This window comes from Notamacropus eugenii, chromosome 2 (genome assembly GCF_028372415.1).
Source record: "Notamacropus eugenii isolate mMacEug1 chromosome 2, mMacEug1.pri_v2, whole genome shotgun sequence".
Lineage (NCBI taxonomy): Eukaryota > Metazoa > Chordata > Mammalia > Diprotodontia > Macropodidae > Notamacropus > Notamacropus eugenii.
This window is the reverse complement of record NC_092873.1, coordinates 302,126,280-302,198,368: the sequence shown is the minus strand read 5'-3', so window position 1 is coordinate 302,198,368 and position 72,089 is coordinate 302,126,280. Positions and strand designations below refer to the sequence as shown.

General features: G+C 39.0%; 3 protein-coding genes and 1 pseudogene across 3 annotated transcripts; 1 reads left to right on the top strand and 3 right to left on the bottom strand.

Annotated features, from left to right (window-relative positions):
• Positions 1-11,045: 11,045 nt before the first annotated feature.
• On the bottom strand, positions 11,046-12,338 carry LOC140523932 (olfactory receptor 5V1-like). Its single transcript, XM_072638495.1, has one exon. It carries the CDS (start codon positions 12,336-12,338, stop codon positions 11,343-11,345), a length of 996 nt encoding a protein of 331 aa, XP_072494596.1. The 3' UTR covers positions 11,046-11,342.
• Positions 12,339-34,597: 22,259 nt separating this feature from the next.
• Positions 34,598-35,560, bottom strand: LOC140523931 (olfactory receptor 5V1-like). The gene has a single exon (XM_072638494.1). The coding sequence runs from the start codon at positions 35,558-35,560 to the stop codon at positions 34,598-34,600; it is 963 nt and encodes a 320-aa protein (XP_072494595.1).
• Positions 35,561-48,309: 12,749 nt separating this feature from the next.
• On the top strand, positions 48,310-53,224 carry LOC140522992 (large ribosomal subunit protein eL6 pseudogene; annotated as a pseudogene).
• A 6,753-nt stretch (positions 53,225-59,977) lies between these two features.
• LOC140523930 (olfactory receptor 5V1-like) lies at positions 59,978-60,952 on the bottom strand. The gene has a single exon (XM_072638493.1). The coding sequence runs from the start codon at positions 60,950-60,952 to the stop codon at positions 59,978-59,980; it is 975 nt and encodes a 324-aa protein (XP_072494594.1).
• Positions 60,953-72,089: the final 11,137 nt, after the last annotated feature.

Sequence of the window (72,089 nt, the reverse complement as noted above, 5' to 3'; positions counted from 1 at the left end):
AAGAGTTCCAGGTTATAAACCAGGTTATTTCCTCTTAACCTGGTCAATCCCTAGAGGCCAGAGCAGGCTTTAGTCCCTGAGGTTATTTTCTTGAGTCTCTGGACTAGCTCCCCTTTAGTGCCCAGAGAAATGAAGCTTTCCTTTTCCCCTAGTGTCAGAGGCTAGCAGGATGTTTAAGAGCAAAGGGACCCTGAGAATCATCTTTGGAGCCTTTCCAGCATTGTTTCTTTGTCAACATTTCTGATCTGTCATCACTATATTTGTCTGGCATTTTAAACAATTCAATGAAGATTTATTTAGCCTCTGTGGTCCATACCACAGTACACTAGGCACTAACAGAAGTCCCTGCCCTCATGGACCTTACAATCTGTACAGATACCTACAGAATCTGGGGTTCTCCTTCACCTGTGAACTCCCATGACTGCTACCTCCAGTTTGGAAGCATATCAAGAATGTGGGTCAACATTCACTCAGAATCAGAGTTCATGATCCTTTCTTGATATGTTTCTTTCATGAGCCAATCAGAAGAAAAACTATTTTAAAGCACAGGACATGCAATTCAACAGCACAGCAAAGTAAGTCTTCCCACACAAATCAGGGGACCCTCTCCCATAGGGAACCAGACTACCTGTGGGAAAGAGGGTAAATACAGGATTATGAATGGATGGGCCTATAGGTAAGGCACATGAATGGGCAGAGAAGACACAAGAGGTGCATTTGTGGATGGAGCAGACATGGCAAGGACAGGTGGTGCATTTGACATTGTTCATTTTTCCTGTGAAATGCCCCTGATATCCTCTGGTGATGTCTCTGGGAAGGTTGCTTTATTCACTGAGCTGGGGGACTCTACTGCTTGCTTTTATTCTTAGGTCCTATTGGAGGGACTTCAGGGGTGGCAAATCTGCTGTCTGGAGGCCACTTGTGGCCCTCTAGGTCCTCAAGTGCAGCCCTTTGACTGAATCAAAACTTCACAGAACAAATCCCCTTAACAAAAGGATTTGTTCTGTAAAACTTGCACTCAGTCAACAATCCACACCTGGAAGGCCTCATGTGGCCTTGAGGCCAGAGGTTCCCCACCCTTGGGATAATCCTGTCCTGTCTTCATGCCTGTACAAAGGCTGCTCCCACATGCCTTCATTTCCACCCGCTGTTTTCCCCGGCTTCTTTCAAGTCTCACCTCAATTCCCACCTTTTGCAAGAGGGAGGTGGAGGTTAGATGCTTGGGCAGAAATGGATATTTAGACACTGAGATATCTGAGGGAAACTTTTAAACAAAGTTACAGGTTCAATCACCTCGAACACAAGAAGAGAAGATGGAAGGAGGGAAGGAGGAAGGAAGGGAAGAAGAGAGGGAGGAAGGAAAGGAGAGAGGAAAGAAGGAAAGAATGTAGGAAGGAAGGAAAGAGGGAGGGAGGGAAGGAGAGAGGGAGGAAGGATGGAAGCAATGAAGGAAGGAAGGGAGGAAGGAAGGAGAGAGGAAGGTATGCCATGGCTGATTGGGAGAAGAGACTTTCTCTCCCTTACTGTCCTATTTGATTACTGCAATGCAGTATCCTCTTAGGGAGATGGACAGAGTTGCGATGTCATCAAGGACATTTGTGAAAATGCAGTAGTTGCTGAAGACAATGTATGGGGAACATAAACGTAGTCAGTGACCACGTTCCCAAACAGGTCATGTTTGAATGACATATTAATTAAGAAAAAAATCCCTCCCTCCCTCTCTCCTTCCTTCCTTCCTTCCTTCCTTCCTTCCTTCCTTCCTTCCTTCCTTCCTTCTTTCCTTCCTTCCTTCCTTCCTTCCTTCCTTCCTTCCTTCCTTCCTTCCTTCCTTCCTTCCTTCCTTCCTTCCTTCCTTCCTTCCTTCCTTCCTTCCTTCCCTTTTTCTCAATTTGTTTTTCTTGGTACCAAACTCATCATTTCCTTTCATTTCTTGGCCTTGACTTACCTCACCTCCACTTGCTCCTCTCATGGCTCCTCCCTCACTTCTGGCCCCTCCTTCCCTCCACTCTCCTTTATCCCCCCCTCCCTCTGGCACCAGGGGAAGGACCCTAGCCAAGGGGAAGCCTATCCCGAGATCCAGGAGCCCGAGTCGCATCAAGGAGGCAGAGCAGGTGGCCTGGGTTTCCCTGGGAGCCTCCTGTACTGACCAAGGGGTACTTCACACACGAACTTTCACAGGTTGGGGAGCCGATTCTCATGCACATGGTGCAGGAGGAACCTAGGCCAAGACTGAGGCTTCTGCTCTGCAGGCCAAGGATCAGGGGGCAGCCTTCCAGAGCTAAGGTCTGACTGTTTGAGTGGATCATGTGCCTTATTGCAAGCCCCCTCCCCAAAGGCCTTGGAGGTTCAGGCCTGTGCTGTTCGATGGCTGGGGACCAGAAGGCCAGGCCCAACCTTCTCAGACACATGGGCAGGTGACAGGCACCTGGAGCTGGGAGGTGAGAAGAGGAAGCAGCAGGAGGTGCCCTCAGACCACCCTTCTTCTCCTCCCCAGGGCCTCAACCTCAGATCTGAAAGGAGAAGCGAGGCCCCAACTAGGAGAACTACACATGCACAGGCGAGAGGCAGGCCACATAGTCCAAGGTTGGAGAAGGAGGGGATGCCTATCCTGCCCAGGTCACATGAGTCCCTGCCAGGACAGAGGAGGGCAGAGAGGGCCAGGGAGTCTGGCTCTGCTCGGAGGACCTCCACCAGCTGCAGTGGGGAGAGGGCACGGGAAGAGAAGAATCTGAAATCAGGAGAAGCTGAAGTGCAGAAAAGCATTTGCAGGGAGAGCAGGTTGGTGGCCGAGGCAGAGGTGCCTCCAAGAGAAGCCACAGGGCTTTGTGGCAGCTGGAACCATCCAGCTGGGGTGCACCCAGGTCCACTGGGCCCTGGGGCTTAGCAAGACCTCTTGGATGACCTGTAAATGAAGATTGGAAACAAATGACAAAATCCTTTAACTGAGCAATAACATGTTATTGCTTCTATAAGTAATGTTTCTCAGTCATTTAAAAAAAAATGTTAACATAAATAGGAGAGAGAACAAGTGTATGGTTCTAATAATTTCTGTCGCCTATTGCAGATTCACTACCTTTCATTTTGAGAATTTGATCTTTTTAAAAAGTTAGCTTGGCTAAAGGTTTATTGATTTTATTGGTCTTCTCAAAGAATCAGCCCTCTGCTTTGTTTTGCCATTTCTATAGTATTTTATTTTCCATTACATCTCTTTATTTCTGTGTTCTTATGTCCTTAGTTTGGGTTTGTTGATGCTGCAGGTTTTTTTTTAAATTTATTTATTTATTTTTAGATTTTGACATTGATTTCCACAAAATTTTGAGTTCCAATTTTATCCCCATCTCTCCCCTCCCCCACCCCATAATACTTTGCATTCTAATTATCCCTTCCCTCAGTGTATCCTCCCTTCTATCAAACCCCACTCTTCCCTTATCTCCATCGTCTTTCTTTCCTTGTAGGGCAAGATAAATTTCTATATCCCATTACCTGTATTTCTTGTTTCCAAGTTATGCGCAATAATAATTCTCCACATTTGTTTCTAATACTTTGAATTCCAGCTTCTCACCCTCCCTCCCTCTCTACCCATCCTCACTGAGATACAGGCTATATATGTGTTGTTTTGCATAAGACTTCCATAATAATCATGTTGTGTAAGACTAACTATATTGCCCTCCATCCTACCCTGTCCCCCCCTTTATTTTTCTATTCTCTCATTTGACCTTATGCCTTCCCAAAAGTGTTTACTTCTAGTTACTCCCTTCTCCCATTTGCCATCCCTTCTGTCATTCCCCTCACCCCACTTGTCCCCTTCTCCCCTACTTTCCTGTAGTGTAAGATAGATTTTCATACCAAATTTAGTGAGCATATTATTCCCTCCTCAAGCCATATGTGAAGAGAATAAGCTTCACTTTTCCCTTCAGACCTCCTCCTTTTTCTCTTCCATTGAACAAGATTTTTCGTATCTCTTTTAGGAGTGATAGCCTGCTCCATTCCATTTCTCCCTTCCTCTTGCTAGTATTTTCCTCTCTCACCCCTTAATTTAATTTAATTTTTTTATGGATATCATATCTTCTGATTCAACTCAACCTGTACTCTCTGTCTATATATGTGTGTGGCTTTCAGGTAGTCCCATGATTTTTAAATTGTCTCTCCTGGATCTATTTTCCAGGTCAGTTGTTTTTCTAATGAGATGTTTCACCTTATCTTCTATTTTTTCAATCTTTTGGTATTGTTTTCTAACTTCTTGGTTTATCTCATAGTCATTAGCTTCCCTGAACTCCACTCTCTCTTTTAAAGAACTGTTTTGTTCAGTGAGCTTTTGAACTTTCTTTTCCATTTGGCTAATTCTGCTTTTTAAAGTCTCCTTCTCCTCATTGGCTTTTTGGACCTCTTTTTCTAATTGAGTTAGCCTATTTTTAAAGGTGTTATTTTCCTCAGCATTTTTTGGTTCTCCTTTAGAAAGCTGCTGACTTGCTTTTCAAGCTTCTCTATGGCTTGGGCCCATTTCATATTCATTTTGGAGGTACTGTAGGCAGAAGCCTTGACTTCCTCTGACAATATGCCTTGTTCTTCCTCATCTGAAAGGATGGAAGGAGACACCTGTTCACCAAGAAAGTAACATTTTATTGTCTTATTTTTTTTCTCCATTTTTCAGGCATTTTCCCAGCCAATTACTTGACTTCTGAATCCTTTGTCAAGAGGAGGGTCCTAGTCCTCCTCCTCCTCCCAGTACCATGTTCAAGGCTGAAATTCAGATCAGCTGCTCAATTCCCCCAGGGGCTTCGGGTGGGGGCAGGGCTACCACTGAAGGCTGATTCAGATCAGCTGCTCAATTCTCCCAGAGGCTTTAAGCTGAGCTGCCTGGATAATGGACCTAGGCTGCTTCAGCAGCCACCATAGTTGCCAGCCATCCACTGCTGTTGCCGCTGCTACCTCTGCTGCCACCTGGGGCCAGTGTTGGTGGTCCCTGTTCCTCTCTCACCCAGCTGGGAAAGCCCTCCCACACTGACCTTTGGAACTTTCTTTGTCACTTGTAGGTTGAGGGATCTGGGACCCTCCCTACTGGAAATTCTGCCCCCAAAGCCTCTCAGATATTGGCCTTTCTTCCCTGTATTAATTATTATTTTTATTGAATTATGGTCCAAAATAGTGTGCTTCCTATTTCTGTTTTTTTTTATATTTATTGATAATATTTCTGTGACCTTCACTTACTTTTGTAAATGTACCAAGAAATGCTGAGAATATCTATTTTCTTTAGTCATCTATTCAGAAGATACATTTCTTTTCCAATTTTATTTATTTGGTTTTGTTACATTTTGAGTTCTGAGTTTTCCTTCCTGTCTTTGAACCCTTCTCTACATAAGGTCAACATTGGACACAGACATATATATGAAACCATACAATACATACTTCAACATATCAGTTCTTTCTCTCGAGGTAGGTAGCATCTTCCTTCACAGGTCCATTGTAGTTGATTTTAGTATTCATGTTATTCAGAATGGTTTAGTCATTTACAGTTACTCTTTGAACAATATTGCTGTTACTGTATACAACATTCCCTTGGTTCTGCTCATTTCACTCCCGATTGTTTCACTCAAATCTTTCCACTTTTTTCTAAAATTAACCTGCTTGTCATTTCTCACAGTACAGTAATAGTCCATCACAATCTTATATCACAACTTATTCAACCATTCCCCAATTGATAGGCATCCCCTCAATTTTCAGTTTTTTGCCACCACACTGAGAGCTATAAATATATATTTATATATAAATTATATAAATATGTATGAGTGTTATGAATATATATTTTTTAAAAAATACAGGTTCTCATAGCTCTTTGAGTATAAATTCCAGATTGCTTTCTAAAATGTTTGGATCAGTTCACAGTTCTATCAACAGTGTCCCAGTTTTTCCACATCCCCTCCAATATTTGTTATTTTCCACTTCTCTCTTTGTAGTCACTCTGATAGGTGTGAGCTGGTATCTCAAAGTAGTTTGAATTTTATTTCTCAAATCAATTAGGATTTAGAACATTTTTTCATATGAGTAAATATAGCTTTGATTTTTTTGATTCTTATAAACTTCACAGTTCTCCATATATTTGAGATATGAGACCTTTATCTAAAAACTTTTCATAAAACATTTCCCCCAATAACTTCCCTTAAAATCTAGGGTAAATTGGTTTTGTTTGTACACAACCTTTTTAAATTTAGTGTAATCAAAGTTATCCCATTTTATATCTAAGAAGGCTCTCTCTTGTTTATTCATAAATTCTTCTCATAAATCTGAAAGGCAATATCTTCCATGCCTCATTTACTTATGATATATTCCTTTATATCTCATTTATATTTCCATTTTGACCTTATCTTGATAAGTGGTGTAAGATATTGGTCTATACCTAGATTCTGCCAGACTGCTTCCAATTTTCCCAACAAATTACACCAAAAAGTGAATTCTTATCCTCAAAGATTAATTTTTACATATATCAAACTCAAGGTGTTTATCATCAAGGTGAGTCTTTCAAATCTTATTTGCCCTATCATCATATTGGTTTTATATTTTCCTCATTTCTATTTCTGTTAGATGTATTGTGCTGCATGAGAGATATAAAAGTCTCCTACAATTGTGAGGTTGCTTTTTTGGGTCTGTTTTCTATCCTGTTCACCTTCATGAATTTAGATATTATATGCCATTTTGTGGAAATACATTCACTGGAGGCAATAATTTTATTTGGTGCATAGTAAATTTTGTACCTGTCTCATTTTTATTCTGTGAGTAGTTTGATATTTTAGATGTGTTATTTATATGCAACAAATCTCTGGGCCTAGTTTTCCTATCCATTCTCCCTTTCTCTTTCCTCGTATTGGATTTCAAAATCCAGGTACATTTATGGTTATAATTGCTGAATCTACATCTTCTATGTCCTTTGTCTTCATTTTTGTCTTATGTTCAGTTAATATTTTGTCCTTGAGATTAATTTTGCTTATAGTCATCTGAGGCTTGCCCATTTCTACAAGCTGTCAATCCCTCTTACTCCTGATTACCACCTCTCCAGAGTTCCTTCAATTGACTTATATTGTTGATGTCTATTTCTTCATCTACACCTCCCCAGATCTTTGACCTTGCTTCTTCCTCAGTCAGATAAAAGTGCTATTTGAAATCTTGTTTTCCAACGCCAGCACCACAACCAACATTTTCATTTAAATAATATTCTTTTGTGATGCTTTGTTTTAAGAAGTTTTCATTTATTATTTCCTCAACATATTTATACTTTTCTGAATTGCCTTGTGTCATAGATGGGGCATAAATATATATATATGTACATACATATAAAATATAGTTTATTTATATACATGTGTATACATATATACATATGTATATACATATATGCATAAAAATCACATTTACATAAATACATTGTGGGGAAGGAGAAAAAGAGAGAGAATACAAGGGCAAGGCTTAAGTGAGATAATGGATATAAAATACCTTACCAACCTTAAAGCGTACATATGCTCAGGTACATAAATATACATGTATACGTGCCACTTATCATCATCATCATCATTACTATTATTAGCTGACAGTTGCCACTTCAAGTCTGGTATTGATTTCATTCCAATTTCTTGCACTCTTCCTGAGCTCAAGCAATGTTTAAAAGAATTTGCTAGAGAATATAAACAACCAGATTCTCCGGGGGAAAAAATATATTTACACACTTTAAAGTTTAATTTTACTTGTTTCAACTTTTTAAAGAAACAGAAGAATATAAAGCAACTTCACATTACTTGTGATTCAAAGAATGTTAGTTGTCACCAAATTGACTTGACAATGGTATAAATTTTACAAACAAGTGCTGTTTTTCCTGGTAGTTTTATGATAAATTCATTGTTGTTATTCAGTTGTTTTAGTTGTGGTTGATTCTTCATGACTTCATATAGGATTTTCTTGGCAAAGAAATGAGTGGTTTGCCTTTTCCTTCTCCAGCTCGTTTGACAGATGATGAAAATGAGACAAAGAGGGTTATGTGACTTTCCCAGAGTCACACAGCTAGTAAATGTTTGAGGCTGGATTACAACTCAGGTGTTCCTGATGGCAGGCCCAATGATCTGTCTACTGGGCCACCTAACAGCCCATGAATTCATTAAGAAACACCAAATCTGCAGCAAAAACTCATTTTCATAGCCATTCAGTGTTTGATAATAAGGGTTGAGGATGGTTCTTATTCATAAAAATTTCATTCTTGGCTCTTAGTACAAAAAAATCATAATAAAACTTTATTCTCTCTTCTAGTGTTGACATGATGGGGGTATGCACTGGTTATCTAGCCATCCAACTTTCTAATTCAGGCCACCTTATCATCTCCCTGCCACTTTTATAACTAGTCATTTCCCACCCCAAGCTCTTTCCACCTCTCTTTCCCTAGCTACCACTTGCCTATACATGCTGTTTTCCCTTGTAAAAATGTAAGTTCCTTGAAAGCAAGAACTATTTTTCTTTTTATATTTGTCTCCAGAAACAAGCAAAATGTGTTACACATAGCAAGTCTGTGCTAAATGTCTTTTCATTCATTCATTCCTTTCTTCCTTCCATCTTTCCTTCCATCCTTCTTTTGTAGCTCTTCTATCTTACTTAGTTTATCCAATTATGTTCACCTGGGTCCTGTTCCTGGCATCTCCTGTTTTGACCTAGTTCCTTGTTGTCCATCTTGACCCATCTTTGGTGCCATAAAATAGTGTATGTCTCATGGAGAATCCTTAGTTCTGTAGATAACATAGTGCCAGCCCAGTGGTAGGAAGGCAATTGTATGGCATATTTTAAAAGATATTTTATTGTAATTCTACTAAGGTAAAAATCATCTGAAAGTGTCATGTAATAAGTCTGAAGCTTTCAAGCATATTAACAACCTGTGTTAATTTCCCAGATGAAAGAGAAATACAGAAATGGTGCTCACCAGAAAACTTGGTAGTGTAGAAGTATAACAGTATGAAATGTGTAATATTTTAGACATATAGATTTTTCAAATTGCAAATATCATAGGATGGCTTTTTGGGGATCCTCCAGCTGGTAGGGATCTTTCACCCTCAACCTCAGTACTTTTAAAAAATTAATTTAACATTTGTTATTAGGTAATTATAATTATTTAACCCATTCCACTTTTCCAAAATTTGGATTATTAAGACCCCCCCTTTTCTCCAATATATCAAGATTAAAGTTGCTTCTTCATTAATGACTGAGCAGGTACCAACAATATGCTAAGGGCTGGAAATATCAAAAGAAATGCATAACCAAAATAAATCCCAGCCCTTGCTCTCAAGAACCTTCCACTTGAAGTTTACAGTCATGTATTATTGTATAACCCTCTAGGTTCATACCCCTTCAACTCTTCTCTGTTATTCCCACCATAGGAATCATTTATATGGGAAGAGTCATATTAATCTAGACTAGGGGTTCTTAACCAGTTTACATGGCATGGACCTCTCTGGCAGTCTGACGAAGCCTATGGACTCCCTTCTTAGTCAATCAGTAAACATTTTATTAAGCACTTAGAATATGTGCTCTGCTAGGTGTTGAGAATATAAAGACAGTTTTACCAAGGATACAAAGAAAGACAGACCCTGCTCTCAAGGACCCTATGGTCTAATGAGGGACACAACATAAAAACAACCATGCACAAACAAGGTGTAAACAGGATAAATTGACATTTTTTTAATGGAAAACATTGGAATGGAGATTGGGAAAGGCTTCTTGAAGAAGGTAAGCTTTTATATGGGCCATGAAGAGATCTAAGGAAGGCAGGAAGTGGAAATAAGGTGGGAAAGTATTCCAGGCATGGAGGAATCTATAGCCAGTGAAAATGCCAGAAGTAGGGTGATAAGAGTATCTTTCTCAAGGAACAATAAGAAGACCAGTGTCACTGAATCACTGGGTATTTGTTGAAATATAAGAAATAAGAAGACTAAAGGTAACCATGTCTAGGGTAGAGAGATGGAAGAGGGAAAAGAAAGAAATTTACACAATAACTTCATTGAAAAGGAATAGCAAGTTCTATGTAATAGATTTTCAGTTTCATGTGCAGTCATCTTTTTTGTCATACTATTCTACAGAAATGCTTGTTTTATTCCCAAATTAAAAATAAAAGCCTAAAGATGAGCTGGAGGTTGTGCAGTACTCTGAATAACAAACCATTGCATATGTAATCCTTGAGATGATAGGAAGCCATTGGAGATTATTGAGTAGGGGGGTGAGATGGTCAGACCTGTGCTTTAGGAAGATCACTTTGACATCTGAATAAGGGATAGACTGGAGTAGAGAGAGAGAGAGAGAGACCAATCAGCAGACTTTGGAGTAGTCCAGACATACACAAGGTGGTAAGGGTCAGAGTAAGTAAATAAGTCATCAGTAAGGGGGCAGAGTCAAAGGAGAGAAGGAATGTATGCAAGAGATGTTATGATGGGAACAACTTAAGCCCTCACAATAGATTAGAAATGGGCAGCAAGAGTGAAAAGTCGTGAATAAGATCTAGATTGTGATCCTATGGACTAGGAGGATGTAGTTACCATCAAGGAGAAGTTAGGGAGAAGGAATGGTTTAGGGGGAAAGCTAAGTTCAGTTTTGGACGTATTGAATTTAAGATGTCTATGGGACATCAAGTTCAAGATGTTCAACAGGAACTCTGGATGTCAGCAGTGAAGTTTAGTTTGAAATAAATAGATCTGAGTATCATCAGCAGAGATGATAATTGAATTCATGCAAGCAGATGAAGTTACTAAGTGAAATACCATAGAGAGAAGAGAAAAGAGAAGATAATCCAGGACAGAACACTGTGGGGCACCCAAGATCAATGGGCAGGATCTAAATAATGATCCATCAAAGGATATAGAGTAGAAATGATCACCTAGGCAGAAGCACTATTAGGAGAGGATAATGCCAGGAAAACCTAGAAAGAAAAATATTTTGAGGAGAAGATGGTGATCAAAGTGACAAATTCTGCAGATGAGGAGCCAGATAAGGCCATTAGATTCAGCAATTAAGGGATCATGGATAACTTTGGAGAGAGCAGTTTCTCTGGAATGATGAAGTCAGAAGGCTGATTCTAGAGATTTAAGAAACACTGAGAAAAAAGGAAATGGAAGTACTGGTTGTATATGGCTTTCTCAAGGAGTCTAGCCATAAAAGAGAAGAGATATGAGCTGATATCTCTGGAGTTACAGAAGATTTTTTGCAGACGAAGAGAAATGGGATATGTTTGTGGAAAGAATAGAATGGACTGTGTGATAGCGGAGAATGAAGTTGTCAAATGTATCAAATGCATAATATTACAAAGGAAACAATTTCATTGAAACTATTTAATAATTTTTAGACAAAGTTCTTGAGCTCCAGGTTAAGAATGGATTTGAACACTGTAATTTTTGAACACATAATTTCTTCAAGGCAACTTTGACTTCCTTGTTTCTCAGGCTGTAAATGATAGGATTTAACATGGGAGTGACAATACAGAAGAGGACAGAGACCAGGATGACCATATCTAGGGAATACCCTGATCTGGGCCGGTCATAGTTGAAGTTTATGGTTCCATAGTAGAGTACTACCACAGTGAGGTGAGAGGCACAGGTAGAGAAGGCTTTTTTCCGCCCTTGAGTAGACTGGATTTTCAAGATGGCCAAGATAATGAGCATATAGGATACAGCAGTGAAGAGGCAGGGGCTCAGACCAAAGATTACATTGGTTGCATAGACTGCAATCTCATTGGCTGAAGTATCTGAGCAGGAGAGCTTCAGGATTAGGGGGATATCACAGAGAAAATGGCTGATCTGGTTAGGACCACACAAAGTGAGAGTTGCCATGAGGACTGTGTGTGTCAGAGAATTCACTATCCCACACAACCAAGACCCAGCTGCTAAGTAGGCACAGACCTTCTTGCTCATGAGAACTGAGTAACGTAATGGATGGTAAATGGCTATAAATCTGTCATAAGCCATAGCAGCTAACAGGACACACTCAGCACCTGCAAAAGTAATAAGGAAGAAGACCTGGGACAGACAGCCTTCATAGGTAATGGTCTTCTTCTCTCGGAAAAAGTTCACTAGCATGATGGGGACAGTGGTGGAGGTATAGCAGATGTCCAGGAAGGACAAGTTGCTGAGGAAATAATACATTGGAGTATGAAGAACAGGATTGATTCTGATTGCTGTTAATATGAGAAGGTTCCCCAAAAGAGTTACCAGGTATATAACCAAAAATATCAGGAAGAACAATTCCTGCAGTTGTGGGTGGTTGGAAAACCCCAGGAAGATGAATTCAGTGACAACTGTCTGGTTTCCCCTTTCTTTAATGTCCTTCATAGCTGAAATAAAAATAAAAGATATCATTGTTTGGGGGAGTACAGAGTTAACACTTTCCTCTACCTCACCTCACTTTGCCACACTAATGGCTACTGGAATCAATGGGAAGTACTTTACCCAACAGAGAGAGCACTCAGGAAGGACAAAGATAGACAAACACATACTCATATGAGGTTAGCCACCCAAGGGAGGAACCTTGGCTTGACTGGGATTCTCAACTCATGAATTTCGAGTTCTTTCTCATTAGATTGCACAGGCCCAGCTGGCTTTGACCTTCTATGCTCGTGATCTCCCTCACTGGAGTGAATAATGGAATGTCATGAGTATTACACTTGTGCTTTTTTTAAAGGATGTGATTGGGTGATAGCCTGTAAAAAGGAAACTGTCTCATGGCAAATGAAATGCAAATGCTAAGGTAATACAACCCTGCTCATTGCATCATCTCATTCACATTATTTGAGATGAACTGAAGCATCAGACATATCTATCAGAACTGTTAGAGAGGGCTGACCTTTGTCCACAAGCCAGAGTAGATCATCCACTGGTGGAAACTGATGTTATCCCCACTGGATCTGGAATGAGAGGAATAGATCAAGATCTGCTTGGGAGGGCAGGTGAGCTCAGTGATGAGGTGAGACAGAAGCTTTATTGTGATTATAAAGATGGTTCTCAAATTGTTTAAACTTGCAACCTCTTTGTACTTCAAAAGAATATAAGAACATAGGAATGGCCACACTGGGTCCAACTAATGGTCTGTTCCCTAAAGGGAAGTACCATGGTGGAGCATTTTGTCCACTCTGATTTCACTTTAAGAATTGGTAATGAGGTAATGGCCAGCTTGATCTGCTTTACTGAGAAAGGGAAGTAACAATTCTCATCACAGCACATGAAGAATGGCTCAGGACATTCATTTTTAGAAATCCTCCTAGAAGCCTACATTTAGAATCTAAAGAGAGCTGTAGATCTGCTAGCCTAATTCCATCATTTTATTGAGGAGAAAATTTGTACTCAAAGAGATTAAATATTTTACCCAATGTTACACAGCTAGAAAGTAGCAGATCTGAACCCAGATCCTCTGACTCCAAAGTTAGTCCCCTTTCCAATACTCCATGCTACTTTTCCAAGCCTTGGCTTCAGAGTCATGGCATTCCCTTTCTAACCACTCCTTCTGTAAAAGCTACACAACTCTGAAGGAAGGTATCCCTCCAAGAACTGGCTTTGACTGACCTCTTCTCTTTCTACAATCTGTCCCTTGAAAATTTCATTCAATCCTTTGATGTCAGCTATGTCCATGCAAGTGATTCTGAATCCTGTATTTAGAGTTCTGAATCTACCCTGTTAAGTCTCTCCAAAGAAGTAAAAGAGGGAACAATAGAAGTGGAATGCAAATGTACAGGAGGGAAAGACAATCTGGAAAAGAGAAGCACAACTCAGTAACATTGAGAGATCTGTATACATAATACATGAGTTGAATTTAAGTAAAACATATTAATCTTGAAGACAGGACTTGAAGAGACAACTGAAGGATCATAACCCAATCCGAAAAACATTACAAATCAAAAACCTGAACACCATTATTCAACAAATAATGAACTTTTGAATACAGATAACAAAGTACCAATTGAAAGAATTCATGAATCACCTGTAGAAAACAAAGACAACAAAATACCAACCTAAGGCTTCAAATTCCAAGATGCATAGTAGTTAAATTTCACAATTCCAATGACAAGCAACAAATTCTGCAAGTCATTAAGTGAAATACCTACAAATAGATAGGAAAGGAAAGTTAGGTAGCCCTTAGGGTAAAACCTTATCCTACTTCCCATCCTGTACACCCCATCACTGATGCAGTATGTACTCTCTACTCCATATCACTTCTTAGGGGACACAGACTTCCATTCTTTGTCCCTCTTTGAAGGATTTTTGAGAACCAGTTTTTATGTTGCTTGACCCTTCTCCTCAGTCCTATTGATCTGGGGGAGTTTGTTATGGCATGTGGTTACCCAAACTCTGGGCCTTGTGATTTTGGATTGCCTGTTGGGCAACAACACAATCCCCTTGTTTAGGAAGGAGAAGAGAGAGAGAGCCAGGCTCATTGTCATAGTTGAGAGGGGATTGGAGGGACAATGAAATTTGCCCGTTGATCCCAATACTCCTGGAGTCTTGAACCAAAGAGATGGAAGGAAAAAGGTTTAAAGTGAAGGAAATGGAGAATAGGGAGAATGAAAGGGGTAAGAGAGGCGGTCAGTTATTCTTAAGGTGCTCTTCAAGAAACCAGTGATATTGGCATATAATACCCTATATCAGGAGCTTCCAAAGAATGGGTGCTCAGCAACTAAAATAAAATTCATCATATAATGAGTATAGTAGGAGCGCATTGTGCAAGTCATAGGGAGGCATACTTAAATTCATTATAGAGAATTCCCTACCTAGTAGAGCTTCCCAAAAATTGATTATAAAAGGTTATTTCATCTCTTGGTGGATGAGAGTTAGAGAGCAAGAAACATGGCAAGTCAACTTAAGTCCTTGAATTGGAACCAAAAGACCTGGGTTTGAATCCTGGCTTGAGCAGAGAAGTGATACAATGAGTGTGTCCTTATCTGAACTGAGAAACTTATTCAACTATGCCAAGTCTCAGTTTCCTTATTAACAAAATTGAGATAGTAATGTTGGTACCATGTAACTCACAGGGCTGCATAAATGCTTTGGAAACTTTAATGCCATTGTTTTTATTACTGACAAGACCAAATGTATGAAGAATGTCTATTGTCCAGATTATGATATGAAACTGAACAGACATCTCCTAGAGTTTTTCAATAGTACCCAAATCTAAGCCCTGCAGTGGAAGTGGACCATGAATTGGGTTGACTTGAGAAGAAGTAGAGTGGGTTCAACTGCATTCAAGTAATTGTGAAGTAATTCTAATGACCTCAATGTTGCTATAATAGCAAAGTGCCAGGTTTTCAACCCAAACGTTTTACTAGTGTTGCTGTATGGTAATGAGTACTGGATCACCACTGCTTCCAAAAAATTCAATATAGTCATCACTCTGAGGACAATGGAGAGGTGTGGAATATATAACCAATGAGGAACTGTATATTTAAAAAAAGAATAACTGCAAACAGCATCATTAAGGAATTTTTTGTCAGAAAGAAAAAGTGGGCAAGGCATACAGAAAGAGTGAAAAATGTGAGATGGACCATCAGTGACCCAAAGGTATCTGCATTCAGATGTCAGGAGAGAAAGAGGACAGCCTCTAACATAACAGGGGGACTCAGGCTTTCGTCACGACATAGATATGAGCAGTACAGGATGATCAGGTATGGACGGGTTGCAATGTATGCTTATGGAAGGCAGTCCTCAAACTATGGGATCGCAAAACCATTAGAGGATCACATTCTCCCCATTGTTTTTGTTGGCATCTTTACCTTTCAGGGCACTCTCTCAAGTTTCTCAGTGACTCTATCAGGATCTTCCTCTCCTTCCTCTCCCCTGCTATCAATCTCAGGAACTTATTGATGACTTCTCTAAGAACCTGACCCTCTTCTCAGCTTTACACTTGTAGGATCACAGGTAAGACCTCAATAACTCGAACTGTGCCAAATATATTTGTGATTTTGAAATTCTACTATGACCTCTCTCTCCTCTTTTCCATCCCTCCTCTGACACCCACAGTGAATCTGTCCTTTGCCCTTTTAACAGTCTATAGGCCCTTAACATACCTCTATTCTTCCAATGTAACTCATTCCTTATGGTTTTGTTTGTACTATATACATCTTGACTACATGGGCTGCCAGTTGAAGGTTTCACTAGTTACTTTCTTCCACTCCCTTACATCCTTCAGCATCACTATTAATCACCTATAATTATTCATTCTTGCTTGACCACCACCATTTGATTTCACTACTTCTCGTAGAGGGCTCCTGGGTATCAATGAAGAAAATCATGAAACCCTGATGATTTCAGTCATTGAAAGCCTGGGTTACAATCCCTGATTCTACACAACACCTCTACTCTACCTCATTCACTTCATATGTTATTCCTCACAGCATCAATTCCCAAATTCTTCCCTCCCTCTGAACCTCATTCTTACAAATGATGACTTGGCCATTTTCTGGCTATGTAATAATGACGATTCCTTTTGTGTATGGGTTGTACAAGAGAGTTATTGAGGTACCTCCTAACAATCAAATTCTACAATTCTGCCTCCTTCTTCACTAAGATTGAGGACATCAGACAACCTTCAGACAGCTGTACTCTCCCTTTTCTTAAAACTTCCCAGCATCCTATTCATTTTCTTCTACTTCTGTCTTCTCTCAGAATAAGAGGCATCCCTTCTCCTTACAAAGTCTAATTCTTCTCTCTGATCTTTTGAACTGTTATCTACCAGCTTCTTCCAGACATTCCTACAGTAATAATTTTCTCTTTCATGTGCCATCAGTATTTCCTTGCCCTCTGTGTGTAGTCATGCCTAGGTCTCCCCAATTCTAAAACTTAAAACCAAACTAAAAACAAGTTTGCTTAATATTATCAAGCTGCCATCTTGAAACTTTTTTCTTATTGCTAACAATCTTGTAGAAGTCTCCCCCAAATGCCTCTCCTTCCTTCCAAACCCATCCCCTCCTCAACTCCCCATCTCTCTATCAAGCCCATCCCCTCAAGGATCATCAGTGACTCTTGTTTTCAGATGATTTGGTCTTTTTTTCCAACTCTTTGAATTCTCCTCTCTTTTTAACTCCCTCCTTCCTACTAGATATCATTGTATATATTTCTTTGACTTTATAGCCACGGCAGCCAGGTGTCACAGTGAAGAGTGTGCCAGGTCTGGAGTCAGGTAGATCTGAGTTCAAATCCAGCCTCAGGCACTTATTATCTGTGTGACCTTGGGCTAGTTATTTTTTATTCTTTCTTTGCCTCTGTTTCTTCAACTATAAAATAGGGATAATATTAGCAATTCTCTTGGAGGGTAACTGTGAGGATGAAATGAGATAATAAATGTAAAGTGCTTGGCACAGTGCCTGACAGTACATAAATGTATAGACTATATAGATGTTATCTATTATGATTACTTTGACTATCCTATTCTCTTAGTGTTCTTCCCTTTCTAACCACTCCTGTAATCTTTAAAGGCCTCTGAAGAAAAGTATTTCTGACGGGTCTATTTTTGGTTCATTTCTCTCTCTCTCTCTGTCTCTCTCTCCTTCCCTCTCCTTCTTCCTCTCCCTCCCTTGAAAATATCAGTCAGTCCTAGGGATTCAACTATGTCTGTGTGAGTGACTCTGAAACGTTTATATGCAGCCTTGACCTCCCATCTAAACTCCACACTTAATTCTAAAATAAGTTTCCTTTGATGATTACAGCCCATCTGGCTACCACCTCAGCCCTCTTCTCTTCTTCACTAATGCATTTTTTGGAAAAGTTGCTTATGCACATGACTCCACTTCCAGATTTTTCCAAGACACTACCACCTGGATGGCACACCTTCATTTCAAACACTTCATGTCCCAAACTAGGTGCTATTTTCCAAATAAGGAAGCTGAGGCTGAGATCAAATGCTTTGTCGAAGATCACACAGGTGAGAATTCACCAGACTCAGACTCAGACTCAGACCCAGGTAGTTTGACTGTCCGTGAGAGGAACACACTGTAGATCAGATGTTTTAGGGTGACAGAAGACAGAAGACTTGGATTCTAGTCTTCCACTTAAGGATCAGGTGACCTTGCACAAATCATCTTTAACCCTTTGGGTCTGAGTTTCCTCACTGATAAAATAAAGTGGAGGTTGGATGGGATAATGTCTGAGTTCCTTCCCAATTACAATATTTCTTTGGTTCTTTTGGGTACCCCTGTTAAGGGGCATATTCTCTTTTCTAAAATGTTCCTGTATCCCAAAATGTCATATGGAGACAGTAAATGGTTTCCAGGCTAAAAAGAATCTCCTGCTGAGGTCTGGGCAGTTGGGACAGGCCTGCAGGCTTGGGTAGAGAAGTAGACCAGGGTAGATCTACACACAAAGAGCACGTTCACCAACAAACCTGTGGCTGGAGCTTCTGGTTTAATGGAATTATTGGCTCCAGGTCAAAGGGAACAGCAGCCAGTAGCTTTATCTGTTTAATCTTCTATTCTCTCCCAGCTTTGTTGGGAAACACCTCCCAACCTTTCCTCTCTGAAACATCTCTCACACTTGTCTTTCCCATTCTCCCTGCTGTTCCCATGGCTCCCAGGGGCCCTCACCACCAAGTGTCCACCTGCACTATTGTAGCAGCCCCAAAGCAGGTCTTCCTCCCCCTGTTCTCTGCTCCCTCCAAAGCAGCCTTCATGCTGGGCAGCCTCATCTTTCTCAATCACTGATAGTTCTGCTCTATCATCCACAATGACAATCCAAAAGCATTTTGCTGAATTGACTGACTGGGGTTTTTTTTTTTTCAATTAAATTGTCCAGATTTTTTTTTTACTTTACATAAACCCTGCTAAAAATAAATTTCGTCATCCTCATTACTCCTGGGTTTCATGTGTGGTGAGAACATTGTTTTGCCCATGGCTACCCTGCGATAAAGAATGAAATGATTTTAGCAAATTCAGAAAAAAATTAAGAAATTTCATGTCAATCAAAGAAATATGACTTACCTATTGCTTTGAAATTTTCTCCTTAAAAAAAAAAAAAAGAAAGTAGGTGATTAAAACTAGATGGGAAACACAATGAATAGTTGAGCTTTCTTGGATAGGAAGAAAATGAATTTCATGAGCATAATACTGAATAAAGGTCCTGTTTAGTCTTCAGAACAGAGGTGGAATCAGCCTGTGGCAGTGAGCTGCTGCTCCTGGGTCTGTAGTGAGAGGCTTTTCAGATCCTCTTCTTTTGGCTGTTCTAAGCTCTTGCTTTGCCTTGGGGGTTACTCCTGTGTGAGATCAGGGACATCAGCTTGAAAACTTCAAGTTAAAGATGAGGTTATTTCCTTTTAACCTGGTCAATCCCTAGAGGCTAGAGCAGGTTTTAGTCCCTGAGGTTATTTTCTTGAGTCTCAGGACTAGCTTCTCTTTAGTGCCCCAAGCAATGAGGCTTTCCTTTTCCCCCAGAGTCAGAGGCTCACACAAAGTCTAAGAGCAAAGGGACCCTGAGAATCATCTATTTGGAGCCTTTCCAACATTGTTTCTTTGTCAACATTTGTGATCTTTCCTCACTATATTAGTCTGGGATTTTAACCTTCAATTCAATTTATTAAGCTTCTACTGTCTATGCCATAGTACACTAGGTACTGACAAAAGTTCCTGCCTCTATGGACCTTACAATCCTATCTGTATGATATTTACAGCATTTGGGGCTCTTTTTCAGCTGTGAAATCCCTTGACTGCTACCTCCAGTTTGGAGGCATGTTATAAGTGTGGGTCAACATTCACTCAAAATCAGAGTTCGTGATTCTTTCTTGATATGTTTCTTTTATCAGTCAATCAGAGGAAATATTTGTTCAAAGGATAGTTCATGTACTTCAATAGTACAACAATGTAAATGACCAGTCTCCCCAGACAAATCAGGGGACACTCTTTCTTAGGGAACCAAATTACCTGTAGGAAAGAGGTCAAATACAGGACTGTGAATGGATGGACATATAGGTAAGGCAAATGCATGGGCAGAGAAGACACAAGGGGAGCATTCATGGATGGAGTAGATATGACAAGGACAAGTGGTGCATCTGACACTGCTCTTTGCTCCTGTGAAATCCCCCTGATATCCTCTGGTGATCTCTCTGGGAAGGCTACATTATTCACTGAGCTGGGCGACTCAGCTGCTTGGTTTTAGAAGCCTCTTCAGGACCTCTGTTGCCCTACTGGAGGGAGTATGCTCTCTCTTCCTGCTGGGGGAAAGTTATTTCTTGGAGCCCTAGCGCCATAAGCTATTTAGGCCAGTGAACCAAGGAGCCAAGAGACACCCTCAGGCTTAAATTGTTGGTCTTTTAAGTTCATTGTTTCTGCCTCAGGCAGCCTCTCTGTGAGTACAATCTACTTTCTCACTTGGAATGAGAAAGTTCTTTTCAATTTCTTTCCATTTTCATGATGACAATTATGCTCTGTGCATATCACAGGAGGGTGAGACTGAAAAAGTTCTGGGTGGAGTTGGCTTTGCCTTATAGATATTATATATCCCCCCTCCCCCCAACAGAGTCCCTGATTTCAGGTCCATGTCAGAGAGGACAGTTACAATTTGCAACCATGGGAGGGTCAGAAAGGAGCAAAATCTTTTGTGGGACATGGGGGAGGGTGCAGCCCTAGCCATGGCTTAGGAGTGGAGAAGAAAGCCCAAGGCTGGGCCCTGAGACAGACCTCAGAATATAATAGTAAGAAGGACCTGATTCTTGGAGCCTCATTCCCCCCATACCTCAGGGCTACAAATTTATTATAATAATAGCTGCTAAAAACAAAAATAATAAATTAAATAAATACAAATGAGTAAGCAAAGGAGCAAGAACCCAACCACAGAGAGTTATTATGGGGAGAGAGAAGATCTGGGTTGCTATTCAGAGGAAGGTAATGGAAATAAAAATGCCATTCCTTCTTCAGTGAGAAATGTTAAATAGTCCCAAGCACAAAAAGAGTACTTGGAAGAACTTAAAAAGAATTTTAAAAATTAAGTAAAAGAGATCAAGGAAAAATTAGCAAAAAAAAAAAAAAAAACCACAATACAAGAAAATTGTGAAAAGTCAGTCAACTTGAAATAAAGAATCAAAAACTCAAGGAAGAGAATAATTCATTGAAAACTAGAATTGTGTGATAAATGGTCAAACGATATGAACAGGCAGTTTTCAGAGGAAAAAATTAAAGTTATCTATAGTCATATGAAAAAATGCCCTACATCACTATTGATTAGAGAGATGCAAATCAAAACAACTCTGAGGCACTATATCACACCTATCAGATTGGCTAACATGACAAAATAGAAAAAGGATAAATGTTAGAGAAGATGTGGAGAGCTGGAACACTAATTCATTGTTGGTAGAGCTGTGAGATCCAACCATTCTGGAGAACAATTTGGAACTATCCTCAAATTGCTATAAGAATGTGCATACCCTTTGACCCAGCGATACAGCTTCTAGGGCTATATCCCAAAGAGATCATAAAAATGGGAAAAGGACCCCCATGTACAAAAGTATTTATAGCAGCTCTTTTTGCGGTGACCAAGAACTGGAAATCAAGGGGACACCCATCAACTGGGGAATGGCTGAACCAGTTGTGGAATATAAATGTAATGGAATACTGTTGTGCTATAAGAAATGACAAACAGACAAACTTCAGAAAAATCTGGAAAGACTTATATGAACTGATGCTGAGCGAAGTGAGCCAAACCAGGAGAATATTATACCCAGTAACAGTCACAGTGTTTGAGGACTGTTTCTGACAGACTTAGCCCTTCATAGTAATGCAAGGACCTAAACCATTTCTAAAGGACTCGATGCAAAATGCCATCCACACCCAGAGAAAGAACCATAGAATTGGAACGCAAAATGAAGCAGACTATTTTCTCTTTTGTTTTGTTTTGTTTTAGTTTGTTTTTTTTCTCATGGTTTCTTCCATTTGTTTTAATTCTTCTGTGCAGCATGACTAATGTGAAAGTGTGTTTAATAAGAATGTATGTGTAGAACCCATATATGATTGCATACCATCTTGCAGAGGGAGGCAGAGAAAATTTGAAACTTATGGAAGTGATTGTTGAAAATTGAAAACAAGCAAATAAATTTGGAGAAAAAAAGAAAATTGAAAATAAATAAATTAATAAATTTTGGTGTAAAAGAAAACTAGATTTGAAGAAGGGGAAGCTAATGACATTCTAAGGCACCAAGAGATCATAAAACAAAGTCAAAAGAATGAAAAAAAGAATAGAAAATGAAACATCTTATCAGAAAAACAACTGATCTAGAGAACGGATTGAGGAGAAATAATATAAGAATAGTCAAACTACCTGAAAATTATTATTAAAAAAAAAAGAATCTTGATCCAGTATTAGAAGAAATTATCAAGAAAAATTGCTCTGAAATTCTAGCAGAGATAGAAAAAAAAATCTACTATTCAATTCTTGAAAGAAATCCCAGGAGGAAAATTTACACGATTATCATAGCCAAGTTTCAAAGCTCCCTGGTTAAGGAGAAAATATTGGAAGACACAAGAAAAACAATTTAAAATACCATGGAGCTACAATAAGGATTACACAAGATCTAACAGCTATTAAGTTGAAGGACCCTAGGTCTTGGAATCTTATATTCCATTGAACTAAAGAGCTGGGATTATGACCAAGAGTAACTTATCCAGCAAAGTTAAGTATAAACCTGAATGAAAAAAAAATTGACATTTAACAAACTGGAAGGTTTTCAGATTTTTGTGGCAAAAACTCCAGAACTTAAGGGAAAATTCAACATGTAATATCCAGGAGAAATATAAGGTAAACATTAAAGACCAAGTATAAGAGTCAATTGTTTATTTTCTTATATGTGAAAATATTAACAGTATTCTTAGAATTGTCATCATTATTTGAGAAGTTGGGAAGAAAGGATTGAGCTGAGCTGAGTATGATGGGATGATTCTAAAAAAAAACAACGAAACTGTAGGGACAGATAATACAAATGAGGCATAAAAGGAAAAATTGATATAGCAGAAGCTAGTGGGGGTCAGGTCATTAGTGTTGGAACCTTACTGTCATTGGGAATGAGTTAAGGAGGAAATAACCTCTCTCTCTCTCTCTCTCTCTCTCTCTCTCTCTCTCTCTCTCTCTCTCTCTCTCTCTCTGTCTCTCTGTCTCTGTCTCTCTCTGTCTCTCTGTCTCTCTCTGTCTCTCTGTCTCTGTCTCTCTCTATTTATATATACATACACACATACATATATATGTTTATGTATATGTGTGTGCATGTATGTATAAAAGTCTTCTAAATTCAGAAAGAAATAAGAGAGCAAGGAGATAGGGTAGGGAAAGAGGATAAGGGAGGGACTCTTACAGTGGTGGGTAGGTTCAAGAATAGGAGGATAAGGTAGGAGGCAGAAGTAAAGCAGAGAAGTGAGGAGGAGGGATAGAATGAGAAGGCAAGTGAGGAAAAACAGAAATGAGGAAAATACACAAGTAACTGTAGCTTAGATTGTGAATGGGACAAATTAACCCCTAAAATGTAAATAAATTGTGGATTAAAAATTTGAATTCAAAAATATGTTGCTTTCTGTAAACATTATAAAAATGAGAGATACACACAAAGATGAAATAAAGGTCAGTAAAATTTGTTATGTGAAGAAAAACAAGGATAGTAATCATGATCTCAGTCAAAGTTAAAATAACTTTAATCAAAAGTGAAAAATAAAGAAACTACATTATGTTTCAGCAATATTATTCAATAACAATTGTTTTAGACCATTTAAAACACCTGGACAGTATAAAACAACTGAGCATATACCTATCAAAACAGACACAGGAACTATATGAACATAAACATAAAACACTTTTTATACAAATAAACACAAATTTAAATAACTGAAGTGATATTTATTGTTTATGGTTAGGTAAAGCCAATATAATTTTTAAATGACTTCACCTAGTTAATCTATTTTATTCATTCCAATTAAATTAGTAAAAATATTTTGTTTACTGAGTTAGAATAAATAATTACAGTATTCATTTGAAGAAACAATAGAAACTTCGAAGAAAGCAGGGGAAAAAGATCAGACCTTAAACTATATTATAAGGTGAGAGCATTGTTGAAGAGTAAAATGGATGATTTTGATTATTTTAAATTAAAATTTTCTTGTGGAAATAAAACCTATGTAGCCAAGAATAGAAGGCATACAGAAAATTGGGGAAAAACTCTTACAGAGAATCTCTCAGATATAATGTGATTAGGTTGGAATGTTGTAATGGTGTAGGAAATGATGAAGTGGGGGGGGGGGGGGAGGGAGCCAAGATGAACAGAGTAGAAGAATGGACTTGTAGAAGCTCTCCTCCCCCACAGCCCATAAAATAACTGTAAAAAATGACTCTAAAATTCTAGAGCAGCAGACAGAACAAAGTGTGAAAGAGTAAAAGAGATTTCCAGCCCGAGGCAGCCTGGAAGGATGATAGCAAAGCTCTATCACACCAGTCTCTGAACAGAGCGCAACCCATGGAAGGCAGCCCAGCATTGGCCATGCACAACGTGGTACACACAGGATCAGAACAGACTTTGGGCGCACTCACAAGTAGTAGCTGTGGTTCCGATATTTCTCACCCCACAAACACAGAGTCAAAAGGTCAGTGAGAAAGCTCTTTCACCTGGGTGAGAAAGGAGCAGGGTCCTGCCCTAGCCATGGGCAACAGGCAGGGGAAGTGTCCATTTTAGGAGCCCTCCACCAAAAGACACTGGAGGAATCGAGCTGTTCATCTGGATCTCAACCCTGAGTGGCGACCTTGGGGTGAGGAGGAGCACTGGTATGGTAGAGCTGATGGAGGCTCTAGAGAGGGAATCCTACTCACAGAACCTGGGCAGAAAAGCTTGTGGTTGCTCTCAGACCAGAGCATAGGCCAGGAGAGGAATAAACTTCTCTCCCTTTATTGTGCCACTTTGGAGGAACTGAGAATTTACCCATCCCTTAAGTATACCCTCCTCTTGACAAAGTTCTCAAAAGTCAAGTAACTGGCTGGGAAAATGCCTAAAAAAGGGGAAAAAAAATAAGACTATAGAAGTGTACTTCCTTGGTGAACAGGTATTTTATTCCATGCTTTTGGATGAAGAAAAATGATGCATATTATCAGAGGAAGACATCAAAATCAAGGATTCTGCATCAAAAACTGGCAAAAGAAATATGCAGTGGTCTCAAGCCACGGAAAAGCTCAAAAAGGATTTTGAAAATCAAGTAAGAGAGGTGGAAGAAAAATTAGGAAGAAAAATGAGAGCAATGCAAGAAAATCATGAAAAGCAAGTTAACAACTTGCTAAAGGAGACCCCCCCCCCCAAAATGCTGATCAAAATAACACCTTCAAAAACAGACTAACTCAAATGGCAAAAGAGGTTCAAAAAGCCAATGAGGAGAAGAATGCTTTAAAAAGCAGAATTAGCCAAATGGAAAAGGAGGTTCAAAAGCTCACTGAAGAAAACAGTTCTTTAAAAATTAGAATGGAGTGTATAGAAGCTAATGACTTCATGAGAAATCAAGAAACAAAATCAGAAGAATGAGACAAGACAGAGTACACAGAATGAATTGAATAGGATGGGATCATATCTTTAAAAAATTGAAATTAAGTCGTGAGAGAGAAATATATTGGGAGGAGAAAGGGAGAAATGGAATGGGGCAAATTATCTCTCATAAAAGAGGCAAGCAAAAGACTTTTTAGTGGAGGGAAAAAGAAGGGAGGTGAGAGAAAAACATGAAGATTACTCTCATCACATTCCACTAAAGGAAGGAATAAAATGCACACTCATTTTGGTATGAAAACCTATCATACAATACAGGAAAGTGGGGGATAAGGGGATAAGCAGGGTGAGGGGGATGATGGAAGGGAGGGCAATGGGAGGAGGGAGCAATTTGAAGTCAACACTCTTGGGGAGGGACAGGATCAAAAGAGACAATAGAAGCAAGGAGGGGCAGGATAGGATGGAGGGAAATATAGTTAGTCTTACACAACATGACTATTATGGAAGTCATTTGCAAAACTACACAGATATGGCCTATATTGAATTGCTTGCCTTCCAAAGGGAATGGGTGGGGAGGGAGGGATGAAGAGAAGTTGGAACTCAAAGTTTTAGGAACAACTGTTGAGTATTGTTCTTTCATACAACTAGGAAATAAGAAATACAGGCAATGGGGTATAGAAAGTTATCTGGCCCTACAGGACAAAAGAGAAGATGGGGACAAGGGAAGAGAAGGATGATAGAAGAGAGGGCAGACTGGTGATAGGGGCAATTAGAATGCTTGGTGTTTTGGGGTGGGGGAGGGGACAAATGGGGAAAAAATTTGGAACCCAAAATTTTGTGATAATGAATGTTAAAAGTTAGATAAATTAATTAATTTTAAGAGAGAGAGAGAGAGAGAGAGAGAGAGAGAGAGAGAGAGAGAGAGAGAGAGAGAGGGAGAGAGAGAAAACCAGAGCTGAATAGAAAATTTGACTTTCAAATACAAGATTCAAGAGAAGCATGAAAAGGTAAAAAAGAAAGACAAATCATAAGGGACTTACTAAAGTTGAACTGCTTACATTCCTACATGGAAAGATAATATTTGTAACTCTTGAAAATTTTCTCAGTATTTGCGTAGTTGGAGGGATTACATACACACACATATTTATATATATGTGTGTGTGTGTGTGTATGTGTGTGTGTATAGACAGAGGGTACGGGTTGAGTTGAATAGGAAGGAATGATATCTAAAAAAATAAAATTAAGGGGTGAGAGAGGAATATATTGAGAGAAGAATGGGAGAAATGGAATACATACATATATACATATGTACAATCTATAGATATTTCTCAATATAAATGTTGTATGTATATCTATATATGTGTGTGTATAACTATATATAGTTTATTATCCATCTATATATCTATCTCCATGCTCAATTGTAGCTTTCTTTAGGGTGGGGGAAAAGGCAGGGGAAAAATAAAGTAAAAACACACAGCAGAAAACAAAAGCAAACCAACAAGGAAGTACGAAAAAGTTGGGCAGTTTTGAAAACAATGAGTACCATTTATTATGCAGGTTTTGTTGAAATGGAAATTTCTTGTTTTATATCGAATCCACTTATGTTCTGCTGTGTTCATGGTTTTTGTTGGTTTTTTTTTTTTTTTGGTTCTTATTTTGTATTTAAGATTAAAGTAAAAAAATTATAAAAAATATATTTTTAGAAAAGGTATGATAACCCGTTGGGTGAGGAGACATGCCTTTTGCTGTGGATGTATCACCCAATTTTCCTTTTTCTTTGTTTTTATTTTAGACTTAAATATTAAAATTTAAATACACAATAAAAAAGAAAAAGAAACATTATGAACTTAAATATTAAAACCTAAATACAAAATTGCATGTGCAGGCAGGAGATGGGTCACATCTCCTGTGACCCATGGTCCAGGGCCAGAAGGGGTGGGAGGGTCTGGGGGGGTTGGTATGCTGTCTTGCTCAGGTCACATGAGCCCCTGTCAGGCCAGGGTGAGCCTGCCCAGAGGAGAACAGAGAGGGTCAGGGAGCCCAGACCCTCCTCACAGGTCCTCCACCAGTTGCAGGAGGGAAACCAGAGAGGAGAAGGACGTGGAATCAAGAGAAGCTGAAGTCCAGAAAAGAGTTTGAAGAGAGGGCAGGCTGGTGGCCCAAGCAGAGGTGCCTCCAAGAGAAGCCACAGGGCACTGTGGGAACCAGAACCATCCAGCAGGTCCACTGGACTCTGGGGCTTAAGAAGACCTTTTGGCCAACCTGCAAATGAAGATAAAAAACAAACAGAAAAATCCTTTAACTGAGCTACTATATATTATTAGTTTTAAAATAATTTCTCTGCTACTTAAAAAATTGTTAGCACATTATTTTTAAAATAATTTCTCTGCTACTTAAAAAATTGTTAGCACATCAGTTGAGAGAGAGAGAACATCTAGTTGGTTCTAATAATTTCTTTTTATTGTGTTTTGCAAATTCAGTACTTTTAATTTTGGTTATTTGACTTTTTGCAATCAGCTTGACTAAAGGTTTATTGATTTTATTGTTTTTCTCAAAGAATCAGCCCTCAGCTTTGTTTTTACCATTTTTATAGTATTTCCGCTCCCCCCATTATATCTTTTCTTTTCCCGTATGTTTATATGTAGTTTACATTTGTTGATGCTCTGAGTTTTTTTTTTTAATAATTGCATATTCCCTTTATTATTCCTCTTTTTAAAGTCTGGTAACATATTTTTACCCATTTCTTTTGTGCATCCTAAAATTGTCAGTATCATTATTATTCTCCTCTTTAATACAATTGTTAATTGTTTCTATGATTTGTTCATTCATTCAGTATATCTGTGCTGTCTCAAATTTTGTTTTTTATTCCTTGTATTATTATTTTTATTTCATTATAGTCTAAAAAGATGTGCTTGATATTTCTCCTTTGTAATATTTTAAATATTTATTGATATTTTGATAAATTTCTCTGTCCATTGTCTACTTTTGTAAAGAAATCCTGAGAATTAGTTTTCTTTAGTATTACCATTCAGAAAATGGCATTGATCTTTCATTCTTTTTTGAAAAATTTTAATTATTTTTGTTACATTTTGAGTTCTGAGCTGTCACCTTCCATCCCATTTAACACTGCACTACATAAAGTTCAATATTTGATACAGATCATATGTGAAACCATACAATACATCGGTTATTTCCCTAGGTATGGATAGTATCTCCCTTCTTGGGTCCTTTGTAGTTGATTTCAATATTCATGTTGCTCAGAATTGTTTAGTCATTTACAATTCCTTTTTGAAGGATATTGCTGTTATTGTATACCACTTTCTCTTGATTCTGCTTGTTTCACTCCCAGTTACTTCATGCAAGTTTTACTATGTTTTCCTAAAATTAACCTGCTTATCATTTCTTACAGCACAGTAATATTCCATTACAATCACACACCACAACTTATTTAGCCATTTCCCAATTGATGGGCATCACCTCAATTTCCACTTCTTTACTGCCATACAGAGAGAAGCTATAAATATTTTTAAAAATTCAGGTTCTCATAGCTCATTGGGTGTAATTCCATATTGCTTTTTAATGTTTGGATCAGTTCATAGTTTCATCAACAGTGTATTAGTGTCCCAATTTTTCCAGATCCCCTCCAACATTCATCATTTTCCCTCCCTATTGTACTAGTCAATCTTACAGGTGTGAGATGGTACCTCAAAGTAGTTTTAATGTGCATTTTTTGAATCAATTATGATTTAGAGCATTTTTTCTTATGACTAAATATAGCTCTGATTTTTTTTTCCCCACAAAACTGTTAGTTTATATCCTTTGACCATTTACCCATTGGAGAAAGACTCATATTCTTATAAATTTCACAAAGTTCTCCAAATGTTTAAGATATGAGGCCTTTATCTAAGAAATTTTCCATAAAAAATTTCCCCCAGTTTTGTTTTCCTTCTAATGTCAGGGTACATTGATTTTGTTTGTACAAAACATTTTAAATTTAATGTGATCAAAATTATTCCATTTTATATCTAACAAGGCTATCTTTTGTTTATTCATAAATTTGAAAGGTGATGTGTTCCATGTTGTTCTCATTTACTTAGGATATATCCCTTTATGTCCCGGTCGTATATCCATTTTGACCTATCTTGAAAAATGGTGCAGGATACTGATCTATACCTAGTTTCTGCCAGACAACTTCCAATTTTTCTAACAAATTTTACCAAATGGCAAATTCTTGTCCCCAAAGCTTAAATCTTTAAATTTTTCAAACACAAGGTTTTATAATGAGCATTAATCTTTCAAATCTAATTTGTTCTATGGTCATATCAGTTTTATATTTTCCTAATTTCTCTTTCTGTTAGATTTATTGTGCTACATGAGACATATAAATGTCTCCTACAATTGTTAGATTACTTTGTTTGGTCTGTTTTCTATCTTGTTTACCTTTATGAATTTAGATGCTATATACCATTTTGTGCAAATACACTCAATGGTGACAATTATTTCATCTGATGCGTAGTAAATTTTGTACCAGTCTTCCATTTTCATCTCTATGTAGTTTTACTTTACACGTTTTATTTATATGCAGCAAATTGCTGGGCCTTGTTTTCTTATCCATTCTCTTACTGTTTTTCTTTATGTTGGATTTCAAAATCCAGGTACATTTATGATTATAATTGTTGAATTTAGATCTTCTTCTATTTATTTCTTTTGTCTCCTTTCCAGTTAATATTTTCTTCCTGAGATTAATTTTGCTCATAGTAATTTGATGCTTTTTTTCTACAAGCTTTCCCTCTCATTATTGATTACCTCCTCCTCAAAGTTCCTTGAATTAAACTATTTATTTCTCTTCCTTTTTCTATTCCTTCCCAAGATCTTTGACCTTCCCCTTATCTCAACCAGATAAATGTGTTATTCAAAAACTTGCCTTCCCACTCCAGCACTACAGCCAACATTTTAGCTAAAATAATATGCTTTCATGGTGCTACGTCCTAAGAAGTTTTCATTTATTATGTTTGCAATACTCCTATCCTTTTCTGAATTGCATTGTGTCATGTATGAGCTATAAATGTACCTACATATGTTACATGTACAATATATATTATGTATAATATACATACACATAAATACAAATATAACACATTAACATAAATACACTATGGGGAAGGAAAGAGAGAGAATACAAAGATAAGGCTTAAGTGAGATAATGGATATAAAATATTTTGTTAACCTTAAAGTGTACATATACAATACACATATACATATGTTAATTATCATCATCATTAATACTGCTATTAGGCTCCAGTTGCCAGGGCTAAGTCTGGTGATGATTTCATTCCCTTCTATTGTACTCCCCTTGCACTCAAGCAATAGTTAAAAGAATGTGCCAGTATATATTAACAACTGGATTCTCCAGGAAAAAAAATTATGCCCCCACACTTTAAAATTTAATGTTACTTATTTTAACCTTTGACAGCAGTGGAAGTATATAAAACAACTTCACATTATTTGTGATTCAAACAATGTTAGTTACCAAATTAACTTTACTGTGGTATATATTTCACAAATAAGTGCTGTTTTACCTTGTAGTTTTATGTTGTATTCGTTGCTGTTATTTAGTCGTTTTAGTTGTGACTGATTCTTCATGATCCCATTTGGGGTTGTCTTGGCAAAGATAATAGAGTAGTTTGACATTTCCTTCTCTAGCTCATTTTACAGATGAGGAAACTGAGTTCAGTTTCCTGGGTTCAGTGACTTGTCCAGAGTCATACAGCTAGTAAGTGGCTGAGACCAGATTTGAACGCGGGTGTTCCTGACTAGTGCTTTATCCACTGGGCCATGTAACTGCGCATGAATTCATTAAGAAATATCAAGTCTGCAGCAAAACTAATTTTCAGAACAATTCAGTGTTTGATAATGATGGTTGAGGATGGGCCTCATTCAGAAAAAAAAAATGCATTCTTGGTCCTTAGTTCAAAAAATCGCACTAAATTTTTTTTCCCTCTCTTTTTGTTTTGACCTAATGGGTACGCACTAGTCATTTAGACATCCAGCTATCTACTCCAGGTCATCTGATTCTCTGCCTGCCACATGCATAACTACTCGTTTCCCATTCCAAGCTCTTCCCATTTCTTTTTCCCTGGCTATCATTTGCCTATAAATGTTGTCTTCCCTTGTTAGAATGTAAGCTCCTTGAGGCAGGAACTGTGTCTCCTTTTATATTTGTCTCCAGGACTAAGCAAAATGGGTGACTCAGAGTATGTGCTTGCTAAATGCTTCTTTCCTTCCTTCTTTCCTTCCTTCCTTCTTTCATACCTTCCCTAACTTATTCAACTTATCCAATCATGTTCACCTGGGTCCTGTTCCTAGCTTCTTCTGTTTTCACCTATTTCTTTGTTGCCCATCTTTATCCATCATTGGTTCCATACTGTAGTGTATGTCTCATGGAGAGTCCTTAGTTCTAGAGATGATATAATGCCTGCCAAGTGATAGAAAGGTAATTGTATAGCATATTTTAAAAGACATTTTATTCTAATTATACTGGGATAAAAATCATCTGGAAGTGTCATGTAAGAAGTCAAAAGCTAGCAAGTATATTAACAACCTATGTTAATTTCCCAGATGAAAGGGAAGTACAGAAATGGTACTCATTTGAAGCCTGATATTGCAGAAATACAATGGTATGAAATGTGTAATGTTTTGGACATATAGTTCCCCAAAATGTAAATATCACAGGATAGTGTGATAGGCATCAAAAGTCCCAGTTAGTAAGGATCTTTCATTCTCAACCTCACTACTTTTAAAAAATTAATTTTACATGTTATTGGGTAATTATAATTATTTAACCTATTCCACTTTTCAAAAATTCTAACTACTAAGAAGATTCCCCTTTTCTTCCAACACATCTACATTAAAGTTGTTTCATTAATGACTGACTATGAGCCAGGCAATATGCTAAGGGCTGGAGATATCAAAAGAAACGTAAAAACCAAAACAAATCTCAATCTTTGCTCTCTAGAAAAGATGCTTCTAGAATTAGAAGCTTCTAATTGAAGCTCACGGTCATGTACTATAACATATCCCTTTAGGTTTGTACCCCTTCAGTTCTTCTCTGTTATTCCTACCTTAGAAATCATTTATGTAGGAAGAGTTAAATTGAACCAGACTAGGGCTTCTTAACCATTTTATATGGCATAGATCCCTCTAGCGGTCTGATAAAGCCCATGGACCCCCTTCTCAGTCAGTGGATAAACATTTTATTATGCACTTAGAATGTGCCCTCTGCTAGATGTTGAGAATATAAGGAAAGTTTTACCAAGGATAAAAACAAATACAGCACCTGCTCTCAAGGAACTTATGGTCTAATAAGGGACAAAACATAGAAACAACCATTCACAAACAAACTATAAACAGGCTAAATTGGAAATAATTTTTTTAAAATGGAAGGAACTAGAATAAAGGGAGATTGGGAAAGGCTTTCAGTAGAAGTTGGATTTTAGGTTGCCCATAACGCGATCCAAGAAAGGCAGGAAGTGGAAACAAGAGGGAAAAATATTCCAGGCGAGGGGTATCTATGGCCAGTGAAAATGCCAGGAGTTGGGAGATAGAGTGTTTTTCTCAAGGAACAAAAAGAAAAGCAGTAACACTGAACCACAGAGTAAATTGGTGGAATGTAAGATTTAAGAAGGCCAAAGGTAGCCATGTCTAGGACACTGGGGGGTGGGGAGGAGTAAGAAAAAAAAGAAATTGACATGATAAATATTTAAAAGGAATAGCAAGTTGTACATGATAGATTTGCAGTTTCATGTGCATCTTTTCTTAATTTACTTTATAGAAATTCTTGTTTTATTCCAAAATTAAAAATAAATATAACAAAACAAAAGAACTAAAGGTGAGTAGGAACAGGTTATGAAGGGCTTTGAACAACACAACATTTTATATTTGATCCTTGAGATGATAGGGAGCCACTGGAGTTTGTTGAGTAGGGGAGTGAGATGTTCAGACCTGCACTTTAGGAAGATCCCTTTGTCATCTAAGTGAAGGTTGGATTGGAGTAGAGACAGGCAAATTAGCAGACTATGGAGTAGTCCAGACATAAGATGGTATCAGTAAGGGGGCAGCCAGAAGAGAGAAGAAACATTTGCAAAAGATGTTATGATGGGATCATCTTCAGCTTTAGTAATAGAATAGATATAGGGAACAAGAGTAAGGAGTCATGAATAACACCTAGATTGTGATCCTGGGTGACTAGGAGGATGGGGGTACCTTCCATAGTAAAGAGAAGTTAGGGAGGAGAGATTTGGGGGAAAATAGAGTTTAGTTTTGGGTGTTGAGTTTAAGATGTCTATTGGACATCAGATTCAAGATGTCCAAGAGGTACTTGAACATATGACGCTGGAGATCAGCAGAGAGCTTTAGTTCAAGATAAATAGATTTTAGGATCAGCAGCAGAGAGATGATCATTGAATCCATGGAAGCTGATGAAATCATTAAGTGAAGTAGAATGTAGAGAAAAGAGAAGGCAGGATTATGAGGCACCCAAGTTAATGAGCCTGACCTAAATAATAATCCAAGAAAGGAGACTGAGAAAGAATGATCACCTAGTATGAGGAGTATTAGGAGAAGACAGTGTTAGGAAAATCTAGAAAGAAGAAAGTTTTGAGAAGAAGAGGTGGTCAACAGTGGCAAAGCTGCAGATGAGGACTGAGAAAAGGCTATTAGATTCAGTAATTAAGGGATCTTGGATAACTTTAGAGAGAGCAGTTACAGTTCAATGATGAGGTCAGAAGGCACATTCTAGAGACTTTAGAGAGTTTTAAGGAAAGGAAATGGAGGCACTGGTGTTAGATGACCTTCTCAAGCAGGTTAGCCACAAAGAAGGAGTGATGTGAAAGCCATGATGTCATGGAGGGTTTTTTTGGCAGATGAAGAGAAATGGAGCATGTTTGTTGGCAGTAAGGAGGCAACCAGGACACAGGTAAAGATTGAAGATAAAAATGGAGAATGGAAAGAATAGAATGGACTGTGTGATGGTGGAGAATGAAGTTGATAAATGCATCAAATACATTATACTGAAAGCTAATAATTTTTTTAAACTAAGTTCATGGACTCCGTGCTAAGAACTAATTTAAACATTGGAACTGCTGGATAAAATATACCCTTCGCATAGTTTCCTCAAGGCACCTTTGACTTCCTTGTTTCTCAGGCTGTAGATGATAGGATTTAGCATGGGGGTAATAATACAGAACAGGACAGAGGCCAAAATGACCACAGCTAGGGAGTACCCTGAGCTGGGCTGATCATAGTTGAAGTTTATGGTTCCATAGTAGATGACCACCACAGTGAGATGAGAGGCACAGGTGGAGAAGGCCTTTTTCCACCCTTGAGTAGACTGGATTTTCAAGATGGCAGAGATAATGAGTATATAGGACACAGCAGTGAAGATGCAGGTGCTCATACCAAAGATGGCACTGGATACATAGACCGCAATTGCATTGACTGAAATATCTGAACAGGAGAGCTTCAGGAGTAGGGGAATATCACAGAGAAAATGACTGATCTGGTTAGGACCACACAAAGTGAGGGTTGTCGTGAGCCCTGTGTGTGTTAGAGAATTCATTAACCCACACAACCAGGAACCAGCTGCTAAGTAGGCACAGACCTTCTTACTCATGAGAACTGGGTAATGTAATGGATGGCAAATGGCTATAAATCTACCATAAGCCACAGCAGCCAACAGGACACACTCAGCACCTGCAAAAGTAACAAGGAAGAAGACCTGGGACAGACAGCCTTCATAGGTAATGGTCTTCTTCTCTCGGAAAAAGTTCACCAGCATGATGGGGACAGTGGTGGAAGTATAGCAGATGTCCAGGAAGGACAAGTTGCTGAGGAAATAATACATAGGAGTATGAAGAACAGTATTGATTCTGATTGCTGTTAATATGAGAAGGTTCCCCAGGAGCATTACCAGATATACAACTAGAAATATCAGGAAAAACAATCCCTGCAGTTGGGGATGGTTGGAAAACCCCAAGAAGATGAATTCAGTGACAACTGTTTGGTTTCCCCATTCTTTAAAGTCCTTCATAGCTGAAATAAAAAAAGAAGATGTCATTATTTGGGGAAGGAGTGAGTTAACTCCTTTCTCTATCTCAACCCTCTTCACTACACTATTGGCTACAGGAATTATTGGGTACTTAACCGAGAACAGAGAAAGCAAGCCCAGGAAGGACACAGATGAACAGACACATAAGAGGTTAGCCACCCAAGGGAGGAATCTTGACTTGACTAGAATTCTCAATTCATGAATTCGGTGTTCTCTCTCCCTAAATCACTTCACTGATATTCACTGACCTCTGTGCTGAGCGCAGTGATTGACAGCTATTTTATACAAAGGCTCTATTGGTGTGACATTCTTTCAGTCACATATTATAAATAAAACATTTATTAAGTGCCTACTATGTGCCAAGTACTGTGCTAAGCACTGGGGATACAGACATGAAAAAAGACATCCAGTCATTATTTCTTGACCACATTCTGTGACCCAGAGCTAGTAAGTGTCTGAGGTCAAATTTGAGGTCTGGTCTACCTGACTTCAGGCCAACATTATACTCACAAGGCCACCTAATTGTCTTATGCAGGGCCTGCTGGATGTGGAACCAATGTGACATGAATACCTGGTTGGTATTATTGGGGGCATGTGGAACAAGAGCCAACACACACATTTGCTATTACAATACCCTGTTCCTCATAAATATCTTTTCAAGGCTAAAGATCTCCAGTCCCTTCAAAACTCATTTTCATAGGGGCAACTGTGGCAAACACTCTGAGGATGGGGGAAGAGAGACACAAGACTGAGGAAAGTTGATCTGGGGGGAGCAGTCATCAGAGTAGAAAGTAGGAGAGGGAAGGGAAGCGAGAAATCAAGGAACTGAATTACAAACTTTGCCTCCTTGGCAACTATTGCTTACAATTGGTCCTGTCTACATGTATAAGATCAAATTGCGTTGGGGCTGGTTTTTAACAAGCACACCAGATGAAATTCATCTCTTCAAAGTAAGCACCTTGAGAATCTTTAGGTTTATATTTTATATACTTATATTTTGAGACACCTAGGTGGTTCAATGGATAGAGTGCTGGGCCTGACATCAGGAAGACCGGAATTCAAATTGGGGTTCAAAAACTATCTAGCTATGTGACCCTGGGCAAGTCACTTAATCTCTAACTCAGTTTCTTCAATTGTAAAACTGGAATAAAAATATCACTTACCTGGCATGGTTTTTGTGAAAATCCAATGAGATAAAATTTGTAATACCCTTGGCTCAGTGCCTGGAACAAAGTAGGCACTTAATAAAATTGTGTTTCCTTCTTATTCCATGATGCTGCTATTATTCTAAACTTCTAGGGAACCTCTCTTTGACAACTGACTCCAGAGACTCCAGGATAGCTTTGAAGCACCCTCCATGGATACAAATCTTCATTCTTTGAGGGTGAATTCAGTTTGGGGGAACTACCATTCATTCATATCCTGTAGGTGATTAAGTTGGGTTATAAAAGAATGAGATTGATTTTAATGTTTGGCTCTCCACTCTGATTTAAGTATAGCCCTTAGAGGAATACTTCATTATGTTTCTCATCCTATGTACCCCATCACTGATGTTGTATATACTCTTTACTCCATATCTTAGGGGCCATAGACCTCCATTCCATGTCCCCCCCAAAGAATTTTTCAGAAGCTGTGTCTTTGTTGAGTGATCCTTTCCCTCAGTCCTGTTGATCTGGGTAGTTGGCTAGGGCTTGTGGTTACACAAACTCTGAGCCCTGTGATTATGGATTGCCTTTGGGCAACAGTACAATCACCTTGTTTAGGGGAAGGAGAAGAAAGAAAGAGCCTGTAAAGCCAATGGAGTATTCATAGCAATGAACATACATACATATTTCCAGGCTTGAACTGCAAAATATAATAACTTCTTTTCATTCCAGACTAAGCCAAAACATTTATTTGGAACATTACTATTGAAACACCAGAAGGCAAAACTTAATAAAGTCACAGAAATATTTGTACACATCACCAATCCAGGGAGCATGGGGACATCTTAAGCGTTCTTTCTGTCCAACATCCCTGCAAACAAGCCTCCCCCAAGAAAGTTCCCCTAGGCAAGTTCCTCCCTCTGCCATACCCCTCCTTCCAAGCAATATAATATATGTGAGTTTTCAAACAAAGACGTGGCACCTGATTGGTTTAGCACTGAGAAGTTTGAAAATCTATGTGCCTCAGCCCTTAATTGGAAAAATGTGGAAATCTCCACGGCTGAGAGCCTGATTGGCTCTGCCTCAAGTCTCTATGTGACTCAGGATGTGTCACAGCTGTGAACTGGCCTGAATTCAAAGCAGCAAGACATCCATGATTGAAATGCCTATGTACCTTTAGTCCTGGGAACACGGCCCAGATTCCAAAAGAGAAAAGGAATACATGTGATCACACAAGACTATTAATGCACAGGGAAGCTCTTATATTTCATTAAATCCTACAGAGGCAGGTTCAAGGTCATGGCAGAGGGGAGGAAAGCAGCACAATAAAATTTGGTCATCAAATCCAATAATTCTGGATTCTTGAACCAAAGGGGTAGTAGGAAAAAAATTTTAGAGTGAAAGGAATGGAGAGGTCAGAGAAGAGGCTGAGTGAAAGAGGTCAGAGAGGTAATCAGTCATTCTTCAGGATTTATGAAAGAAATCAGTGATATTGGGATAGAATATATCCAATAGCTTTCAGAGAACGGGTCTTTAGCAGGTAAAATCAATCAGATAGAAAGCAGAACAAGAGCCCATGGGCACAAGTCATAGGTAGGCATACTTCAGTTCATTATAGAGAATTCCAGAACACCTACAGTTTTCAAAAAGGATTATAAGAGAGTATTTTCTCTTGATGGAAGTGGGAGTTCGAGAGCAAGAAACATGGAAGGAGCTAGATCCCAAATGGATCCTTGAATTGGAACCAGAAGACCTGGGTTGAGAAGTGATACAACTTGCGTGACTTCATCTGAACTAGGAAAGTCATTCAATTCCTCTGAGTCTCAGTTTCCTGATTTACAAAATTGGGATAATAATGCCAGTACCATGTACCCCACAGGGCTGCTGTGAGGATCAAGACATAAAGTGCTTTGGAAACCTTAATGGATCAAATGGATGAAGAATGCCTATTGTCCAAATTAGGATATGAATCTGAACAAATATCCTATAGTGTTTTTCAGTAGTACATAAATCTAGGTCCTACAAAGCAAGTGGTTCATGAACTGTGTTGAGTTGAGAAGGAAGAGTAGAGTGGGTTTGACTGCACAGGAAATGGTGAAGTAATTCTAATGACCTCAAGCTTGCTGTAACAGCAAAGTCCCAGCTTTTGAACACAAACATGGTACTAGTGTTGTTGTATGGTAATAAGTATTGGATCACCACTGCTTCCTGTCTGTCTGTGTTCGTCCTTCATTTTCGAAGAAGACAATGGCATCAGAGAAAAGATGACATGACTTGCATTTGACTTTGTTTTGAGTGAGGGAGGGCTGTGCAAAGTCACCAGTCTCAGTTTTCTCTCCTCAGCCATCTGGATCCAGTGACCACATATTCATCAGGATGACTGGAGAAGGCCCAGCATGCAATGGGAGACCTCTCCCCATTGCATCATCACTGCTTCCAAAAAACTCTAGATAGTCATCACCCTGAAGGCAATGGAGAAGTGCATGGCAAGCAGACTACAATAAATAACCAATGGGGGAACTGGATCTTAAAAAAAAGAATACCTTTGAACAGCATCATTAAAGAAATTTTTGTCAGAAAGATGGGCAAGACATATGGGAAGAGTGAGGTATGAGAGGTGGACATTCAGTGTTCCAAAGGTATCTCCACTCAGATGTCAGGAGAAAAAGAGGACCTCCTCTAACATGGTAGGTGGACTCAGTCTTTCACCATGACATAGACATGAGCAGCAGAGGATGATCAGGTATGGACAGGTTGCAATCTATATTTGTGGAAGGCAGTCCCAAAACTCTGGAATCGCAAAACCATTAGAGGATCACATTCTCCTCATTGTTTTTGCTGGCGTTTATATCTTTCAGGGCACTCTCTCAGGTTTTTCAGTGACTCTGTCAGGATCTTATTCTCCTTCCTCTCCCCTATCAGTCTTAGGGACTTATTGTTGACTTCCAACAACATGACCCTCTTTTCACCATTAGACCTGAAAATCTCAAAAACTCTGGAATTATGCCAAATATAATATCTGGAATTTTAAAATTTTACCTTGACCACCCCCTCTCCTCCCTTTCCATCTTTTCTTGGACACTGAGTGAATCTATTCTTTGCCCTTTTCACAATCTATAGTCCCTCGACAAATCTATATTCTCCCAATCCAACTCATTCCCTAGGTTTTGTTTTCACTATGTACAGCTTTGACTACATGGCCTGTCAGTCAAAGATTTCACTAGTTTCTTTCTTCCATTCCCTTACATCCTTCAGCATCACTATTAATCACCTATAATTATTCATCCGTGTTTAACCCTCAACACCTGATTTCATGGTTTCTCCACTAGGGCTTCTGAATTTCAGAGGAGAAAATCCTGAAACTCTGATAATTGCAGCCACTGAAAGCCTGGGTTACAATCCTTGCTTCTGGATAAGTACCTCTACCCTGCCTCATTCACTCATTGATGCCCCACAGCATCAACTCCAACTTCTTCCCTCCTTCTGACCCTCATGATGACTTTGCCACTCTCTGGGTGTATTATAGTGGGGAGTCTTTGTGTGTATGGATTGTACAAGATAGCCACTGAGGTCCTAGACAACACTCAAATTGTGCAGTTTTCCCTCCTTCATTAAGATTGAGGACATCGGAAATAGCCTTCAGATACCTATACTTTCCCTTTTCTTAAGACTTCTTAGCATCCCCCCACTTAGTTTCTTCTACTTCCCTCTTTTCTCAGAATAAGGGGCGTAACTTCTAACAAAGTCAAATTCTTCTCCCTCTGTCTTTGAACCTATTATACACTGCCTTCTTCAGGACTTTACAACAGGAACAATGCTCTCTTTCATGCACCATCAATCTTTCTGTCCCCTCTGTGTCCTCAGGTCTTCCCAATTCTAAAACTTAAAACCAAACAAACAAAAAACAGGTTTGTTTCATCTTATTAAGCTGCCATCCTGAAACTTTTCTCTTCTTATTGCTAACCTTCTTGTAAAAGTCTCCCCTTTCTCCCAAGCCCATCCTCTCCTCAACCTCTAGTACTGGGCTTCCATCACCATCTCCCTATTGAGACCATCCCCTCAAGGACCATCAATGACTCAAAGATCATCCGGCCTTTTTTTCAGTCCTCATCCTATTTGAATTCTCCACCGTTTCTAACTCCCTCCCTCCTAGCGCATGTCATTGGATATACTTCTTTGGCTTTATAGCCGACAGCCAACAGTCAGTTGTCACAGTGGATAGAGTGCCAGGACAGAGTCAGGAAGATCTGAGTTCAAATCCAGCTTCAGACACTAGCTGGGTTACTCTGGGCTAGTTATTTACCCTTTGTTTGCCTGTTTCTTGCACTGTAAAATAAGGGTAATAATAGCACTTTAACTAGCAGGTTTGCTGAGGATGAAGTGAGATAATAATTTAAAGTGCTTAGCACAATGCCTAGCACTGTATAAATGTATGAACTATGTAATTGTTATCTCCTAGGATTGTTTTAATTATCACATTCTCTTAAGATTCCTGCCTTTCTAAACACTCCTTCTGTATGCTTTGTAGACCTCTGAAGAAGGTTATTTCTGAAGGGTCTGGTCTTGGCCAACTCTCCTCTTTCTCTCTTGAAAATATCACTCAACCCTATGGGTTCAACTACATCTGTGCAAGTGACTGAAACATTTATAGGCAGCCTTGCTCTCCCATCTAAGCTTCAGACTTAATTCTAAAAAAGCTTCCTTTGATGACTCCAATCCAATGCTACCACCTCTGTCCTCTTCTCTCCTTCACTGCTACATTTCTTGGAAAAGTTGCTTATGCACATGACTCCACTTCTAGATTTTTCCAAAATACTACCAACTGGATGGCACACCTTCATTTCAAACATTACATGTCCCAAACCAAGCACTTCTATTTTCCAAATAAGAAAACAGGCTGAGATTGAGTGCTTTGCCCAAGATTACACAGGTAGGAAATGGCCAGGCTCACTCAAACCCAGGTGGTTTGACTCCCAGTCAGAGGAATACACTGTGGATCAGATGTTTTAGGGTGAATGGAGGCAGGAGGCAGAAGACGTGGATTCTAATCTTTCACTTAAGGATCAGGTGGCCTGGCACAAATCATCTTTAACCCTTTGGGTCTGAGTTTTCTCATATGTAAAATAAAGTTGAGGTTGGATGAGATTCCTAATTAGAATACTTCTTTGGTTTTTTGAGGTGCCCTTGTTAAGTGGTGCTTTCTCATTTCTAAAATATTCCTGTAACTCACATTGTCATCTAGAGATAGTAAATTGCCTCCAGGCCAAGAAAAGTCTCCTGCTGAGGTCTGGGCAGTTGGGACAGGCCTGCAGGCTTGGGTAGAAAAGTAGACCAGGGTAAATCTACACACAAAGAGCATGTTCACCAACAAACCTGTGGCTGGAGCTTCTGGTTTAATGGAATTATGGACTTCAGGGGTGGATCAATGGGAACAGCAGCCAGTGGCTTTATTTGTTAGGAAACAACTCCTGTCCTTTTCCTTCTGAAACATCTCTCACATCTCTCCTTCCCATTCTCCCTGCTGTTTCCATGGCTCCCATGGGCCCTCGCTACCAAGTGCCTACCTGCACAACTGTAGCAGCCCCAAAGCAAGTCTTCCTCCTCCTGTTCCCTGCTCCCTCCAAAACAGCCTTCATACTGGGCAGCCTCATCTTTCTCATGCAGTGATCTAGTGATACCATCATTCTACTCTACCATTTGCAATGGCAATAAAATGGCATTTTGCTGAACTGACTGATTTTTTAAAAAAATAAATTGTGCAGATTTTTGTTTTTTATTTTACATAAGCCCTGCTGAAAATAAATTTGATGGCCCTCATGACACCTTGGTTTGACCTGTGGTAAGAACATTCTTTTGCCCATGGATTCCCTAGGATAAAAAATTAAATGATTTTAGGAACCTTGGAAAAAATTAAGAAGTTTCATGTCAATCAAAAAAAAATGTGACTTACCTCTTGCTTTGTAATTTTCTCCTTAAAAAAAAAGAAAATAGGTGCAAGAAACTAAGTGTGAAATACAATGGAGAAGTCGTGACTTCTTGAATGGAAAGAAAATGAATTTCATGAGCATAACACTGGAAACCTCCTACTTTAGTCTTGAGAACAGAGGTAAAATCAGTCTGTGGCAGTGAGCTGCTGCTCCTGGGCCTGCAGTGACAGGACTTGGGTTTTTCAGGTCCTCCTCTGCTGGCTGCTCTAAGTTCTTGCCTCACCTCAGGGCTTACTCCTGTGTGAGATCAGGGACATCAGCTTGAAGAGGTCCAGGTTATAAACCAGGGTATTTCCTATTAACCTGGTCAATCCCTAGAGGCCAGAGCAGGCTTTATTCCCTGAGGTTATTTTCTTGAGTCTCTGGACTAGTTTCTCTTAATGCCCCAAGCAATGTGGCTTTACTTTTCCTCCCAGTTCAGAGGCTCACAGAATGTTTTAAAACAAAGGGACCCTTATAAATATCTGTTTGAAGCCTTTCTGCACTTACTTCCTTGCCAACATTTTAGGTGTTCCCTTACTATATTATTCTGGAATTTTAAACTTCAATTCAATAAATGTTTAGTAAGTATCTATTGTCTATACCACATCAAACTATGCACGGAGAGAAGTTCCTGCCCTCATGGACCTTAGAATCCTATCTACATAGATACCTACAGCATCTGGGGCTCTCCTTCACCTGTGAACTCCCATGACTGCTACCTCCCGTTTGGAGGCATGTCATGAGTGTGTGTCAACATTTACTCAAAATCAAAGTTCATGATCCTTTCCTGATGTGTTTCTTTTTTCAGTCAGTCAGAGGAAATACCACTGTAAAGCAAAGGACATGTAATTCAACAGCACAACAAAGTAAGTGATGAAAGAGTCTCCCCAGAGAAATCAGGGGACACTTGTTCATAGGTAACCAGACTACCTGTGGGAAAGAGGGTAAATACAGGAGGGTGAATGGACGGGCATATAGGGAAGGCACATGCATGGGCAGGGAAGACACAAGGGGCGCATTTGTGGATGGAGCAAATATGGCAAGGACAATTGGTGCATCTGACACTGCTCTTTGCTCCTGTGAAATGCTCTTGATATCCTCTGGTGATCTCTCTGGGAAGGCTGCTTTATTCACTGAGGTGGGTGACTCAGCTGCTTGGTTTTAGAGGCCTCTTCAGGCTCTCTGTTGCCGTATTGGAGGGAGTACTCTCTCTTCCTGTTGTAGGAAAGCTATTTCTTGGAGCCTTAGCCTCATAGATTATTTAGGCCAGTTAACCAAAGAGCCAGCAGACCCCCTCAGGCTTAGATTGTAGGTCTTTTAACATCAGTATTTCTGCCTTTCTGGGAGTTCAGTCTACTTTCTGACTTGCAATGAGGAAGAACCTTTCAGTCCTTTCCATGTTGATGGCAATTATTCTCCATGCATATCACATGAGAGCAAGACTGAAAAGGTCCTGGTGGAGTTGGTTTTGCCTTATAATATCCTCTCCCTTTCTTCCCTTGCCCTCTCCCCCCCCCCCCCCCCACAGAGTTTCAGTTCTAGGGCAGAGAGGACAACTACAGTTGGCAGCCATCAGAGGAACTACAGGGAACCAGATCATTTGTGCGACAGTGTGTCTGCGGGTCCTAGTCAAGGCTTAGGAGTAGAGAGTAAAGCCCAAGGTTGAGCCCTGAGACAGACCTCAGAATATAACAGTAAGAAGGACCTGATTCTTGGAGCCTCACTCCCCATACTTCAGTACTACAACTTTTTTTTATAATAATAGCTCCTAAAAACAAAATAAAACAAAAATAAATGAATAAAAATGAGTAAGCAAAGGAGAAAGAACCCAATCATAGATAATAACTATGGGGAGAGAAAAGATCTGATTCCTATTCAGAGGAAGGTAAAGGAAATAAAAAAGCCACTCCTTCTTCAATGAGATATGTCAAATGGTTCCAAGCAGAAGAAGAACTTAAAATGGACTTTAAAAATCAAATAAGAGATAATTGTGTCCTGAGGAACCTGTATGCAGGTCAAAAAACAACAGAACCAAAAATGGAACAACTGGTTGATTTAAGAATGGAAAAGGAGTACAACAAGACTATATACTGTCACCTTATTTATTTAACTTACATGCAGGGTATATCATGGGAAATGCCAGGTTGGATGAATCAAAAGCCAGAATTAAGGTTTCTGGGAGAAATATTAACAATCTCAGATATGTAGATGACACTACTCTGATGACAGAAAGTGAAGAGGAATTAAGAAGGCTCTTGATGAGGGTAAAACAGGAGAGTGTAAAAACTGACTTGAACCTTAACATAAAAAAACACAAAACCTTAAGATCTTGAAAATTGGTCCTGTCATTCCTTGGGAACTAGAGGGAGAAGAAATTAAAGCAATGGAAGATTTTGTATTCTTGGACTCAAAGAACAGTGCAGATGAGTGACTGCAGTCATGAAATTGTCCTGATAGTGTGAAATATTGAAGTAAAATGGACAGCAAAGGATGAGATGGATAGTGTTATGGAAGCAATGAACATGAACTTGGATGGTCTTTTGGGATAGAAGAGTGAAAGATAGAAGGGCCTGGCATACTATGGTCCATGGAGTCACAAAGAGTCAGATATAACTAAACAACTGAACCAAAAAAATGCATAACTTCTCAATAAATGACATTTTGGTGCTTGAAAAAAATTAAATAAGAGAGATCAAGGAAAAAATGGAAAAAAAAATAAGATCAATCCAAGAAAATTATGAAAATAAAGTCAACCTACTTGAAATAGAGAATCAAAAACTTAAGGAAGAAAATAATTTCTCAAAAACCAGATTTGGGGAAGGGGAAGCTAATTACATTCTAAGACATGAAGAAATGATAAAACAAAATCAAAAGAAAAAAATAAAAGAGAAAGTGAAACATCTAATCAGGAAAACAACTTATTTGGAGAACAGACTTGGGAGAAATAATATAAGAATAATCAGACTGCCTGAAAATTATGATAATAAAAAAAATTAGAAGAAATTATCAAGAAAATTGCCCTGAAATTCTAGAACAAGAAGGCAAAGAAGAAATAGAAAAAAAATCCACCAATCATTACTTGAAAGAAATCCCAGGAGAAAAATTTACATAAACATCAAGGCCAAGTTTCAGAGTTCCCAGGTAAAGGAGAAAATATTGGAAGCAACAACAACAAAAACAACCACTTTAAATATTATGGTGCTACAACAAGGATTACACAAGACCTAGAAGCCACTAAGTTGAGGGACCATAGATCTTGGAATATTATATTCTACAGAGCAAAAAAGCTGGAATTATGACCAAATGTAACTTACTCAACAAAGTTAAGTATAATTCTGAATAAAAAAAAAGAACATTTAAAGAAATGAAAGACTTACAGGTTTTTGTGGCAAAAGCTCAGAACTTAAGGTAAAATTTGACATGTAATTTGCAGAAGAAATACAAGGTAAACATTAAAGACCAAGTATAAGAGGCTCCATAAGCTCAAATTGTTTACTTCCTATATGTGAAAATATTAGCAATACTCTTGGGATTGTCATCATTATTTGAGTAGTTGGAAAGAAAGGCTTGGGCTGAGCTGAGTATGATAGCGTGATTCTAAAAAAATAAAACTGTGTAGGGACAGATAAAAGGGAGTAATTATCTCATACAAATGAAGCATAAAAAGCAAAATTGATATAGCAGAAGCTAGTAGGTGGGAGGGTCATTAGTGCTGGAACCTTACTGTCATCGGGAATGAGTTAAAGAGCAAACTATATATAATATATATATACGTATATATATATGTGTATACGTATATATATGTGTGTGTATATATACACACATATATATGTAAAAGAATATAAAAGTCTTCTAAATTCAGAAATAAATAAGAAGGCAAAGGGATAGAATGGGAGGAGAGAATAAGGGAGGGAATCTTACAGGGGTGAGTAAATTCAGGAATAGCAGGGCAAGCTAGCAGGTAGACATAAAGCAGAGGAGTGAAGAGGAATAGGGTAGATAGCATTAGAATAGTGAGGAAAAATAGGAAGGAGGAAAATACACAGCAAGTAACTGTGGATTAGAATGTGAATGGGATAAATTAATCCACAAGACAAAAATGAATAGCAGATTAAAAATTTGAATTCAACAATACGTTGATTTGAGGAAGCATCATAAAAATGAGAGATACACATAAAGATAAAATACTATGTGAAAAAAAGGAAGGATAGTAATCATGATCTCTGACACAAAGTTAAAATAGATTTAATCAAAAGTGAAAAATAGTGAAACTACACAATGTGTAGAAAATATTATTCAGTATTGTTTTAGACCATTTAAAACGTCTAGATAGTATAAAATACCTGATTATATACCTGTCAAAAGAGACACAGGAACCATATGAACATAAATATTTAACACTTTTTGTACAAATAAACATCAAAATAGTTGAAGTAATATTTATTGTTCATGGGTAAATAAAGCCAATATAAACTTTAAATGACAATTTTATCTCACTAATATGTTCAATGCCATCCCAAATAAATCATTAAAAATTTGTTTTACTGAGTTAGAAAATATAATCACAAAATTCATTTGAAGGAACAAAATTTAGAAACTTCAAAGAAACAAAGGAAAAAAGAGGTAAAGAAAATAGATTCAGCAATATCAGACCTTAAACTATATTATAAGGTGAGAGCATTGTTGAAGTGTAAAATGGATAATTTTGATTATTGTAGCCAAGAATAAAAGGAATACAGAAAACTGGGAAAAATCTCTCACAGACAATCTCCTAGATAGGATGTGATTGGATTGGAGTATTGCTGTGGTGTAGGAAATGATGAGGTGGTTGATTTAGAAAAACTTGGAAAGACTTAAACTTACCAAGGAAGACACTATCCACCTTCAGAGAAACAGATGACAGGTGGAAATAAGCATAGTATAGTGTTCCATATATGTGTATGAGTGCAGATGTATATATCTATAGATATCTATGTATATGTGCATATATCTCTACACATAATTGTAACCTTCTTTAGGGTGAGAGGAGAAGGAGGGGGAAAAATAAAGTATATAATGAGCAGCAGAGAACAAAAGAAAATCAACAAGAAAGCTGGGCAGCTTTGAAAAAATGTGAAATACTTGTATAGATTATGTTGAAATGGAAATTTATTGTAAATCCTCTTATTTTCTGCTGTGTTCATGTCAACGTTATTTTTCTCATTTTACATTTGAAAGTAAAAAAATTTACAAAAAATATATTTTGAAAGCAAGGTATGCTAACCCATTCAGTGATAAGACGTCCCTTTTGTTGTGGATGTGCCACCTACTTTTTCTTTTTTTATTTTAGACTTAAATTCTCAAAATTAAATACACAATAAAAAAGAAACATTATATTTACATACAAAATAAGAAAAAAAGCATGTCATGTATAAAGAAGAATGTAAGAGAGAATTCAAAGTATATAGCAACAAATTTCCATTTCGATAAGGCCCCTGCTTATAGACTGGGAAGTCCGGACTGTAATTCTCTTTCCCTTCTCTCAAGATGAGGACAAAAAGCCCCCAAAGGAACCAAAGGAAAAGAAGGTTAAGAAGGGGGAAAAAAGGAGAGCAAAAAAAAAGATGTGGCTTAAAAGATGGTGAAAAAGCTTCGAAAGCATTGCAGTCGGAACCCAGCCCTGGCCCGAGGGATTGGTAGGTTCTCCAGGCCCAAGAGCCATTTTCAAGTGGAAATTTGCTGCACCAAGACCCAGATTGAAAAGAAAAAGAAAGAGAAGGTGCCTGCTACTATTTCAAAGCCAGTTGGTGGAGATAAGAATGGAGGAACCCGTGTGGTAAAGATTCTCAAAATGCCTAAGTATTACCTTACTGAGGACGTGCCTAGAAAGCTGCTAAGTCATTTCAAAAAGCCCTTCGGCCAGTATGTGAGGAGACTTCGAGCTAGCATCACCCCAGGCACCGTTCTGATCATGCTCCCTGGCCACCACAGGGGCAAGCAAGTGGTTGTCCTGAAGCAGCTGGCTAGTGCTTGCTACTGGTGACTGGACCTCTGACCATCAACTGTGTTCCTTGGAGAAGGACTCATCAGAAATTTGCCATTGCTATGTCTATCTGGGTTAACCTTTCGGGTGTAAAAATTCCAAATCATCTTACTGATGCTTACTTCAAGAAGAAAAGGTTCCATAAACCTAGACACCAAGGAGAGATTTTTGATACAGAAAAAGAGAAATACGAGCTTACAGAGCAGCACAAGTGGACTCTCAGATCCTGCCCCAAATCAAGAAAATTCCTCAGTTCCGAGGCTACCTGGGTTCTGTATTCTTTCTCAGAACGGAGTTTATCCTCACAAATTAGTGTTTTAAATGCCTTGCAGAGAAGTCTTATTAAAATATTTGGAATAAAAAAACATAAAGACTGTAATAAATACTACATGTGCATCTTTTCTTAGCTTCCTTGTAAGTTTTCTTTTGTTCTCTACTGTCCACTTCTTAACTTTTTCCAATTTTTTTCTGCACATAGACCCTGTGAACAATAAACCTGTTACAACAAATGCTGTAGGGGCAGAGCCAAGATGGCGGAGTAGAAAGATGCACATACACATAGCTCCGAACCCACAACCCATAGAACATCTGTATAAAGTAACTCACAGCGAATTCTGGAGAAGTGAGATCACAGAACAGTGGAGCGAAGGAGATTTCTGTTCCAGAGAGACCTGCAAACCTCTCCCAAAAGGTCCATCGTGCTGCAGATGCGGAGCCCAGCCCAGCCTTGCCGTGGCCGCGGTGCTGAGAGAAACAGATCCGAGCAGGCTTCAGGGATGGGATCTCCAGCGGCCGCGCAGGTCCCTCCACCCACAGGTGACGGGGGTCGGTGAGAGGGTCTCTTTGGCGGGTTGAGAGGGGAGTGGGGTACCCCCACAACTCAGGCCCCCTCGGGAGGCAGAAGCTGAGGCAGCAGCAGACCAGGGCTCCCCAAGCAGGCAGGAGCCTGGATCCATTGTTGAAGGTCTGTGCATAAACCCCCTGAGGGAATTGAGCCCAAGAGGCGGCCCTGCCCAGACCTGAGCACCTGAACTTAATCTCACACTGAAAAGTAGCCCTGCCCCTGCCGAAGCCCCGAGGCTGGGGAGCAGCATTTGAATCTCAGACCCCAAGCGCTGGCTGGGAGGATCAGGAGTCAAGGTGGGTGTGAGGAGAATATTCAGAGGTCAAGTCACTGGCTGGGAAAATGCCCAGAAAAGGGAAAAGAAATAAGACTATAGAAGGTTACTTTCTTGGTGAACAGGCGTTTCCTCCCTTCCTTTCTGATGAGGAAGAACAATGCTTACCATCAGGCAAAGACACAGAAATCAAGGCTTCTGTGTCCCAGCCCACCCAATGGGCTCAGGCCATGGAAGAGCTCCAAAAGAATTTTGAAAATCAAGTTAGAGAGGTGGAGGAAAAACTGGGAAAAGAAATGAAAGACATGCAAGCAAAGTATGAAAAACAAATAAACACCCTGCTAAAGGAGACCAAAAAAAATGCTGAAGAAAATAACACCTTGAAAAATAGGCTAACTCAATTGGCAAAAGAGGTTCAAAAAGCCAATGAGGAGAAGAATGCTTTCAAAAGCAGAATTAGCCAAATGGAAAAGGAGATTCAAAAGCTCACTGAAGAAAATAGTTCTTTCAAAATTAGAATGGAACAGATGGAGGCTAATGACTTTATGAGAAACCAAGAAATCACAAAACAAAACCAAAAGAATGAAAAAATGGAAGATAATGTGAAATATCTCATTGGAAAAACAACTGACCTGGAAAATAGATCCAGGAGAGACAATTTTAAAATTATGGGACTACCTGAAAGCCATGATCAAAAAAAGAGCCTAGACATCATCTTTCATGAAATTATCAAGGAAAACTGCCCTGAGATTCTAGAACCAGAGGGCAAAATAAATATTCAAGGAATCCACAGAACATCGCCTAAAAGAGATCCAAAAAGAGAAACTCCTAGGAACATTGTGGCCAAATTCCAGAGTTCCCAGGTCAAGAAGAAAATATTGCCAGAAGCTAGAAAGAAACAATTCAAGTATTGTGGAAATACAATCAGGATAACACAAGATCTAGCAGCTTCTATATTAAGGGATCGAAGGGCATGGAATAGGATATTCCAGAAGTCAAAGGAACTAGGACTAAAACCAAGAATCACCTACCCAGAATACTTCAGGGGAAAAATTGGTCTTTCAATGAAATAGAGGATTTTCAAGCATTCTTGATGAAAAGACCAGAGCTGAAAAGAAAATTTAACTTTCAAACACAAGAATGAAGAGAAGCATGAAAAGGTGAACAGCAAAGAGAAGTCATAAGGGACTTACTAAAGTTGAACTGTTTACATTCCTACATGGAAAGATAATATTTGTAACTCTTGAAACTTTTCAGTAGCTGGGTACTGGGTGGGATTACACACACACACATGCACATGCACATGCACACACACATAGAGACAGAGTGCACAGAGTGAATTGAAGAGGATGGGATCATATCTTAAAAAAATGAAATCAAGCAGTGAGAGAGAAATATATTGGGAGGAGAAAGGGAGAAATTGAATGGGGCAAATTATCTCTCATAAAAGAGGCAAGCAAAAGACTTATTAGTGGAGGGATAAAGAGGGGAGGTGAGAGAAAAACATGAAATTTACTCTCATCACATTCCACTAAAGGAAGGAATAAAATGCACACTCATTTTGGTATAAAAACCTATCTTACAATATAGGAAAGTGGGGGATAAGGGGATAAGCAGGGTGGGGGGGATGATGGAAGGGAGGGCATGGTGAGGAGGGAGCAATTTGAGGTCAACACTCATGGGGAGGGATAGGATCAAAAGAGAACAGAAGTAATGGGGGACAGCATAGGATGGAGGGAAATATAGTTAGTCTTATACAACACAACTATTATGGAAGTCATTTGCAAAACTACACAGATTTGGCCTATATTGAATTGCTTGCCTTCCAAAGGGAAGGGGTGGGGAGGGAGGGAGGTAAAGAAGTTGGAACTCAAAGTGTTAGGATCAACTGTCGAGTAATGTTCTTGCCACTAGGAAATAAGAAATACAAGTAAAGGGCTATAGAAAATTATCTGGCCCTACAGGACAAAAGAGAAGATGGAGACAAGGGCAGAGAGGGATGATAGAAGAGAGAGCAGATTGGGCATAGGGGCAATTAGAATGCTTGGTGTTTGGGGGGGAGAGGATAAAAGGGGAGAAAATTTGTAACCCAAAATTTTGTTAAAATGAATATTAAAAGTTAAATAAAAAAAATTAAAATAAATAAATAAATAAATAAAAAGAAATACAACAAATGCTGTACTATTTTAGGCTGTTTCCTCCACATATTAAAATTCTGTTTCCTCTTAAAGTGCTCCAGAACCTAGCTCCTCCTGTCTTTCCAGTCAATCTCCCTACACTTTAATCCTCTCTACACTCTAGCATCTGACCTCACAGTCCTCCAGGCTGTTTCTCCCGTAGGATACTCCTCATCTGTCATCATACCTGTTCAACAGCTGCTCCCCCCATGCCTTCACTTCCATCCACCATCTTCCTTCAAGACTCACCTCAAATCCCACCTTATACAAGAGGTAGATGGGGGTTAGATTCTTGGCATAAATGGATATTTAGAGATTGAGCTATATGAGGGAAACTTTTAACAAATTTATCAGTACAATAACCTTGGTGACAGGGAGGGTGGGAGGAAGGAAGGAAGGAATGAGGGAGGGAAGAAGGAAGAGCCTTGTTAATGGGGAGAAGAGACTTTCTCTCCCTTACTTTCATATTTGATTATTGCAATGCAGTATCCTCTTGGGGAGATGGACAGACCTGCGATGTCACCTAGGACATCTGTGAAAATTCAGTAGGAGTTCGAGACAATGTATAGGTAACATAAACACAGGCAGTGACTACATTCCCAAACAGGTCATGTTTCCTTCCTTCCTTCCTTCCTTCCTTCCTTCCTTCCTTCCTTCCTTCCTTCCTTCCTTCCTTCCTTCCTTCCCTCCCTCCCTCCCTCCCTCCCTCCCTCCTTCCTTCCTTCCTTCCTTCCTTCCTTCCTTCCTTCCTTCCTTCCTTCCTTCCTTCCTTCCTTCCTTCCTTCCTTCCTTCCTTCCTTCCTTCCTTCCCTTTTTCTTAATTTTTTTCTTGGCACCAAACCCTACACTTCCTCTCAGTTCTAATCCAGGAATTACCTTCTCCACTTCCCTTTGCCTTCCTCCGTGGCCCCTCCCCCTCATCACTCTCCTCTTTACAGGTTTCCCGCAGGTCCTCTAGGCACCAGGGGAGGGGCCCTGGTCAAGAGGAGGCGCACCCTGAGTTCCCCGAGCCCTAGGCCGTGTTTGGGAGGCAGCCCAGGCAGCCTGGAGCTTGAGGCCAGCTCCTGGGTCTTCCTGGGGTCTCCTGTATTGACTGAGCTTCATGCACGAACTTTTCCAGCTTGGGAGCCGATTCTCAGGCACGTGGTGTGGGAAGACAGGGCCAAGCCTGGGGGTGGGGGTGGGAGATGCTTTATGGGCATCCTTAAATTTTAAATATGTTATTCTTCTCTTTAACACAGTTGTTGTTTCTATGATTTGTTCATTCATTCAGGATATCAGTACCAAGGCTCAAATTTTGCCTTTTGTTGCTAACACTGTATTAATTGTTACTTTTATTGAATTATGGTCTAAAAAGATGTGCTTGATATTTCTGCTTTTAAATATTTATTGATGTTTTCTATTTCCAGTGTCTATTTTTGTAGAAGTACCAAGAAATGCTGAGAATTTGTATTTTCTTCAAAAAATGGCATTCCTCTTTCTTATTTAAAAAAAAAAACAACTTATTTTCCTTACATTTTGAGTTCTTCAGTTCTGAACTGCTTCCCTTTCAAGTCCGAACTACTTAAGTTCAACATTTGACACAGATTGTATGTGAAACCATACAATACATACTTCCATGTATCAGTTCTTTCTCGGGGCAGGGGGTGTGGAGGTGGGGGTAGGGGTGGATAGGATCTTCATTCACAGGTCCTTTGTAGCTTATTTTAATATTCATATTACTCAGAATAGCCTAATCATTTACAATTCCTCTTTGAATGGTATACAACATTCTCTTGGCTCTGCTCATATCACTCTCAATTTTTTCATGCAAGTCTTTTCATGTTTTTCTAAAATTAAGCTGCTTGTCATTTCTTACAGCACAATAATATTCCATCACAATCTTATAGTACAACTGATTCAGCCATTCCCCAACTGATGGGCATCCCCTCAATTTCCACTTTTTTGCCACCACACAAGGAGCCGCTATAATTTTTTTTTTAAATATGGGTTCTCATAGCTTTTTGAGTGTAATTCCATATTGCTTTTTAATGTTTGGATCAGTTCATAGTTTCATTAATAGTGTAATAGTGTCCCAATTTTTCCAGATCCCTTCCAACATTTGTTATTTTCCCCTTCTGTCATTTTAACCAATCTAAAGATGGTACTCAAAGTAGTTTTAATTTGCATTTCTCAAATCAATTATGATTTAGAGAATTTTTTCATATGACTAAAGATAGCTTTGATTTTTTTTCTCCAAAATTGCCTGTTTATATCCTTTGACCATTTACTGATTGAGGAATTATTTATACTCTTAAAAAAATTTGCAAAGTTCTCCATGTATTTCAGATATGAGACCTTTTAGAAACTTTTCATAAAAAAACTTCCCCAATTTCCTGCTTTCCTTCTAACCTTGCATATATTGGTTTTATTTATATAAAATCTTTTTAATTGAATGTAATCAAAGTTATCCTCGTTTATATCACATAAGGCTACTTCCTGTTTATTCATAAATTCTTCACTTATCCATAAATCTGATAGGTAGCATGTTCCATGTTGTCCTCATTTACTTATCCCTTTATGTCTAAGTCACTTATCCATTTTGACATTATCCTGGTAAATGGTGTAAGATATTGATCTATACCTAGTTTCTGCCAGACTGCTTTCAATTTTGACAACAAATTTTACCAAATAGTAAATTATTATCCCCAAGACTTAAATCTTTACATTTATCAAACACAAGATTTTTATAATCAGTATTAATCTTTCAAATCTCATTTATCTTATGGTCACATCAATTTTATATTTTCCTCATTTCTCTTTCTGTTAGATTCATTGTGCTATGTGAGACATATAAATATCTCCTACAATTGTTAGATTACTTTTTTGGTCCATTTTCTATCATTTACCTTTATGAATTTAGATGCTATATACCATTTTGTGCAAGTACACTCTATGGTGACAATAATTTCATCTGATGCATAGTAAATTTTGCACCAGTCTCCCATTTTCATTCTCTGTGTAGTTTTATTTTTTATATGTGCTTTTTAAAATCAACAAATTGCGTGACTTTGTTTTCTTATCCATTCTCCCATTGTCTTTCTTTTAATTGGATTTTAAAATCCAGGTACATATATGGCTATAATTGTTGAATTTACATCTTCTTTTTGTTTTTGTCTTCATTTTTGTCTCCTTTCATGTTATCATTTTGTTCTTGGGATTAATTTTGCTTGTAGTAATTTGATGCTTGTCTGCCTCCACAGATTTCCCTCTCACTTCTGACTACCACCTCCTCACAGTTCCTTGAATTTACCTAAATTGTTGATTTCTCTTTCTTTGTCTATACCTCCGCATATCTTTGACCTTCCCCTTTCATCAACCATATACATGTGTCAGGCAAAATATTGCCTGCCCACTTCAGCACCACAGCCAACATTTTAACTTAAGTAATATTCTTTTGTGGTACTTTGTTCCAAGAAGTTTTCATTTATTATGTCCTCAATATTGCTATCCTTTTATGAATTGCATATGTCACACATGGGACATGAATGCACATACATAATATGTACATTATATATACATACACATTTCTAAATATAACACATTTACATAAATACTCTGTAGGAAAAGAAAGAAAGAGAGAGAGAATACAAGGGTAAGGCTTAAGTGCAATAATCGGTACAAAATACTTTGCTAACCTTGCAATACCCATATACATATGCTATATATACATACACACAAATTGTCATCATCATTATTATTATTGTTATTAGCCTGCAGTTGTCAGGGTTAAATAATGATGTCATTTCCTTCACTCAAGCTGTTGGTTGTGTTTGTCCTTCATTCTCGAAGAGGACCATGACATCAAGATGGTGGCATGACTTGCAGTTGACTTTGATTTGAGTGAGAGAGGGCTGTGCAAGGTCACCAACCTCACTTTCTCCTCATGAGCCATGTAGGTGCAGTGGCCTGATATTCATCAGGACGGCTGGAGATGACCCAATATGCAACGTGAGACATTGCAATTGCTTTGCTCAAGCAATATTTGAATGAACAAGCCAGTAAAATATCAACAACTGGATTTTCCAAGGGAAAAAATGTATTCACATGCTTCAAAGTTTAATCTTACTTGTTTCAACTTTTGACAGCAATGGAAGTTTATAAAGCACTTTCACTTATGATTCAAACATTGTTAGTTGTTACCAAATTGACTTTACTATGGTATGTATAAGTTTCACAAAAAAGTAGTTTTACCTTGCTTTATGTTGAATTCATTGTTGTTATTCAGTTGTTTTAGTTGTGACTGATTCTTCATTATTCCATTTGGGGTTATCTTGGCAAAGATACTGGAGTAGTTAGCCATTTTCTTCTCTAGTTCATTTTACAGATGAGGAAACTGAGGCAAATAGGGTTCAATGACTTGACCAGGGTCACACAGCTAGTAAGTGTCTAATGCCAGATTTGAACTCAGGTGTTCCTGACTATAGGCCCAGTGCTGTATGCACTTGGTCACCTAAGTGCCCACAAATTCATTAAAAAGCATCAAATCTGCAGCAAAAGCTAATTTTCAGAACAATTCAGTGTTTTATAATGATGGCTGAGAATGGGTCTCATTCTTGGCCATTGGCTCAAAAAATCATAATAAAACTTTTTTTTGTCTCTTCTTGTTTTGACTTAGCACTAGTCACTACTATGCACTAGTTACCTAACCATCCTGCTATCTACTTCAGGCCATCTTATCATATGCCTGCCTCATGCATAACTACTCATTTCCCACCCAAATGCCTTTTCATCTCTCTTTCCCTGGCTACCACTTGCCTCAATGTTGTCTTCTCGTAAGAATGTAAGCTCCTTGAGACAGGAACTGTGTCTCCTTTTATACTTGTCTCCAGGACTAAGCAAATTGAGTGACACATAGTACATGCTTGCTAAATGCTTTTTTCTTCCTTCCTTCCTTCACACCTTTTCTACCTTATTTAACTCAGGGCAACTAAGTAGTGCAGTGAATAGAACACCAGTGCAGGAGTCAGAAGGACCTGAGTTCAAATCTCACCTCAGGCACTTGGCACTCATTAACTGTGTGACCTTGGGCAAGTCACTTAACCCCAATTGCCTCATCCTGGGTCATCTCCAGTCATCTTGATGAATATCTGGTCACTGCATTCAGATGGCTCTGTAGAGAAGTGAGACTGGTGACCTGCACAGCCCTCCCTCACTCAAAACAAAGTCAAGTGCAAGTCATGTCATTATTTCTCTGATGGCATGGTCTTTGGCAATGAAGGACAGACACACACACCTTATTCAGCTTATTCAATCATATTCACCTGGGCTCTGTTCCTGGCTTCTCCAGTTTTAATATATTTTCTTGTTACCAGTCTTGACCCATCATTGATACCATAAGAAAGTGTATGACTGATGGAGAGTCATTAGTTCTAGAATTGATATAGTGCCTACCAAGTGGTAGAAAGGTATGGCATATTTTAAAAGATATTTTATTGCAGTTATACTAGGATAAAAATTATCTGAAAGTGTCATGTAAGAAGTCAGCAGCTTGCAAGCATATTAACAACCTATGTTAATTTCCCAGATAAAAAGAAGTACAGAAATGGTGCTCATTAGAAGCATGATATTGTAGAACTATAACAGTATGAAATGTGTAATATTTTGGACATATACTTCCCCAAAGTGTAAATATCACAGGACAGTGTGATAGGCATCAAAAGCCCATTCCACTTTTCAAAAATACTAATTTTTGAGAACATCCTCCTTTCCCTCAACATATCAAGATTAATGTTACTTCTTCTTTAATGACTGACTGTGTACCAGGGACTACATTAAGGGCTAGAGATACCAAAAGAAAGGCAAAAATCCAAAACAAATCCCAATTCTTGCTCTCAAGAAGTTTCTAATTGAAGCTCATAGTCATGTAGTATTGCATTACCCTTTAGTTTTATACCCCTTCAATTCTGTTTTTCCCACCATAGGAGTCATTTATATAGTAAGAATTATATTGATCTAGACTAGGGATTCTTAACCATTTTATGTGGCATGGACCCCTCTGGCAGTCTGATGAAATCTATGGGGCCACTTTCTTAGTCAGTCAATAAACATTTTATTAAGCGCTTAAATGTCCCCCCTGCTAGGTACTGAGAATATAAAGTTGTATTTTTTTTTTTACCAAGGATACAAAAAAATACAGTCCCTGCTCTCAAGGACCTTATGATCTAATGAGGGACACAACGTGGAAACAACCATGCACAAACAAACTATGACAATAAATTGGAAACAATGAAAATTAGAGGGAAGGAACTAGAATGAAGGGAGACTGGGACAGGCTTCTTGCAGAAGGTAGAATTTTAGGTGGCCCATGAAGGGATCCAGGGAAGCCAGGAAGTGGAAATGAGGTAGGAAAACATTCCATACGTGGAGGATCTATGGCCAGTGGAAATGCCGGAAGTTTGGAGATGAGTGTCTTTCTCAAGGAACAATGAGACCAAGGTCACTGAATCAGCAAGTACATAGTGGAATATAAGAAGCAAGCAGACTAAAGGTATCCATTTCTACAGCAACAGGGGTTAGGGAAAGAAAAGAAATTTACATATTAACTTTATTTAAAAGGAATAGCAAGTTGTACATAATTTGTAATTCCATGTGCAGTCATCTCTTTTAAATTACTTTATGGAAGTGCTTGTTTTATTCCAAAATTAAAAATAAATAAAGCAAAACAAAATGACTAAAGGTGAGCAGAAGTAGGTTATGAAGGGCTTTGAGTAGCACAGCATTTTATATTTGATCCTTGATATGATAGGGAGCCACTGGAGTTTGTTGAGTAGGGGAGTGAGATGATCAGACCTGTGCTTTAGGCAGATCACTTTATCTAAGTAAAGAATAGACTGGAGTAAAGAGGGATCACTCATCAAACTTTGGAATAGTACAGACATAAGATGGTAAGAGTCTGGCATCAGTAAGGTTATAGAGCCAGAGGAGAGAATGAACATATGCAAAAGATGTTATGATGGGAACATCTTCAGTCTTGGAAATAGATTAGATATGGGCAGCAAGAGTAAGGAGTCATTAATGACACAAAGATTGTGATCCTGGGGACCAGTAGGATAGGGGTACCATCAATAGTAAAGAGAATTTAGAAAGAAGGGAGGATTTGGGGGAAAGCTAAGTTTGGTTTTGGACATGTTGAGTTTAAGATGGCTATGGGACATTCAGTTTAGGATATCTAAGAGGTACTTGGACATACAAGACTGGAGGCCAGCAGAGAGGTTTAGTGCCAGAAAAGTAGATTTGAGTTTCATCAGCAGAGAAATGATAATTGAATCCATAAAAACTGATGAAATTACCAAGTGAAATAACATACAGAGAAAAGGGAAAACATAGGTAAGTGAGCATGACCTAAATAACAGTCTAGCAAAGGAGACAGAGAAGCAATGATCACCTAGGTAGGAGAAGTACTGGGACAGGATAGTGTCAGGAAAACCTAGAAAGAAGAAAGTATTGAGAAGAGGGTCATCAACACTGGCAAAGTCTGCAGATGAGGACTGAGAAAAGGCTATTAGATTCAGCAATAAGGGGATCATAGATAACTTTGGAGAGAACAATTTCAGTTGAATGATGAGATCAGAAAGCAGATGACTTTAGAGAGATTGAAAAAGAAAGGAAATGGAGGAAATGGTTTTAGATGGTATTCTTAAGCAGTCTAGCCACAAAGGAGAAGAGATATGAGCTGATAGAGACAATAGCCATGGGGTGGTAGAGGTTTTTGTGCAGGTGAAGAGAAATGGGGCATGTTTGTTGGCACTAAGGAAGCATCCAGTAAATAGGTAAAGATTGAAGATAAAAATGGAGAATGGAAAGAAAAGGGCATTGTGATGGTGGAGAATAAAGTTGTTAAATGTATAAAATACATAGGATTATAAAGGAAGCTAATTATATTGAAAATAGTTAATATTTTTTTAAACCAAGTTCATAGACTTCAGGTTAAGAATTGATTTGAACAGTGGAATCATTGGGTAAAATACAACCTTGACATAGTTTCCTCAAAGCACCTTTGACTTCCTTGTTTCTCAGGCTATAGATGATAGGATTTAACATGGGGGTAACAATACAGAAGAGGACAGAGGCAAGGATGATTACATCTAGGGAGTACCCTGACCTGGGCTGATCATAGTTGAAGTTTATGGTTCCATAGTAGATGACCACCACAGTGAGGTGAGAGGCACAGGTGGAGAAGGCTTTTTTCCGCCCTTGAGTAGACTGGATTTTCAAGATGGCAGAGATTATGAGCATGTAGGTCACAGCAGTGAAGAGGCATGTGCTCACACCAAAGGTGGCACTGGATACATAGACTGCAATGGCATTGACTGAAGTATCTGAGCAGGAGAGCTTCAGGAGTAGGGGGATATCACAGAGAAAATGACTAATTTGGTTAGGACCACACAAATTGAGAGTTACAGTGAGGCATATGTGTGTCAGAGAATTCACTAACCCACTCAACCAGCACCCAGCTGCTAAGTAGGCACAGACCCTCTTGCTCATGAGAACTGGGTAACGTAATGGGTGACAAATGGCTATAAATCTGTCATAAGCCATAGCAGCCAACAGGACACACTCACAACCTGAAAAAGTAACAAGGAAAAAGACCTGAGACAGGCAGCCTTCATAGGTAATGGTCTTCTTCTCTTGGAAAAAGTTTACCAGCATGATGGGGACAGTGGTGGAGGTGTAGCAGATGTCCAGGAAGGACAAGTTGCTGAGGAAATAGTACATAGGAGTATGAAGAACAGGATTGATTCTGATTGCTGTTAATATGAGAAGGTTCCCTAGAATAGTTAGCAGGTATATAACCAAAAATATCAGGAAGAGCAATCCTTGCAGTTGTGGGTGGTTGGAAAACCCCAGGAAGATGAATTCAGTGACAACTGTTTGGTTTCTCCTTTCCTTAATGTGTTTCATAGCTGAAATGAAAATAGAAGATATCATTGTTTGAAGGAGGAGTTGACCCCTTCCTCTACCTTACCTCACTTCACTCCACACAGAACAGAGAGAGAGCAGGAAGGACGAAGATGGACGAACTCATATTCATATGAATACCAAAGGATAGTCACCCAAGAAAGGAAACTAGACTTCTTCTCAACTCATGAATTTGGAGTTCTCTCTGACTACATTGCTTCACTAATATTCACTGACCTCTCTGCACTGAGCTCACTGATTGACTGACTGCTATTCTAAACAAAGACTCTGCTGGTGTGACATTATTTAAGTCATATGTTATAAATAAAGCATTTCTTAAGTGCCTACCATGTGCCAAGTACTGTGCTAAGCACTGAGGATACAAAAACAAAAAAGAAAGACAGTCCCATTGTACTGCTTTCTTTCTTGACAATTTTCTGTGACCCTAAGGTCACAAAGCTACTAAGCATCTGAGGTCAAATATGAGGTCTGATCTACCTGACTTCAGGTCAACCTTATACTCGCAAGGTTACCTAGGTGCCTGAGGTGGATCACATGTTCCCGGGGCCCCCTAGATGGGGCCCCAAGGTGACATGAATACCTGGTTGGCATTATTGGGGACACTGGAACAAGAACTAACACACATGTCCCCCATAAATCTCTTCTCAAGGCTAAAGATCTCCAGTGTCTTCAAAACTCATTTTCGTAGGGGCAACGGTGGCAAACACTCTGAGGGAAGGGAGGCAGAAGAGTGAGGAAAGGTGATCTACAGGGGAGCAGTCATCAGAGCAGAAAGTAGGAGAGGGAAAGGAAGAGCGAAATCAAGGAGGCGACCTGGGGAAGTGACTTATTCTTTGTCTCTCTTTTCAACTGTAAATTAGGGGAAATAAAAGCATTTCCTTTGCTGATTGGCTGTGAAGATGAAATGAGATGATGTTTATAAAGTGATTAGCACGGTTCTGGGCAGTGTATAAATGTACAAATGTTATCTATTGTAATTGTTTAGTTATCACATTGTCTTAGGATTTCTGCCTTTCTAAACATACCTTCTGTGTCCTTTATAGACCTCTGAAAAAGCCGTATTCCTACAGGCTTGGGGAGAGAAGTAGACCAGGGTAGTAGGCCTACACAAGAAGAGCATGTTCACCAACAAACTTGTGACTGGAGCTGCTGGTTTAATGGGATTATTGACTCAAGATCAATGGTAGATCAATGGGAACTGCAGCCAGTAGCTATCTTTGTTAAATCTTCTGTTCTCTCCTAGGTTATTTGGGAAACAAATCCTATCCCTTCCCTTCTGAAATGTCCCTCACATCTGTCCTTCGTATTCTCCCTGCTGTTACCATGGCCGCCATGGTCCCTCACCACCAAGTTCCTGCCTGCATTACTGTAGCAGTCCCAAAGTAGACTTCCTGTTCTCTGCTCCCTTCAAAGCAGCCTTCATGCTGGGAAGCCTCATCTGTCTAATGCACTGATCTAGTGATATCAACATTCTGCTCTACCATCCACAATGGCAATACAATGGTATTTTGTTGAACTGATTAATTTTTTTTCAATTAAAATTAAATTAAAATGTTAAAATAAAACAATCAATTAAAAACTAACCATATGTCTTTTGCTCATAGAAGTCCTGCTGAAAATAAATTTGATTGCCCTGATGACTCCTGGGTTTCACCCATGGTGAGAACATTGTTTTGCCCATGGATTCCCTAGGATAATGAATTAAATGATTTTAGGAAACTCAGAAAAAAATTGAGATGTTTCATGTCAATCAAAGAAGTATGACTGACCTCCTGCTTTGGAATTTTCTTCTTAAAAAAAACCCAAAGCATATAGGTGAAAGAAACTAGGTGTAAAACAGAAAAGAAAAGTTGAGGGTTCTTGAGTGGGAAGAAAATTAATTTCATGAGCATAACTGAAAAGCTCCTGCTTTAGTCTTGAGAACAGAGGTGGAATCAGCCTGTGGCAGTGAGCTGCTGCTCCTCTGTCTGCAGTGAGAGGACTTCAGCTTTTCAGGTCCTCCTCTGCTGGCTGCTCTAAACTCTTACCTTGCTTCAGGGGTTACTCCTCTGTGAGATCAGGTACATCAGCCTGAAAAATTCAAGTTATAAACCAGATTATTTCCTATTTACCTGGTCAATCCCTAGAGGCCAGAGCAGGCTTTATTCCCTGTGGTTATTTTCTTGAGTCTCTGGACTAGCTCCTCTTTAGCGCCTCAAACAATGAGACTTTCCTTTTCCCCAGGGTCAGAGGCTCATAGAACGTTTAAGAGCAAAGGGACCCTGAGAATCATCTTTCTGGAGCCTTTCCAGCATTGCTTCTTTGTCAACATTTCTGAGCTTCATTTACTAAATAAAGCTGGCATTTGAAACTTCAATTCAATTTAAAGATGTTAAGTATCTACTGTCTCTACACTAAACTATGTACTGACAGAGGTCCCTGCCCTCATGGACCTTACAATCTACTCTGTACATACACATTTGGTGCCTGGGGCTCTTCTTCACCAGCGAACTCCCATGATTCCCAGGTTGGAGGCATACCATGCATGTTGGTTAATGTTCACTCAAAATCAGAGTTCACGAATCTTTCTTGATGTGTTTTTGGTTGTTTTGTTTGTTTGTTTTTTGTTTTTACTAGCCAAAGGAAACATTAGTTCAAAGCAAAGGACATAGAATTCAAAAGCACAACAAAATAAGTGACCAGAGTCTTCCCAGGCAGTCTGTCCCAGGGGACACCCTCCCACATTACCTGTGGGAAAGAGGGCATATGTCAGAGTGTGAATGGACAGGCATATAGGTAAGGCATATGTATGGACAGAGAAAACACAAGGGGAGCATCTGTGGATGGCGCAGACATGGCATGGACAAACAGTGCATCTGACCCTGCTCTTTGCTCCTGTGAAATGCCCCTGTCCTCTGGTGATATCTCTGGAAAGGCTGCTTTACTGACTGAGTTGAGGGACTCAGCTGCTTGGTTTTAGGCATCTTCAGGCCCTATGCTGCTCTCATTACTCTTGAGGCCTATTGGAGGGGCTATGCTATTCCTTTCTTCTTAGAGAAAATTATCATTTGAGCAATGGTCTGGTTGTTGTCCTTCTTTCTCGAAGAGGACCAAAATGACACTATGATAAAGTCAAGTTTCAATGTGTATGACTGTGGCTGATCAGAGCAGTACAAGCTTGAAATGCTCTACCACGGACTGAGCACAGTTAGTACGTGTGAACATTTGAGGTCTATACTCCAAATCTGCCTATCCTACATTTCCTTTGTGCTGTCTCAATTCTACTTTGCTCATAGAGTATAGCACCCTTTCTGATGTGGGTACGCCATGCTGAGCAGTCCTGTGGCAGTGTCTCCCATGTCACACAATCAAATCTAAAGTTCTTGAGAGAGACTATGAGAATGTCCTTGTATCGTTTCTTCTGTCTACCATGTGATTGCCTGCCTCATGCTAGTTCTCCATAAAATAGTCTTTTTGACATTTGAACAATGTGGCCAGCCCATTGGAGTTGCTCTCTCTGAAAATAGTTTGAATGCTTGGCAGTTTAGTTTGAGGAAGGACCTCAGTTTCTGGTACCTGTTCCTGCCACGTGATCTTTAGAATTTTTCTAAGACAATTCAAATGAAGGTGATTCAGTTTCCTGACATAGTGCTGGCATGCTGTCCAAGTTTCACCGGCATACAACGAGGTCAACAAAATGGCTCCATAGATCTTCACTTTTGTAGTCAATCTAATACTTCTTCTCTTCCACACATTCCTTTAAAGCCTCCTAAAAACTGAGCTAGCTCCAGCAATGCATGCATCAACCTCATTACCAATGTGTATATCCCGGGAAAGTATATTGCCAAGGTAAGTGAACTTATGCACATTATTCAAAACTTCTCCATTTGTTGTAATAGATGGTTCCATGGATGGATGGTGTGGTGCTGGCTGGTTGAGTACCTGCTTTTTCTTGGTGCTGTTAGGAGAAAATGAGCACAAGCAGCAGAGAACTGATCCATACTTTGTTGTATCTAGGCTTTGGAGGTGGCATTGGGTGCACAACCATCTGTGAACAAAAGTCATGACCCAACACTCCCACCTTAGCCTTGGCTTGTAGTGTTTTCTAATTGATCAATTTACCATCAATGTGGTAGCTGACCTTGATTTTGTGTTCATGCTCATTGAAGGTGTTTGACAGTGTGGCTGAAAGCATCATGCTAAAAAGCATGGGAACAAGTATACAGTCCTGTTTCATTCCATTGGTGACTGGGAAGGCACGAGAGCATTATCCATTATCCAGAATGTGGGCAAGCATGCTGTCATGAAATTGACATACAGGACTAATGAACTACTTCAGGCAACCATATTTTGACATAATTTTCCATAAGCCCTTGTGACTGACAGTATCAAAGGCCATTGTCAGATTGACAAACATTGTGTATAGACCTCTGTTCTGCTCCTAGAATTTTTCCTGGAGTTGTCGGGCCCCAAACCCCTTATCAAGTGTTCCTAGGCCCTTTCTGAAGCCACACTGGCTCTCAGGTAGATGACCAGCTTCCAGGTGAAGGATCAGCCTATTAAGGAAGACTCTAGCATGAATCTTGCAAGTAATGACTGAGAGAGATTCCCCCTGTGACTGTCACTGGAAAAATCTATTTTCTATAATATAAATTTATGTTAGAGAGATTTATTCAAACATAGTGTTATTTGAGGTCTAAGGAGAAAGGATTATTGGTTACCAGGGAGATAAGTGAAGGTTTCCTAGGGAAGTTGGCATTTGAATTGAGTTTAGGGTTGTGTAAGAATTGAAATAGGCAGAGAGATGGAGAAAAAGCCAATGCAGCCATGGAGGGCAATGACAGCAAATTCTGAGTGGCACAGAATAGCCAGACCTATTAATAAAAATAATAAGTAGAATTTACATAGCATTTTAAGGTTTGCAGAGTTCTATACTGGTATCTTTTTTTTATCCTCTGAACAAATCTGAAAGGTAGGTGTAATTAAATGACTTACTTGATCTTCTGACTTATTGAAGCAGCTGTGCTACCTCTTTTCTGCAGAGAGAAAGCTAAAAAAGTATCTGAGTCTACATTTGACCTCAGATCTTCCTAACTCCAGGTCCAGTGCTTTGTCCACTGAATACTTATCTACCTCAATGATAATAAATGGGAGCAAGAGAGTCCAATGAAGGGAACAACTTTATTCCATTTTGTCAGAGAAACTTCTTGTAACTGCACTGAAAAGTGAAGAACAGTTGGGAGACATCAAGAACTGCGTATTAGGAACAAGCCTATTTCATACACAGAGAGAGCCAACAGACTAAATTTCTCTTTGATTAGAAGAATCAAAGCTTTCTTTTAACAGAAAAAGTTCTAGACATGCACAATGAAAACTGATTAAAATAGCTATACATCAGTAAAGCTGACGAGCTAAGAGCTTGTTGGTGGAGCAGTTCTTGTAGGTCTTCAGAGGTTTCCTAAAATTTTTAAGATGTGCTCTGGGTGTCCCTCTTAGTTTAATTTGTGAAGTCCAGAGCAGGACAGCTGTTAAATCTGTCATTCCCTCTTAGAGCATTTTTTTGTCTCTTCATTTTTGGGTACCTATATAAGTTGAAATTGCCTCACCTCTGTTGTTTGTGCCTTTGTGTATTTATTTTTTAATGTTTTATTCTTTGAACCAATATTCTAGTTTTAAGGCATGTTAAGTATGATATAAGACAGAATACAGACCCATCTAGTAATACACAAACCTACAAAGGAAAAGTGTTACTAAACAGTTACTAAATTTAGGATCCAGGAGGTAGTCTCAAAGGAGGGAATGTAAGCAATAGGTTAGAATTTGGACTTCTCCAATTCCTCTAGGTCTTTCTACATAGAATGAACATGTTTGGGGGGCGGAGCCAAGATGGCAGAGTAGAAAGATGCACATACACATAGCTCCGAACCCACAACCCATAGAATGGCTACAGGGAAGTAACTCACGGCGAATTCTGCACCCAGAGGCCACGGAACATTGGAGAGAGGGAGATTTCTGTTCCAGAGAGACCTGCAAACCTCTCGTGGGGGGTCTTTCGCTCTGCGGACTGGGCGCCGGGACTGGGAGCTGAGTGCAGCCCTGCCGCGGTCGCGGCACTGAGAGGAAAAGATCCAAGTGGGCTTCAGGGAACGGGATCTCCAGGAGCCACGCGGGTCCCTCCACCCACAGAGGGACCTGCAAACCTCTCGCAAAGGTCCATAGTGCTGCAGATGCGGAGCCCAGCCCAAACCTGCCGTGGCCTCGGCACCGAGAGGTACAGATCCAAGCAGGATTCAGGGACAGGATCTCCAGCAGCTGCACAAGTCCCTCCACCCACAGGTGATGGGGGTTGGTGAGAGAGTCTCTTTGGCGGGTTGAGAGGGAAGTGGGGTGCCCCCATAACTCAGGCCCCCCCAGGAGGTAGAAGCTGAGAGGTGGCTGCAGACCAGGGCTCCCCAAGGGGGCAGGAGCCTGGATCCATTGTGGAAGGTCTGTGCATAAACCCCCTGAGGGAACTGAGCCTGAGAGGTGGCCCTGCCCCAACCTCAGCACCTGAACTTAATCTCACACTGAATAGCAGCCCTGCCCCCGCCAAAAGCCCTAAGGCTGGAAGCAGCATTTGAATCTCAGACCCCAAACGCTGGCTGGGAGGATCAGGAGGTGAGGTGGGTGTGAGGAGAATATTCAGAGGTCAAGTCACTGGCTGGGAAAATGCCCAGAAAAGGGAAAAGAAATAAGACTATAGAAGGTTACTTTCTTGGTGAACAGGCATTTCCTCCCTTCCTTTCTGATGAGGAAGAACAATGCTTACCATCAGGCAAAGACACAGAAATCAAGGCTTCTGTGTCCCAGCCCACCCAATGGGCTCAGGCCATGGAAGAGCTCAAAAAGAATTTTGAAAATCAAGTTAGAGAGGTAGAGGAAAAGCTGGAAAGAGAAATGAGAGACATGAAGTCAAAGCATGAACAGCAGATCCGCTCCCTGCTAAAGGAGACCCAAAAAAATGTTGAAGAAAATAACACCTTGAAAACTAGCCTAACTCAATTGGCAAAAGAGGTTCAAAAAGCCAATGAGGAGAAGAATGCTTTCAAAAGCAGAATTAGCCAAATGGAAAAGGAGATTCAAAAGCTCACTGAAGAAAATAGTTCTTTCAAAATTAGAATGGCACAGATGGAGGCTAAGGACTTTATGAGAAAGCAAGAAATCACAGAACAAAGCGAGAAGAATGGAAAAATGGAAGATAATGTGAAATATCTCATTGGAAAAACAACTGACCTGGAAAATAGATCCAGGAGAGACAATTTAAAAATTATGGGACTACCTGAAAGCCATGATCAAAAGAAGAGCCTAGACATCATCTTTCATGAAATTATCAAGGAAAACTGCCCTGAGATTCTAGAACCAGAGGGCAAAATAAATATTCAAGGAATCCACAGAACACCGCCTGAAAGAGATCCAAAAAGAGAAACTCCTAGGAACATTGTGGCCAAATTCCAGAGTTCCCAGGTCAAGGAGAAAATACTGCAGGCAGCTAGAAAGAAACAATTCAAGTATTGTGGAAATACAATCAGGATAACACAAGATCTAGCAGCCTGACCTCCTCGGACACGTGGCAGGTGATAGGTCCTGACCTGGAAGGGGGAAGTGAGAAGAGGAAGAAGCAGGAGGTGCCCTCAGACCACCTTCCTCCTTCTCCTCCCCAGGGCCCAGACCCCAGATCTGAAAAGAGAAGCGAGGTCCCAACTAGGAGAACTAAGCGTGTGCAGGTGGGAGGCGGGCCACGTGGTCCAAGACTGGGGAAAGAGGGGATGCCCATCTGCCCAGGTCATGTGAGTGTGGGCGAGACTGCCCAGAGGAGAATAGAGAGGTCCAGGGAATCAGGCCCTTCTCAGAGGGCTTCCACCAGCTACAGGAGGGGCAGGGGATGGGGAGAGAAGGATCTGGAATCAGGAGAAGCTGAAGTTCAGAAAAGCATTTGCAGGGAGGGCAGGCTGGTGGCCCAAGGAGAGGGGCCTTCAAGAGAAGCTACAGGGCATTGTGGGAACTGCAACCATCCAGCTGGAGTGGACCCACTGGGCTGTGGGGCTTAGCAAGACCCCTCACTGACCTGTAAATGAAGATTAAAAAAGCAAAAACCTTCAACTGAGTTAGCTTTTGTTACTCTATAAAAACTTTATACCACCTTTTGAAAAAACTTTTTGTTAGTATATATATGTAGAGATAAAGAAGAGCCAATAGTTGGTTCTAATAATTTCATTTCCTTTTGCAAATTCATTCTTTGTCTTCAATTTTGGTAATTTGCTTTTTTAAACAAAAACTGCCTGATTAAAGGTTAGTTGATTTTATCAATATTCTCAGAGAATCAGCTCTCAGCTTTAAAAAAAAATAATTTCTACAGTATTTTTTTCATTTTATCTCTTTTCTCTTTGAGTTGTTTGTGTGTAGTTTGTGTTTGTTGATGCTCTAGGTTTTTTATTTATTAATTTATTCATTAAATCTTCTCTTTTTCAGGTTTGTTAGCAAGGTTTTTAGCCAATGCTTTATGTGCCTCCTAAAACTTATAGCATATTGTATCATTATTACTGTTCTCTTTAACACAGTCATTAATTATTACTGTGATTTGTGCTTTGATCTATTCATTCAGGATATTATTAAGTCTCAGTGTTTGGCTTTTGTTTCCTGTATTATTACTTTTTATTGCATTGTGGTCTAAAAGGGTATGCTTCCTATTTCTGCTTTTTATATTAATAATTTTTCTGTGTCTATTATCTACTTTTGTAAAGGTCCCAAGATATGCTAAGAATATGTATTTTCTTTAGTGTTCCCATTCAGAAGATGGCAGTAGTCTTCTTTCTGTTAGATTTATCCTGCTCTGTAAGACATGTTGCAATCTTGCACAATTGTTTGCAATTCTGTTTACTTTTATGAATTTAGATCTTGTATATTATTTTGTTCAAATGCACTTAATAGTGACCATAGTTTCATTGTCCATGGAGCCTTTAAGCATAATATATTTTCTCATTCATCCCTCTTGACAACATCAGTTTTCATTTTTGATTTGCCATAGTGTGATTACAGCTAATACCTGTTTGGAATCATCTGATGCATGGTCAATTTTGTTTCAGTCTCCCATTTTCATTCCATATTTAGCTTTTTCAGATGTGTTATCTATATGCAACAAATTTCTAGGCTTTGTTTTCCTATCCATTCTCTTTCTTTTTATTAGATTTTAAAATTCAGGTACATGTATGGTTATAATTATTGAATTTACATCTTTTATTTATTTTTTACCTCTTGATTTTTATCTCCTTTCAAGTTAGTGTTTTGTCCCAGAGATTAACTTTCCTTATATTAATTTGACGCTCATCACTTTCCACAAGCTTTCCTTCTCACTTCTGATTATCACCTCCTCAAAGTTCCTTGAATTAACTTAAATTGTTGATTTCTCTTTCTTTGTCTGTACTTCCCCAGATATTTGACTTTGCCCTTTCCTCAGCCAGATAAATGGGTTATTCAAAATCTTGCCTCCCTACTCCAGCACCACAATCAACATTTTAACTTAAGTAATATTCTTTTTGGTGCTTTGTTCCAAGAAGTTTTCATTTATTATATCTTCTTCAGTATTTGTTTTTCTGAATTGTATTGGTCATGTATGCGACACGACTATACATATCTAATATATAATTATACATAATGTTTGTATAGATACAGTATGTGTATACATATGCAAACACACATGCATAGTGAAAAAGAATACAAGGGCAAGGCCCATTAGATCATGGATATAAAACACTTTCAAACCCTAAAGTGCTATATAAATGCTAGTTATCATCATCACTGTTATTTGCCTACTGTTACCACGTCGAAGTCTGGGGATAACTTCATTCCTTGACTCTTCTACTGCACCCTGCCTGAGCTCAACCAATGTTTAAAGGAGTTTGCTAGTAAATGTTAACAACTGGACTCTCCAAGAAGAAAAAATGTGTGCACACATATTTTGAAGGTTAATCTGCATTATTGATACTTTCTTAAGCTAGATCAGGACTAGACAGTTTATTTTTTTCTCTAAAGAACCAAATTGTAAATATGTTAGGCTTTGTGAGCCAAGAAGCAAAACTGAGGCTATTATGAAGGTACTTATGTAACAGGGCAGCTTGATGATGCAGTGGATGTAATACTGACTCCTGAGTCCAAATCTGGTCTCAGCTGTGTGACCTTGGGCAAGTCATTTCACTTTGCCTCAGTTTCCTCATCTGTAAAATGAGCTGGAAAAGAAAATGGCAAGCCCTACAGTATCACTGCTAAGAAAACCCCAAATGGGGTCATGAAGAGTCAGACACGGCTAAAAAAAAAGACTGAACAACTTACATAACATGAGAGAAAAAAATTTCCATGAATTTTTAAGGAGAAAATTCAAAATACAAAAATAATAATTGGGTACAGCTTTTTTGTAATACAGGTCTACAAATGAGAAGAATGGAATTCTTTTTTGTGTATGGGGGATAGTATTTCATTTAGTTGTGATTCAAAGTTAGTGTTTTCTATGATCAAAATTGATTACAAATGTTCATTTGTTAATGCTGATCTGTAATGGGATTTTATGTATTTCATCTCTGAAAATGTCTTTACATAGACAGGTATTAAGATACTGATGTCTATCCGTGAGTATATAATTTTAATTGAGGCTATTTACCACTTGGAAAGCATTATAGAACTATCAAATTGTTCTTTTGACATTTGCCTCATCATGTCATTACATTGCAGATTAATTATGTATGGGAATTTCTTTTGTATTTGCAGCAAGGTCTACAAAATGTTGCTGGAACCATAGTTTGGGCTTACAGAATACATCTGCTACAAATGTGTATGGGAGTGGATATCTTACTTCTTGTTTTAACTTCTGACAGATGAAAATTGTATAAAGCAGCTTGACATTACTTGTGATTCAAACAATAGTAGTTATCACCAAATTGACTTTACTACTTCAGAAATAAGCGCTATTTTTCATTATAGTTTTATGCTGCATTCATTAACATCAACTCAGTAGCAAAAGCTGATTTTCAAACCCTTTCAGTGTTTGATAATAATGGTTAAGGGAAGTTCTCATTCAGAAAAATGTTATTCTTGGTTGTGAACTCTAAAA

Coding starts and splice junctions, on each gene's coding strand:
- LOC140523932 (XM_072638495.1), bottom strand. CDS start 12,338: ATGAAGGACATTAAAGAAAGGGGAAACCAGACAGTTGTCACTGAATTC.
- LOC140523931 (XM_072638494.1), bottom strand. CDS start 35,560: ATGAAGGACTTTAAAGAATGGGGAAACCAAACAGTTGTCACTGAATTC.
- LOC140523930 (XM_072638493.1), bottom strand. CDS start 60,952: ATGAAACACATTAAGGAAAGGAGAAACCAAACAGTTGTCACTGAATTC.